This window comes from Adelges cooleyi, unplaced genomic scaffold, assembly GCF_023614345.1.
Source record: "Adelges cooleyi isolate 19-005CV unplaced genomic scaffold, UGA_ACOO_1.1 ACOO_flye_CR_arks_rails_tigmint_CR_PRNA_23, whole genome shotgun sequence".
NCBI lineage: Eukaryota > Metazoa > Arthropoda > Insecta > Hemiptera > Adelgidae > Adelges > Adelges cooleyi.
The window spans coordinates 113,330-185,418 of NW_026095893.1; the positions used below are offsets into that span (position 1 = coordinate 113,330).

A 72,089-nucleotide genomic window follows, 5' to 3' on the forward strand; every position below is an offset into this window, starting at 1 on the left:
GAATAATACTGCACTCCACCTTTCCTCAAGCCCTGAACTTAAGACTTCCGTAACTTTAAAAATAGTTATCCAAAACTGGTTATCAACCAGTCAACATTTTAAGTACATTATTATTAGTTAAAAAAGTTAATGAAATGTATTTGTTACCAGTTATGTTTCAAAAGTTGTTATACAAAAAACCAAGTTAAGAGAGGGTAAAAACAAAAAAAATTGTCAATTTTTAATCAAAAATGTTTTATAATTACAAGGAGTTTTTGTAAAATCATTTATCGTGTAAATTGAAATCTAATATTGTATTATTGTTTATTTTTTTCAAAACCAAGCGGTTTTTCACAGCGACTGTTGACAAATGGTAAGTTCCTATAGGTATCACAAACGTTGAATAGTATATGAATCTTCGTATATTACAATTACAGTTTGTATAGTTTTATTTCTTATTTTTTTTTTATCGAAAATGCCTTATTGTTATTATTATACGTATTACACTTAAAAGGCAGTTTCAGATTAAATGTTGTGTTTGCAAAAATAACGTACAAAACACTTTTAAAACCAACTTGTTTACGATAAAAAATTATAATTATTCTGTAATAGTAGTTTATGTATAATGTATAATGTATAAAGCGATAGTTATGCTACAACTACCGGGATCTGGCGGTCTGACTACGTGTTGAGGCGGTATCTATGCCGACAGCTGGGTTGCGCGAGCTGTGGCGCCTCGTAGTCATGCATCCGCCACAGTGCTTTTATGTGGTGGGCCCGCCACAACATTATATTTGTCGTTAACAGGTATTACAGCATTATGGTCTCTTATGTATAAATTTATCATTTTTTTCCTACTATCAATTATACTCTAATTTCAGTTACAACTAGTAACAACACAGTACAAATTTATTTGTAACTATAAAAATTATTATATACTTAATAAAGTAAAACGTAAATAACAATTCTAAAATGGTCGTTTACAATCGAATAAGTGCATATATTTGTGTAGGCAACCGTCGTGACGCGCCGCTATTATTTTTTTAGTCATATTCACTACATCAAAAAACGTAGATCTGTACTCAAATCATTTACACAATTATAGAATTTTTTATTTAATTTGTTTTTTTTTATATTAACAACTTAATTAATAAAATAACACAATAAAATGGACTGCTCAAACGATTGGGTTGTCGCCTAAAGACTTTAGATATTTGTAAACTGCATTATGAAGACTCTTCAAAAAAAAAAAAAAATCATCACAGTTAAGTTTGTTATTATGGATAACAGAAAGTTTAGTAATTATCAACTAAATTTAAGTCGGTAGTTCCGATAGGTGATTCGAAGAACTTACGTTGTTTTCTGTTTCTGTAACGGTAAATTGCTTAAGAACGTTGTCATTTTTTTTTTTTTTAATACATATATCTTATCATTGAGATTCAGTTAGAAAGATATTAATATTTTGAGAATTATTTTTTTCCCAAACATTTAGGTACATAATTTATTAAATTTTTCAATATTTAAAATATTTTGATCTTTAACTCTTATATGTAAAACAAAGATCTCATTTGTTTTTTTATATGTGAACGTATGTTTTTAATTTCATAGATCTGTAGACAAAATTAAAAAAAAAATGTAGCGTTTGAATTTCTAATTTTCATCACACGGTTCCCTACTTATTACGTCCTGTAACGTTTTGTTAATACATTGAAGTATTGTTAATTGTGTTTATAAATTCCCTAATTGTGACTAAATTTTATATTGCTGCACAATGTACGATGGAAACTAATAAACATTATGATTTCGTACACAAAAACTTTTTCCTATTAGTAATAGAGAAAATTTTGTAAACATGTTTTTGGCATTTGACATTTATGCCCCGGCTACTGAAGATTTGGGTATTTTGTATCCATATGCCATAAACATTAAAATATATTTCCCTGATATAGAAGTAATAAACAATCAATATAGATGGTGATGATAATGGCAATTAATATGCCATAGATATTGACAAACAATTTCTTCTTGAAATCTTTGAAGAAGGATATAATCAGTGTGGATTAAACTCAACATTTTGTGTCGAGTAATATTTTCTTATAAAACATTTTTTTTCAGAATTATTATTTGACCGATAGAAGTTATTATTATTATTTATAACCACATAAAAGCGCTTGTGGTTTATTTAACCCAACAATATTGATTTTAAATTCAAAACTTTATCATTTACAATATTAAAAAAAAAACAAATAAATGTCTACGTAATTAATATTAAAAATAGTTACATGTAGTAAAATAAAATAAAATAAACAAACATTGTCTTGGTAAAATTTAATTTTCCATTTGATTTAGGAGTAAAATAATGCAGCAAGTAGTTGATATTTTCAAAATGTAAAAAAAAACTTAGATACTAGTTGTACTTATCCCATTTTCGAACTATATTAAAAAGATAGTTTTTGCAGATTGCATATATTTTAACAAAAACGCCTAAAATCTTAAAAAAAAATTATCAAACCATAAAAACAATTTTATGTAGATGTATGATACAACAACAAAAAAAAAATGTATCGAAGGACCAGCCAAAGTCATTTGGCACGAGAAGAAAAAGGAAGCAGTACTGAGTTGTTACGCCTAATTAGTTTTCGGTAGCAACCTAACGCACACTATCATAAGTAGCTGTTCAGATGGCATAACGGTAAGAGAATTGGACGATAGTAACACGGGATCGACGCAGACTTTTACGGAATGAATTAGTTTATATTTACAATGGACAACAGAAAATAGAGTTTATATACAAGGGGGTTCTTATGGTGGGTTCCGTTTTGTCCAATGGCTAAGAGAAAAATCTTCAAACTAAACTAAAATTAACTTAAAAACTATTGACGGAGGCGAACTCGTTCTTGTAATTGAATGGTTATACAAACAGCAAACTCCGCATACAGCCAAGCGAAATGAATAGACACAATTCAGGTATGTGGCGTGGCAGCTGGGTAATTAAAATAATAATAGCAACAACAATACAGGTTAGATTAATTTTAATTTACAGAGGACGGACACAACAACGGAACAAGCAGGGAGAAAAATGCCAACCAACAACAACGATAACGCGTTAACAGTAGATCTATGCAGAATGATACTATTAAGTTTTGTGCTCAAGTACCACTTTTAATTCCCTCTTGCACTACAACTGTTGTTCCTCAAACTTCGACTATTATTTCGGTTACTGTTCCTACGTCCGTGCCATCGGCTACTATCTCTATCTCATATAACACATCGGACATGATCAGTACTTCTAAAATAATTCATCGTGTGCATAGAAATAGAAAACATGATATAAAATGTATTTCTTGTGATAAATATCCTGACACAGTAAAATTATATTCAGAAAAGTCACAACTTCCAAAAATAACTCAGGATCTTGGTGCTTTGCTTAGACAAGAAATAGTTGATAATCATTTAACGAAATCCTATCATACAATTAGTCTGAAAATGCTTCGCCTTTCTACATTATCATAACCCAATTCAAAGCAATATACTCTAATAAGTCGTGCAATTTTAAAGTACAATGAAAAACTTGGAAATATAATTGGTTCTTTAATGATACATGCATATGGAGATCCAAAAAAATTGACTTTAAGTGCATACCCATATCCTATAAGAGTAGTTACAAGTCAAATTGCTAATCAATTTAATTTTATTGAATACAATAAAAATAATACTTATGATTTTTAATATTTAACTCCTACATCACATAAAGAATTTCTTCAATGTATTATGAAAAGTTATAAAACAACTTTTTCAGAATACTTAATTTCGGATACATTATCTATGTCATTGCGGTGTGATGGGTCGGTGGATCGATCGCAGGTGGATAAAATGTATGTTATATTAAAAACCGTGTCATTAATAGGAGTAGCAGAGCAATACTTTTTGGGAGCTGGGCAAGTCAAACAAATAAGTGCAGAGGGAATTTTAGACGCTATTGAAACAGCTTGTAAAAATACCGTTGGTCAAGAGGTAACTGAAGTAATTTTAAAAACATATCATCGGTTGTTAGGGATGGTGCTGCTGTGAATATTGGTAACAAGAGATTATTGTGGACATTACTTGAAAGTAAATGGAGAGATAAGACAAATAAATTTAACGTGCCGTTAATTAAAATTTAGTGTGCAGTGCATAGATTAAATTTGGCATGGAAAGATATAAGTTCTACAGTGGTTTCCCATTTAGTGTTTAAGTTGTCGGGTATTTCCGAGTTTTCGTTCAATTAGTATAGTTGGAGGATGGATAGATGGACTTGAAGACAAACTTAACAGTACTGATGGTAAAACACTGAAGAGTATTAAATTAATAGATACACAAGAAAAAAGAAATAGTAGACATAAATTATATGTCACTGAAAACAGATCCGTACAAGCTATATGTTATGAAATAGCGATGAACATTTTGTGAATACAATTAAACTAGCGGCAAATTTAAATCCAAATGCTAACATAAAAAACGCATTCAACGTTTTGGGTCATGATTTAGATTTAGCCGGCCTAGGAATGGAAAATACAGACATTCTGGAACATGATAAAATAGAGGACCTACGCCAGATGTCTTTGTCTAAACTTGTTCAGCATTTATCTGGATCTGATGCGTACAAAAATCTAAATATTTTACTTTCTCGTATTATAGCTGACAAACCTCACAGTGCTGACGTTGAACGTTTAATCAGTAAAAGTAATATTCTTAAATCAATAAATCGTCAAAGTTTGCACGTAGAAACTGAAAATGAATATCTATTTATTCATTTTAACATGCCACCTCTACAAAATTGGGATCCAAGACAAGCAGTACAGATATGGTTAAAACAAAATGAACGTCGCGTTAAGGATACACCAAAAGCTAAGGAACAAGAATGGTGTCATGGTATATTTGAGGAAGGGTCAAAAAGAAATTCTGAACAAGAACATGGTGAAACTTCAAAAAAAAGAAGACAATTTTAAAATAAAAATACTATTATGTTTTTGTACCTGTGTGTTAAATACAAAAAAAAATATTATTTTAAACAAGAAAAAAGTAAAATTTTAATAAAAAAGGACATTTTTAATCCTATGTTTATATTATTTATTATTGTTATTTATATTAGTAGGCAGAATTAGATACAAGTGAAACATAAACTATACTATAATTAGAAGTTAAAATTTAAATTATTAAGTGCAAACGCTCTTATTAAGCCAAGTTAGGTTAGGGTGATGCAGGTTCGGTTCCATAATAACATGCGCAGTTGAAAAAAATCCTTAGAATAAGCCATGCCTGAGAGAATAGGTTATGTTAAACTATAAACGCCAGTCAATTCCCTCATTTAAATATGTACTTATGCGTTCCCCTTTGACGTTTCCGTTGTTTACAAAATGTATATGGCTCTCAAAGATTTTGAAAGACTGTTTGACTGTCAGTCCGTGACGTAAGACACAAACACCGTGTACAACATCAGCCTTTGTTATGTACTCTACTGGGAATTTTGTACTCGTGAACAAACCCAACATTTGACATACGTGTTGAAAATTCATATTGTGGTTCCTTGGTTCTAAAGAAAAAGTTTTCAAAAGTAAGCTAAATTTGGCTTGCTGCACGGACAAACAAATACATATTTGGACAAACTTAAATTAGGGCTAATCCTTATATCCTCACCCAAGAGAAAAAGTGTATTGAGTCACAAAATGGAAATTTAAAGGAGGGAGAAAAACAAATTTATATATATTATCCGAATATAAATTTTTTCCGTGTAACCACTAGTTTTTGTATTAGATTATTATTTACTTTCATCAATATCGGTCAATAACTTTGATAAAGTTTTTTTAAACAACATTCTTCGATCAACTCCACGCTCAAAAACAGTAACGTCATGATTACCTGAAAATTCAATAAATGTGTTAAACAAAGTATAAATAATTTTTTTAAGTGTTTTTAATTTGGTAACCTCAGTAAACACGGTGAAATTTAAAAATTACAAATTACATTATTCGAAAAACGAACATATTTTAACAAACACACAAATCGTTAAAAGATGTTTTTATTGGAATTATACGTGTACGTGTGTTGCAATTATAAATGTCAAAAACGTTTTGTGATAGGTACTTTATTATATTAAAAAGATGTGCAGTAACTACAATTACTGGTATAGTTTTTCGCTTACAATAAAAATGCCAATTGAAATAAATATCGGACACAAATTTCGACTAGTGAATACAAGCCATTCTACTAGCTTATATTAGTTTTTATTAAAATAACTAAAAAAAATAAAAAGACTAAATATTCTAATTGATTAATATTTGTGTGTGAGATATAAATGGGTCACTATACCCATTTCTATCTAAATTTAGAAGTTAAATTATGTAATGTTTTAAAATTAAAAGTTCAATGAAAGTACAAATTTTTCGCTTTCAGTTTGGGAAAAGTTTAGTGATTGGTAAAATATATAGCATTTAAATGAACGTACAGTTGTTGAACAAATATTTGTATTATGTTATGTTTAGCTAATTATAAACTTGTAAATCGACCGTTTTCATTTTAACAGTTTGCTCTCATTACGTTACGGAAACTTGGATTGACTTAAAATACATTTTGAATGACCGTCGAGATTTAAGCTCTATTTACGACTGTCGGATAAAGGGTAATTACCAAGATATGCAACCTCAATTTTAGTTTTGTCTGGAACAAAAACATAAAATTATGCAATAAATATTTATTCGATTGTTGAATATGAGTATTTTAGTAGATCTGAGTAGAGAAATAATTAAAAAAATAAGATAACTTAGGACAATTAATAACTTTATTTTTTTTTTTTTAATTACTTTAATTATTAAATTGATTGAGCCTTTAAAAAAAGGTCAACCATGCCCAAACAATCCTCGCTAGAATGGGATTTTATTAAGAAAAAGTACTAGAGTCTTATGCGTAAAACGTGTAGATATAATATTATCTAATAAGAAAGACACTAATGGTCGCGCGGCCGATAAGGTTTTACAAATTTTCCATTATTTTAATTATTTTTCATTTTCATTCATTTACTTTTGTACAATTGTTCATTCAGTATAAACTTTACGATTAATTAACGAAAGTACACCGAAAATATTAGTGTAAACAAAAAAATAGTAGTAAAGAATTTTGGTTTACATCACTCTATTGCACACAATCCCGTTTACGATTCAGTAATTTTATTCAACAACGGAGTTAAGTAACTCATTGTAGGTAAAAATGGTCAAATTCGTCCAATTAAAACTCATACTGTCGGTTAAACAATAAATTTGAAAAATTAGTACTTACAAACTGAAATAAGTATAGCGCATAAGAATAAAAAATATTTTTTTTAAGTAAAATTTTATGTGAAACACGGTTTTTTTTAATTACCCGATATTTTCACTATCAGTATTATAAAAGGTATTTGAAAATATGTTGAATTTTATAACTACCTGAGCCTTTGTGTACTATTTTTTGCAGTTGGTCCTCCAATCCCATCTCTAAAATTTAAAAAAAAAAACACATTTTTATATTTATCTAATGTCTGTTTGTCAATTTCAAAATTAATGTGCTTATGATTTTTCTCATAGTTTAAAAACTAATCTGAAAGCTTTGTGTAATATGAAATACTATAAATATGAAACATGAATTACGGTTTAATGTTAAGTCATCCATTGGTTTGTCTGAAATTAAAACGATAACATTTTATAATTGTGAACAACAAACAAATATAGGAAAATATTTTCAATTATTACCAGATACTGCACACATATGAGATAATGACTCTGAAATTATGATTACAAAAAAACTGATTTTTTAACGATATTGGACTTAATTTCATGTTCAATTATAAATTTAAAGGAGAAAGTCAAGGTATAAAATACACATTTAATAATAATAAGAATGTTAAATATACGAATTAAAATTGAGTGATTCAAATTTAATATTTCCATCACTTATAAATTTGCATTGATAAATTGTTTTTGCAATTATTGTTTCATTACTTAATCGGTTTGCTTATAGAATAATAATTACTCATGGGAAGATTAAGTGCAACAATTTCTTTTATTTTATTCCAAAGGGTCCCTGAAATAAATAAATAATTGATTGCGTTAAAAAAAATCACATGAAATTTTAATGAGACATAATATGTATAAAAGTGTTCTGAATAGAAGTACATTTTTAGTTAAAAGTGGCCCATTGAACTAGTGATAAACCGTGTTGGAATTTTATTACATAATTATTATATAAAATCTATTATAGATCATCACTAATATTGTACAAACTGAATTATAATATAATGATATTATTCGTGTGGAAGACTCTTTTGAGAAATATTCTCAATACAAGTTGCATTATTTGAGCTTAGTATCCTCAACAAACAGGGACGGCGCCAAGGGGGGGGCGAGGGTGGGCGGTCGCCCCCCCAGATATTTTGCTAAATAGTATAATTTTAAATATTTGATTATTATTCCTAAAACCCAGATTTTGATTAACTGTATTTTTATATATACAAATTTAGTTATTACGGAAATTGTGAAAACAATTGTTGTTTTGATTTAAACCTGTTTATCTATACAAATTTAGTTATTAGCTATGACATTGCCACCAAATGTGGCCTTTTTTTATCAATATATTTTGAGTGTTTTTGCAATCGGTTATCAATAATCCGTCGTCCATATAATTATGTGTTTTGGTGTGTATATATATATATATAAATATATATATATATATAATTATAATATTTACGTTTGTGTGTGTGTTTTCCAAAAATTCAGTGTTTATTGACGGATTGTTTTGGTTTAATAGAATGTAGGTATAACACGATAACTGTAATCTCCACTGTCTGGTTGTTGGGCGTTTTATAAGCCTTCATTTTTACTTCGACTTTCATAGAGTACAATAAGAGCTATATGATGGCCGACAGGTAAAAATAACGCTTATTTTAAAAAGTTGCCTTACTTAAATTGTACACTAGTATATATTGTCCCTTAATCTGTAATAAATTCATATTTTATACTATTTCACTGATAAATATTAAAGTCATTCACTGATAAATCATTATGATTGTTTTTTATTGACAGAAGTAGGTAAAACTATTGTGGTTGCCCCTCCAAAAAATTTACTTGACCTTTCCCGCCCCCCTAGGAAAAAATTCTGGCGCCGTGCCTGTCAACAAACCTTGACTTCACTAATATTGATAATTCCTGGAGTTTTTCGGTAAAAAGTATTTAAAAAAAAAAAAAAAAATTACACACAAAGGCCAATATTTGGTGGCATTTTTTCATAGAGATTATAATTCACAAATATAAATTACGTTATAGTCAGGTCAAATGCAAGTACAATAAAACCATTAAATTTATAGTATTAATAATTTTAAGTATTTCTTACCTTTTTCATCATGTATTTCAATGAGTTGGTCTGTAACAAATTATGTATAAAAACTGTAAGTCTTAAAACTTAAAAAGTATTTTGTTAACAATAAATGTACTGACTTGTAGCATGAAGCGTCCTTCTCCAGCCTGCAGTATCTGTAAAAAAGTTGAATATTGAATATTGAATTTGTTAAGCTTTTTTTAAACGTTATCTAAGTACCTTGGGTAAGTACTTGTAAAAGCGAATTACATACCATAAGAATGATTTGCCAAAACATTTGAAATAGCACAGAAGAGTAAGATATATATATATTTCATTTTTGTCTGCAAGTAATAATATAAATTAAAACATATTAAACGGAATTATTGGCCTAAGAACTCGAAGTAATGTAGAAAAAAAGACAAATGACTATTAAGCTAACAGTGTTATCATCAACATTTGTTTGAATTTCCACGTTAAAAAAACTAAAGTATTTTACAAATACAATTTTTTAAATTTTACTAATATGTTTTTTTTTTTATGGATAACAAATCGTTTTTGGATTGTATTACGTTTTATCATTTGTCGTTTTGAACGTTTACATTTGTTTGCATGATAGTACCTTATTGTTGCAAATATTATATCAAACACAAATTTTGTATGGAAACCAATAAAAATATTTAAACAAATGGTTTTTACCTTCGTATGTCATGTATTCTAGTTCACACATTTTTCATTACTGTGTTGATATTTTCAGATCTCTTAATAAATAAATTAAATTCCTCTACATTCATTAATGTGTCGCAGTTAAGAAAATAGTATCGTTATACATTTTCTATAAATGTTTACACTAGACCATTGTATAGACGATAGCATATAACCGCATAGGTCATCGATATTTCTACAGTGTGATTATTTTATCATAGGCCACTCAATATCTTAGTTCAATTAATAATTTGATTTTTTTTTTCAAAAAATGTGATCTCGATTTTCAAAAAATGTATACATTTTCAGCTCCTCAATCTTAGTTTTTTTGATAGCAACTTTTTAAACATAAATTTTGTAACTTTTTACAATATGCTTTTTTTTAACTCGCTTTTGACTAAAAAAAAAAAAGCAAGGGCCTTATTCAACAAAGTCCAAATTTATTGAGTAAAGTATTATTAAATGAATGTGTCAACACTAATATTCAACCAAATTTAAATTACAAAAAAACTTACAATATAAAACATTATCTGGAATGTTAACTAATAAATTTATTAGGAACTTAATTGATTAGGCCCACACTTTTATTTTTAATCGAAAATTAAAGACGTTTAACATTATTTAAAATTGTATTTAATTTTTGGTTATTTTCAAAGTAACTGACATTTTAAATAAAATGTGCTACAAATAATTGGTAAATTGTTCTTGTAGTTAAATATTTTTTTTACTTTTTAGTTAAATATTTTTTTTACTTTTTAGTTAATTTTTTTACTATTTTTTAGAAAGCATGTTTCTAAAAAAATTTTTAAATTGAGAATTATGTACCAAACATTTTAAATGATTGATAAAAAATTTTTGGATAACTCTTTTTGAAGTACTTAAATAGTTATAATAATAATAATAATATGAGTACTCAACAATTGCTGGTGATATTTTTCAGTTAGTTCAAAACACATATTTTGAAAATACATGGTTTTAATAAAACCATTAAATATAAGAACACAATTTCGTTTATTACTTACTTAAATATTTGCAATGATAGTTGTACTGACTGTTTCAATGGTTTTTTTACGACTGATCGAATGGCTTACATATTGCCGACCGAAACAATAAAATCTAGATTTATTTTGCAGAATTTGTTATGCGAATTTGTTAACAACAGCAACATTAGTCATTTTTCGTTATGAACAACATATTTACATAATTCTGAATCATAATAACAAGCAGAGTATAATATTTTGTTTGTATACTAAATACTAAACCTTACAAAACAGTTCGTGCAAACGATCACCGCAAATGGAAACGCGATATTAAATCTATCAGATTCAACTTTTTGTTAACCCAAGATAAAAATGTAGAATCAAGTTTATACGGGGATTATAGTTAGGAAAAACAATGTCATTAAACTACTCTTAGTATCTAATATTAACGTAATTGTTAATAAATCCCAACATAGAATCCAATTAGTATTACTATAACTCGAATGCTGTTATTAATGAATAATTCGAAGGGTCATTAAATATTCCAAAATATGTTTTCAAAGCCACATCTTTTGTCCACCAATATGTTTCGCCTATTATATTCAAAACGGCTGTCTGCTTATGCGAGTTGCACAAAATGAGAAGTCGTTTAGGTGATTTTTTAAAAAGGCATGCCGAAAATTGATTAAACCTTGACCCCTCATGTTTAAGGCTCTCTTGAATCACAGATTAGATAAAACGAGACGGTGAACTTTGTCATTTACTTAAAACTGAAACCCTCTTTAACTTAGCGGGACCAAATTCCAGAAATTAATGTATTGTGCAAAACACTTTACTATAATATTAAATCAGTCATAACGTCAATGAACATCAAGTGATACTCAGTTCTGAAACAATTACTTCTCAAAAATATTTTTTTTCCTACCATTGATTATACTCCGAGCTGAGTAGGGTTTTGATTTGCTTACATTTTCAAATCTCATTTAGTCGGTTCTTTGTGAGATGAGCGGTAAAAGTTAAACTTTTGGTTTGCCGTGTGCATTTGAGGAATTTCAAAAGAAAAATTAATAGTTTTTTGGTGACATAAAAAATGTGTACGTATACTTTGATGATTTGCTTATAGCAACAGAGGATGAAGTTCTGCATGATGAGGTAGTAATACAGGTATTAGAAAGGGCAAAACAATTAAGTATAAAGTTTAATAGTTTTAAGATTACATATAAAAGGCATGAGTTTAATTATATTGATATGGGGTTTGCCAGTGGGGGAACTAACCAGATGAGTACAGAATTAAAGCGTTAATGTCTTTAAAATCACCTAAATGCAAACTGGAATTACAGAGATTTTCAGGAGCTTTTAACTACTAGTGACAGTTTATAATAAATATGTCTACGTTAATTACACCTCTGAGAGACTTATTAAAAAACAATGTTAATTGGTTGTGGAGTGAAGCTCGTACTGAAGTATTAGACAAACTCAAGCAAATAGTTGCAAGTTCTCAAGTATTAGTGAATTTTGACCCAGGAAAAGGGATAACAATACAATGTGATAGTTCACAAACGGGATTAGGATGTTGCCTCCGACAAGGGAATATAACTTTTCATCAATAAATTTAAATTAGTTGAACAAAGGTATGCTCAGATTGAAAAGGAGATGCCTAGTACCTTAAATGCTTGAAAGGTATTTCACAATTATGTATTTGGGCATAAACAAAATATATTGACAGATCAGTCTCCTTTAGTTTTAATATTTAAAAAAAAAATTAATAAAGTGATTTCAGTGCGGTTACAGAAAATGAAAATTAAACTTATAATTTATGATCTATGTGTAGAATACTTGCCTAGCAAGTTAATGTTTCAAGTAGATTTACTGTCAAGAAATTATATGTGTGATAAGGATGACAGAGCGCAAGATTGGAGGAAATGATATATGCAATTGAATATAAGAATACTAACATTAGGGAAATAGCAAAAGAAACTAAAAATGATGTTATGTTGAGTGAAGTGATAAAATGTTATAGAAGTGGCTGGCCTACGAAAAAAAAAAAATTTCCAGAAAATAGAATAAAATATAGGAACTTAAAAAATAGTATTTGTGTTGAACAGGATGTAGTCTATTATGAGAATAGGATAAGGGATAAGATAAGGGGCACAATGGAGACATTTTCAAGAGCAAAACAGTTGATGTTTTGGTTCGCCATGGATAATAAAATAAGACTTTTTGTAGTAGAAAAAAAATTCATTATATTGTTTCACTTAAAGTTAGAACAGAAAGAAAAGTGCGGGTGAGAAGTTAATTCGGTTCTTACAAATGTTTCATATAACACTTATGGAGTCAGTAAAAATAATGTATTTATGAAATTAATATACATTTTTATTTAATATAACATCATTTTTCGTTGAGCCTCCGATTTGAAACCCAAATTTCAATAACAAATGTCTCATAGCCTATGAGTCATAGGTGCGATTGGAGGTTTCTTTTGCAATGTTAAAATATTTTCTCAGATATCAAATTGTTTTTCGAAATGATTTTTTTTTTTGTTATTTGTCTTTATATGTTTTAACAAACTAGCATGCAAAGTAGAACTCTACTTTAAATAAGTTATAGCGAATACATGTTCTATATTTTTCTGATTTCGACTTAATATTATAGTTGTAATTAATAATTACTATTAATTAAATATGTAATATTTATTAGAATAACTAAAAGAAATATACAACTAATATCAGCTGTAGTTATAACATTTTGGTAGTTGGAATAAAGATCAAAATTTGGACGCTACCAAATTGCTGCAATTATTATTCGGTTTTAGGCGCATAGATTATCTCTTAATAAATGTACCTCAATAGCGGCTTCATGTATATTAAACATGTTATAAGGTGATAAAGAACTACTAAAGCCACTACAATTGTAAAATCCCCGAACTTAGTTTCGGCGTGTAAATTTTTTTAAAAAATTACTATAAAAATGTTGACACATTTTGATCAAATTGTCATATTGGCACCGAAAAGGGTTTAAAATCACTTGTCTTTCAAAATAATTTTCCTGATTTTTCATTAATTTATAAAGAGGTGCATTATTTATAATAATAAAAACTTTAATATCTAATATACGTAGGGCCATAAGTTCAAATACAACCATACATATTATTAGTAAAAAAAGAAGGTACTGACGTCTAACTAATACTGCAAAAAAACTGTAAAAATGGAATTGTTACGTTAATCGTGAAAGCGCAATTTAAATATAAAACTGAATGAATTAGGTGAAATTAGAGGTAAAACATTTAGATAGCAAACGAATGTACACAATAAAATAAATAAAATATATGTCAATCGATATTCACATGCAATAATTTAATAAATAAAGATTTTAATTCCTTATGTCTTGAATTTTATGTTTACATGAGTATTATTTATAATTGAAGCAATTACAAAACAAGACGGATATTTCTTCAAAATAATAAATTAAATTACATCATATTGTTGTATACTTAACTGTAGAAGAATACAACTCAACTTTAGGATTAATAAAAGACGTTTATTATGAAACGCTATAACAGCAATGACAAGTAATTATTTTCAATATTAGCGTACGCCGTGAACAGTCCCCACTGCGTACACATTAATTAGTGTTATCTGAATAACCATATTATAAATATAACAATATAACAATATACAGTATAACAATATACAACACCTCTCCCCTTACATTTAATTACAAATTATTTACAATTATTTATAAGACATTTTAATCATGATTGAGAAGGTGTGCGAATAAAATGAACAAAGATACAACTAAAAACAATGCTATCTCTTTGTATAGTAATTTACACATAATATATACCTAAGAATAACAAGGCTCGTGCTTATAACTAATTTAAACAAAAAAATAACGATAATCGTCTTATTTTCTAAAATCTAACGACTTATAGCGATCAGGCGATCTCCTGACTCTAACCGGGCGAGAATGTCCAGTCGAGCTAGTCATAATTCCCCCGTCTACGTCATCCTCGACCACCTCCTGATCTTGTACCTCCCTTGGTTCGAACGAACTATCATGACCTTCGTCTTCGGGTACCCCCAGGTCCCTATTTGGTATTTTAATGGTTTGGTCTATGTGTCGCTTCCACGTGCCCGCCTCGGTATCTACCTCGAACGCGTGTTTACCCATGGTGTTTGATACTGTCCCCATTGACCACTTGTTATCCCCCCTTCGGTTATCACGCACGGCCACTGTGTCTCCCTGCCTAATTTCGAGCTGCCGTTTGCCGTGACGTTTCACTTGGGAATTCTGGTGATCACTAACCACGTCCTTTGTACTCGGGATTAAGGTATCGAATTGTGTTCGAATATTACGACCTAGTAATAATTTCGCCGGTGTCTGGCGTGTGGCCGAGTGCGGTGTATTGCGATAAAATAATAGACATTTTTGCAATAGTGTAGTACTGGTGGTTTTATTTTTCTTAAAAAAAAGTTTAACTAATTTGACCCCTGATTCGGCTGATCCGTTCGTTTGTGGATGGAACGGGGCCCCTACCAAATGCTTAATGCCGCCGTTGGCGCAAAACGTACTGAATTCCGTTCCTGTGAAACACTTAGCTCCATCGGAAGTAATAACCTTAGGGACTCCAAAACGTGCAAAAAGTTCTTGCATTTTTAAAATGACAATTGTCGCCGTACATGCGCTTACCTCGAACACTTCGAGCCATTTCGAAGTCGCGTCTACTATGACTAAAAAAAATTTATTTTTGTAGGGTCCTAAAAAGTCTACATGTAGGCGCGTCCACACGTGTTCCGGCCACTTCCATGGCGTTAGCACTGCCTTCGGCGGTGCGGGTCTAACCTGCATACAACTTTCGCAATTGCGTGCCATATTCTCGATGTCGCTGTCGATCTTAGGCCACCAAAAATAAGAACGCGCGATCGCCTTCATACAACTCATCCCCGCATGCGTAGAGTGCAATTCTGCTAATAAGGTCACCCGAAATTTGCTTGGTATAATTACCCTGTACCCCCACATCAAACAGTCCTGTTCGGTCGAGATTTCGTGACGACGCGTGTAATACGGTTTAAGCAGCTCGTTTTTATCCGCGTGTATGGGCCACTCACCAATGTTGATAGCCTTAATTACCAAAGATAAGGTTTTATCCACTCATGTTTGTGTTTTTATTTTGACCCAATTAACGTTAAACGGGCAATCGTCATAAATAAAATTAAGACACCGCGGCGTCGTTAATTCTTTATCTGCCGTGCCTATTCTAATGCGCGATAAGTAATCCGCCGCGTTTTTCTCAGATTTAACGTACGAAATGTCATAATCGAATGCTGTTAGTACATAAGTCCACCTTTGGAGTCTATTTGCCGCGTAAACCGGTATACCTTTCTTTTCCCCAAAAATGTGGTAGAGCGGTTTGTGATCGGTAACTAGGGTAAATCTGCGTGCGTACAAGTAGTCGTAAAACTTTTGAACGCCGTATATAATCGCTAATCCCTCTTTTTCGATTTGCGGGTATTTACGTTCCGCTTCTGACAACACACGCGAAGCATAAGCTACTGGTTTTTCAGCGTTGCCGTATACCTGTGAGATTACCGCGCCGACCGCAATCGAACTTGCGTCCACCATTAATTTAATTGGTACCGACGGATCGTAGTGGTCAAGTACGGGTTTAGACGACAATATTGATTTGATATTATCAAACGCGTCGCCCGCTTCTTTGGACCAAGACCATTTTGCCCCCGCTTTTAAAAGGTCGTACAATGGTTTTAGAATCCGTGCCGCGTTTTTAACAAATTTAGTATAATATGTTACCAACCCGAGGAAGCTTTTTAATTCGGACCGGTTCTGAGGCGCCGCTGCCTCCTTAATCGCGGTTGTGTGTTTATCTAAGGTATGCAAACCTTGTCTGTCTATTTTATGACCTAGATTTTCCACCGCTGTCTGCAAAAAACTACACTTACGCTCTCTTACTTTTAGCCCTGCTGAGCCGAGTGCTTTTAAAAGTTGGTCCAAACGTGCATTATGTTCAGGCACCGTTTTACCCGATACAATGATATCATCAATGAACACTTCCACTCCCTCTATTTTTTTTGTGATACTTTCAATTGCTTTCTGAAATTCACCCGCCGATGATTTTAAACCGAACTGAACGCGTGTGTACCTAAATAAACCTTTAATCGTATTTATGGTCGTTAACGCGCGTGAATTATCGTCGAGTACCAACTGCTGATAAGCGTCCTTCAAGTCTATTTTAGAAAAATATCTCGCGCCCGCTATTCTGGCGTAAAGGTGTTCTATCTTGGGCAGGGGATATTCCGTACTGACTAACACGGGATTTATGGTAATTTTAAAGTCTCCGCACAGCCTGACACTACCGTCCCCTTTCAATATTGGAACTACGGGAGTTGCCCATTCACTGTGGTCGACGGGTATCAGAGCGTTGATAGACAACAGTCGATCTATCTCGGTCTCAACTTTTCCCCTTAATGCTAAAGGAACTGGACGATGTTTAAAAAACTTTGGCGTGATCCCCGGTTTTACTTTTAGTGATATTTTGTATCCATTAAAAGTCCCCAGCTCCTCACTGAACACGTTTGGATACTTTTTTAAAACCGTTTCAACGCTATCCTCTGCGCCGGTAAAATTACACTTTAAGTTTAACACGTTATTAATACCGAGCGTTGATAAATCATTTCTACCGAGTAACGGTGGTCCCCCGTTTTGAACAATATACACCCATATGTCGGCTGTTTTATTGTTATACGTGACGGTGAGCGCGACTTTACCTATCGGTGTGATTCTATTGCCGACGTAATCTGACAACTCGACGTCGTTAGTGACAATAACCTTTGGATCTATTAATGATTTAAACATCGATTCGGAAATAATACTGTGCACAGAACCGGTATCAATTTCAAAGGTTATAGGTTTACCTTCGACAGCTAAATTAATTCGATACGGGGCTACTTTAAGCTTATCGTGGGAAATATCATTAAGTGCAAAAAAAGAATCGATTAAATCTACGCAAGAATCGTGATCGCCTGACCGCTCCTTTACCGTTAAAAACTTATTTTGCGCCTTATACTTAGTACCTTTATTTTGTGTACCCCTAGCTTTGCACATAGGGGCCAAATGACCTACTACCCCGCACCCATTACAAGAATAATTTTTAAACCTGCATGATCCGGTGTCGTGGTTGGAACGGCCGCATACTTGGCACTTCCCTTTCCCGTTGGCTTGGTTACTCGTGGCCGCATTCTGGTGAAGTCCACGTGACCGCTTAACTCCATTTCGCTTCGGTGTCGTGTATACTTGACTCCCTTTCTGTTTGGTGAAGTGGAGCGCACTGGTCGTTTCCCTTGACCACTCTTTACTCGCGTTGATGTTTGCATCCTTCGTGGTCGCCACCTCCATCAGCTTAACCAGCGTGGTTGATGCTACTGACGCATCCTCTTCCAGTAATCGATCCTGGATCTTGCCGGATCCCATTCCAACAACGAATACGTCCCGCACTACTACCTCCAGCTCTGACCCAAAACCGCATTTAGACGCAAGTTCGCGTACGCGAGCGCCCCACTGGACCACACTTTCATCGTGGTATTTACGAGCTAGGTAAAACTGGTGGCGGGCGGCAAAATACGATTTTTTTGCCTTATAGTGATTTTGCAGTATGACCGATAACGACTCAAAAGTCTTACCGTCGGGGTCCTCGGGCAAACACAGACTGAACAGAATTTTATGCACTTCCTCCGAAATCGAGGATAGCAAAATTGCCCTCTTCTTACTCTCCTCCGTGATGCCGTTGGCGGCGAAAAAGTTCTATAGCCGAGCGAAATATATCTTTACATTCGTCTCTTGATCGAAAATTCCCGGAGTGCCGATGACTTGCGAGTAGATGGTCCTTACTGACGCCGATGATGCTCCGTCGTTGCGTGATGATTGTGTCATGTTAAACGAGTTCGGTTTTTTTTTTTTTTTAAATATTTTTTACTAACAATATGTATATAAAATATGTTATATACTAGCAAAGAACAAAAAAAAAATTTTAAATCTTCGTCGCCAATTTGTTGTATACTTAACTGTAGAAGAATACAACTCAACTTTAGGATTAATAAAAGACGTTTATTATGAAACGCTATAACAGCAATGACAAGTAATTATTTTCAATATTAGCGTACGCCGTGAACAGTCCCCACTGCGTACACATTAATTAGTGTTATCTGAATAACCATATTATAAATATAACAATATAACAATATACAGTATAACAATATACAACAATATAATATTATTTCAACTTTCGGGAAAATACTATAATAGTATAGTTATAAAGTTATAATATAGAATAGTTAAAAAATACAATTATTAATGGTTTTTAATTGATAGTTAAATTGCGCATGGATGACACTACATCCATGGCTTGATATATAAAATACTCAAGCACACTATAATTTGTCACATTGTGTAATACCTATTTTAGAACCGTGTCAGGATGATTGATGCTTTTCTACAATACAACAGCTATATTATCATACACCATAACTGTGAAAGAAAAATCCATAATAACCGTACTCGTTAAATTAATTTAGGCTTTCGCATAAAATAATATTATACAAGTTAGAAAATATTTTAGAGTAACAAAGAAAATAAAAATTATGTTTTATACAAAGTTGTTCTACTAAAAGAAAAAAATAATTTTTAAAATAATTATTGATACTCGAACAGTTCCCATCACTTGTATAGTTGTATCCACTAATGGGCAAAATATAAATTAGAATTGAATTTAAATATTACAATTGGGAGTTGTGATATTTTGGATTATTTGTTTTGGTTTTTTATGGACAATATTACTATGATTAGTGGCTACAGCGCATAACACTTATAATAAACGGGTCCTACTAATATTAAATCACTGTTTGAGGAAATACATATTTGTAATTTTTTGTTTATTATTTCAAGATGCCTAAAAAAATGTGATAGCATTATGTTCGTTTTTTATAATAAGTAGTAAATGAAAATTTAAAACATCGGTGTTCTAAGATGCGAGACAATAAATGGTATCAACATTTAGTTACACAAATAATAAAACAAAATATTTTTAATATTTTGTATTTCAAATTTTAAATTTCAATTAATACGTATTTTAAATTAGCCGTACTAGCTCTAGAGTTAGACAAACCATAGCATTTTTTTACTTGCTTTGTATTATAATCTCTTATGTTTTACAATAGTAAGAATTATCAAATTTTCCAAAAAAATATGTATAGTTTATTTATTGTAGTTATTTTTCAAATTGAAGGTAAATTGTTATCTGCTTTGATTGAGGCAGTGTAAACAATTGAAAACATGAGTTATTTTTTTGTAACAAATTTTTTTTTGACGCTTGTGTTTGAATGAATTGTAGAAAGTTATTGTTATAATAACCGGGGCGAGTACCTTTTTTTTAAAATTAACACACAGTTAATGTATTGCGTTTTCCTAAATCAGAAATGTTTTATAATTATTAAACTTATTACAAGTAGATTTGTAAAATCATTTATCGTGTAAAATGTAGTCCGATATTTTGTTTCAAAACCGAGCTGTTTTTCACAGCAACTGTTGTAATGTAAACAAATGGTAAGGCCCTATAGGTATCACAAAGTTTGAATAATAAATAAATCTTCGTATTTTACAAAAACAATTTGTATAGATTTCTTTCTTATTTTTTTTATCGAAAACCAGTTGTTTTTCTTAACATATTGTGTTTACAGTTGTTTTGGCTTTAAATGTTTGACCTATTTTATTTCTCGCATGGTAGAATCTTGTTGTATCAATAATATTAGCAAATACCGTGATGTATCACACGCATTATAGGCATTTTTAGATATTATGTTTTTTTTTTGTGCAAAAACTCTAGCAATACTTTTTTAAAACCTTATACAATATTTTCCTACAATTTGTATGGTTTTGAATTTCAAGGTTATTTTTCAACATAAAAACATGTTGTTAGCAATGTTAACATGTTTTTACAACCACTGTTGCGATGTAAATAAATCACAAATCCTCTAAGAATCGTATAATTATAATTTTTAACGATTTAAGGACATAATTTACATAATTTTAACTCTAAAAGAGTCAAAAAAAGGAAAAAATCATAAAGAAACTCTACAATTGGCTACGATGTCTATCAAACGCTTTATAACACTTAAGGATAAACAACCTAAATCTTATGCAATGCCTTAGACTCAAATTAGGTTTAAGTATTTAAAATTAAATTATAGCTGTTATTAAATAGCTAATAGTAATGTTCTTCACTTCAAAAACTTCATTAATTGTCTACTTGATCGTCGAACACTTGATATAAACAGCCACAGCGAATATAATTGGAACTATGGTGTTTAGCTTTGTTATTTTGTACTTTTGACTACTATATAGATAGACTTGAAAGAAGATAAACTTAAAAATAAAGAGGATAAAACGTTTAAAATATCAGCCCATAAAAATGTGAGCCTAATGACAATAACCATATCCATAAAATAAATTCTTTATATTGTTTCACTTAAAGTTATAAGAGTATAAAAGTTAGAACTGGAATGGAAGTGCGGGTGGGAATTGCACGCAGATACGAATAATACTGCACTCCACCTTTCCTCCTGCCCTGAACTTAAGACTTCCGTAACTTTAAAAATAGTTATCCAAAACTGGTTATCAACCAGTCAACATTTTAAGTACATTATTCTTAGTTAAAAAAGTTAATGAAATGTATTTGTTACCAGTTATGTTTCAAAAGTTGTTATACAAAAAACCAAGTTAAGAGAGGGTAAAAACAAAAAAATTGTCAATTTTTAATCAAAAATGTTTTATAATTACAAGGAGTTTTTGTAAAATCATTTATCGTGTAAATTGAAATCTAATATTGTATTATTGTTTATTTTTTTCAAAACCAAGCGGTTTTTCACAGCGACTGTTGACAAATGGTAAGTTCCTATAGGTATCACAAACGTTGAATAGTATATGAATCTTCGTATATTACAATTACAGTTTGTATAGTTTTATTTCTTATTTTTTTTTTATCGAAAATGCCTTATTGTTATTATTTTACGTATTACACTTAAAAGGCAGTTTCAGATTAAATGTTGTGTTTGCAAAAATAATGTACAAAACACAAATTATAATTATTTTTATAATTTAATTTGGAGATGTGATAATTTATATTTTCATTTTTTTTTTTTTTGTATTCTGAGTCTTATACTGTGATACATGGTTCTACAGTGCAAGAAAATAAATAGTTCAAACATTTTAGTACACAAATAACGTAACAAAACACTTTTAAAACCAACTTGTTTACGATAAAAAATTATAATAATTCTGTAATAGTAGTTTATGTAATGTATAATGTTAAAACTTAATAATGTATGATACCTATAGTTGTTTGTCATTAATATATATTGCAGCAGTTTTTGTGAAAAGCAACTTGTTTTTGATAAGATAAATACTAAAATTATAGAAATAGTTGAAAAATATTGTATAATATAATGTAAGACAATAAATCATTAACGATTTGTGTAAACATAAGGTTGAAATAAAATGTATAACGCAAGTTGAATGCATATGATATTAATGACTAAACTTATAAGGATTCTGCATGTATTTAAATAACTATTTATAACGATTACTTTACAAGTTGTGTGCAAGATTTTCAGTAAAATAATTTACCTATGATGTAACACAGGGTGAATGTAGAATTAAAAAATAGGGGATAGAAATATTGTAAAAAGCAGTAACTATGTGCGCTTTGGTCGAATACGATCACATGCGATAGTTATTCTACAACTGCCGGGATCTGGCGGTCTGACCACGTGCTGAGGCGGTATCCATGCCGACAGCTGGGTTGCGCGAGCTGTGGCGCCTCGTAGTCATGCATCCGCCACAGTGCTTTTATGTGGTGGGCCCGCCACAATATTATATTTGTCATTACAGCATTATGGTCTCTATCACTTTTTCCTATTATCAATTATACTCTACGTTCAGTTACAATTAGTAACAACACAGTATAAATTTATTTGTAACTATAAAAATTATTATATACTTAATAAAGTAAAACGTAAATAACAATTCTAAAATGGTCGTTTACAATCGAATAAGTGCATATATTTGTGTAGGCAACTGTCGTGACGCGTCGCAATTATTTTTTTAGTCATATTCAATACATCAAAAAACGTAGATCTGTACTCAAATCATTTACACAATTATAGAATTTTTTATTTAATTTGTTTTTTTTTTATATTAACAACTTAATTAATAAAAAAACACAATAAAATGGACTGCTCAAACGATTGGGTTGTCGCCTAAAGACTTTAGATATTTGTAAACTGCATTATGAAGACTCTTCAAAAAAAAAAAAAAATCATCACAGTTAAGTTTGTTATTATGGATAACAGAAAGTTTAGTAATTATCAACTTAATTTAAGTCGGTAGTTCCGATAGGTGTTTCGAAGAACTTACGTTGTTTTCTGTTTCTGTAACGGTAAATTGCTTAAGAACGTTGTCATTTTTTTTTTTTTTAAATACATATATCTTATCATGGAGATTCAGTTAGGAAGATATTAATATTTTGAGAATTAATTTTTTTCCTTAACTTTTAGGTACATAAATTATTAAATTTTTCAATATTTAAAATATTTTTATCTTTAACTCTCATATGTAAAACAAGTATCTCATTTATTTTTTTAAATGTGAACGTATGTTTTTAATTTCATAGATCTGTAGACAAAATTAAAAAAAAAAATGTAGCGTTTGAATTTCTAATTTTCATCACACGGTTCCCTACTTATTACGTCCTGTGTCGTTTTGTTAATACATTGATGTATTGTTAATTGTGTTTATAAATTCCCTAATTGTGACTAAATTTTATATTGCTGCACAATGTACGATGGAAACTAATAAACGTTATGATTTCGTACACAAAAACTTTTTCCTATTAGTAATAGAGAAAATTTTGTAAACATGTTTTTGATATTTGACATTTATGCCCCGGCTACTGAAGATTTGGGTATTTTGTATCCATATGCCATAAACATTAAAATATATTTCCCTGATGTAGAAGTAATAAACAATCAATAAAGATGGTGATGATAATGGCAATTAATATGCCATAGATATTGACAAAAAATTTCTTCTTGAAATCTTTGAAGAAGGATATAATCAGTGTTAATTAAACTCAACATTTTGTGTCGAGTAATATTATCTTATAAAACATTTTTTTTCAGAATTATTATTTGACCGATAGAAGTTATTATTATTATTTATAACCACATAAAAGCGCTTATAGTTTATTTAACCCAACAATATTGATTTTAAATTCAAAACTTTATCATATACAATATTCAAAAAAACAAATAAATGTCTACGTAATTAATATTAAAAATGGTTACATGTAGTAAAATAAAATAAAATAAACAAACTTTGTCTTGGTAAAGTTTAATTTTCCATTTGAATTAGGAGTAAAATAATGCAGCAAGTAGTTGATATTTTAAAAATGTAAAAAAACATAGATACTAGTTGTACTTATCCCATTTTCGAACTATAATAAAAACATAATTTTCGCAGACTGCATATATTTTAACAAAAACACCTAAAATCTTATAAAAAATGTATCAAATCGTAAAAACAATTTTATGTAGATGTATGTTACAACAACAAAAAAAAATGTATCGAAGGACCAGCCAAAGTCTTTCGGCACGAGAAGAAAAAGGAAGCAGTACTGAGTTGTTACGCCTAATTAGTTTTCGGTAGCAACCTAACGCACACTATCATAAGTAGCTGTTCAGATGGCATAACGGTAAGAGAATTGGACGATAGTAACACGGGATCGACGCAGACTTTTACGGAATGAATCAGTTTATATTTACAATGGACAACAGAAAATAGAGTTTATATACAAGGGGGTTCTTATGGTGGGTTCCGTTTTGTGCAATGGCTAAAAGAAAAATCTTCAAACTAAACTAAAATTAACTTAAAAACTACTGACGGAGGCGAACTCGTTCTTGTAATTGAATGGTTATACAAACAGCAAACTTTGCATACAGCCAAGCGAAATGAATAGACACAATTCAGGTATGTGGCGTGGCAGCTGGGTAATTAAAATAATAAGAGCAACAACAATACAGGTTAGATTAATTTTAATTTACAGAGGACGGACACAACAACGGAACAAGCAGGGAGAAAAATGCCAACCAACAACAACGATAACGCGTTAACAGTAGATCTATGCAGAATGATACTATTAGGTTTTGTGCTCAAGTACCACTTTTGACTATTCAATTTTTTTTTGTTTCTGAGTAAATATGAAAATTGATATTAAATTCATAATCACCGACCCCAAAAACATATAATTTGACCACTTTTGAAGCCTTATTTATAAAATCCAGAAAAATGTTTTAGCTTCAAAGCATAGCGGCGAAGGTGTTGGTTTTACTCTGATGTGTTTTTTTTATATGTATACACTGTAGCTTTTTTAATACTGGATCAATTACTTCGAATAGCAACTCTATAAATCACAAATTTATTCTAGTTGGTACTTTGGGGTGGAGGGGGGGAGTAGTGTAAAATAATGATATTTTTTTTTTATTTGCATCATCGTGTGTACAAACTAGTCACTAAAGTAAGCAGATATTATTGAGTATTTTAACTTTTAAGGTTAACCGTTAACGACAATGCATGTGTTATCATAATATTGTGTACAGTGAATAAAATAGTAGAATGTTTAGTGTTTACTAATCAGTAATCATTGTAATATGTGAAATAAGAGAGGTACAGCTACATAACGTACCTTCACCTTATCTACTACTATTTTCGGACGTCAAGCTGTAGTTCGAATGCCGACTACCTGTACGAATTATACGGTAACTAAAAAAGTGACCCCCGTTGTCGTTGGTAACAAAATTGAGTGTACTGAAGTGGCTCTAATTTAAATTCTTTATATATTAATAACTTACCAATGCATTTTGCTAATTAAAAGGTATGAATTCTCATTATTAGATGAAGGCACCATGAATTATAACGACATTAATTTTGCCAGCTACTATGCAACTTTACTACTTTACTTGCCAGCTATTTTGAGCAAAGAATTTTTATCATGCAGTAGGTACATTAAATTATTTGACAATTTTTTATATTAGTGTGGCACGCAAAAAGTATTTAAATATAAAAACAGAAGTACTTTATTATTTATTGAAATAAACCTGAGAACCGTGAAAGTAAGTATAATACTATGCATAACATAATACAGCATAATACTAAAAAGTTAAAACTTAATAGAAATTTGTAGTATTACATAAATATCAAATCTTAAAACATGGTGTATTTTCTGTTAATGGATTAATTATTTTTAAAATCTATTTTTTTTCTTAGATAATGAAAAAAAAAATACGAATGACTCATTAACCAAATGGTTATTGTTTGCTAAAGTAGGGTTCACTGGTCAGTCTTCTGTAACCAATACCACAACAGTAATTCCCTCTTGCACTACAACTGCTGTTCCTCAAACTTCGACTATTATTTCGGTTACTGTTCCTACGTCCGTGCCATCGGCTACTATCTCTATCTCATATAACACATCGGACATGATCAGTACTTCTAAAATAATTCATCGTGTGCATAGAAATGGAAAACATGATATAAAATGTATTTCTTGTGATAAATATCCTGACACAGTAAAAATATATTCAGAAAAGTCACAACTTCCAAAAATAACTCAGGATCTTGGTGCTTTGCTTAGACAAGAAATAGTTGATAATCATTTAACGAAATCCTATCATACAGCTAGTCTGAAAATGCTTCGCCTTTCTACATTATCATAACCCAATTCAAAGCAATATACTCTAATAAGTCGTGCAATTTTAAAGTACAATGAAAAACTTGGAAATATGATTGGTTCCTTAATGATACATGCATATGGAGATCCAAAAAAATTTACCTTAAGTGCATACCCATATCCTATAAGAGTAGTTACAAGTCAAATTGCTAATCAATTTAATTTTATTGAATACAATAAAAATAATACTTATGATTTTTAATATTTAACTCCTACATCACATAAAGAATTTCTTCAATGTATTATGAAAAGTTATAAAACAACTTTTTCAGAATACTTAATTTCGGATACATTATCTATGTCATTGCGGTGTGATGGGTCGGTGGATCGATCGCAGGTGGATAAAATGTATGTTATATTAAAAACCGTGTCATTAATAGGAGTAGCAGAGCAATACTTTTTGGGAGCTGGGCAAGTCAAACAAATAAGTGCAGAGGGAATTTTAGACGCTATTGAAACAGCTTGTAAAAATACCGTTGGTCAAGAGGTAACTGAAGTAATTTTAAAAACATATCATCGGTTGTTAGGGATGGTGCTGCTGTGAATATTGGTAACAAGAGATTATTGTGGACATTACTTGAAAGTAAATGGAGAGATAAGACAAATAAATTTAACGTGCCGTTAATAAAAATTTAGTGTGCAGTGCATAGATCAAATTTGGCATGGAAAGATATAAGTTCTACAGTGGTTTCCCATTTAGTGTTTAAGTTGTCGGGTATTTCCGAGTTTTCGTTCAATTAGTATAGTTGGAGGATGGATAGATGGACTTGAAGACAAACTTAACAGTACTGATGGTAAAACACTGAAGAGTATTAAATTAATAGATACACAAGAAAAAAGAAATAGTAGACATAAATTATATGTCACTGAAAACAGATCCGTACAAGCTATATGTTATGAAATAACGATGAACATTTTGTGAATACAATTAAACTAGCGGCTAATTTAAATCCAAATGCTAACATAAAAAATGCATTCAACGTTTTGGGTCATGATTTAGATTTAGCCGGCCTAGGAATGGAAAATACAGACATTCTGGAACATGATAAAATAGAGGACCTACGCCAGATGTCTTTGTCTAAACTTGTTCAGCATTTATCTGGATCTGATGCGTACAAAAATCTAAATATTTTACTTTCTCGTATTATAGCTGACAAACCTCACAGTGCGTGCTGACGTTGAACGTTTAATCAGTAAAAGTAATATTCTTAAATCAATAAATCGTCAAAGTTTGCACGTAGAAACTGAAAATGAATATCTATTTATTCATTTTAACATGCCACCTCTACAAAATTGGGATCCAAGACAAGCAGTACAGATATGGTTAAAACAAAATGAACGTCGCGTTAAGGATACACCAAAAGCTAAGGAACAAGAATGGTGTCATGGTATATTTGAGGAAGGGTCAAAAAGAAATTCTGAACAAGAACATGGTGAAACTTCAAAAAAAAGAAGACAATTTTAAAATAAAAATACTATTATGTTTTTGTACCTGTGTGTTAAATACAAAAAAAAATATTATTTTAAACAAGAAAAAAGTAAAATTTTAATAAAAAAGGACATTTTTAATCCTATGTTTATATTATTTATTATTGTTATTTATATTAGTAGGCAGAATTAGATACAAGTGAAACATAAACTATACTATAATTAGAAGTTAAAATTTAAATTATTTAGTGCAAACGCTCTTATTAAGCCAAGTTAGGTTAGGGTGATGCAGGTTCGGTTCCATAATAACATGCGCAGTTGAAAAAAATCCTTAGAATAAGCCATGCCTGAGAGAATAGGTTATGTTAAACTATAAACGCCAGTCAATTCCCTCATTTAAATATGTACTTATGCGTTCCCCTTTGTCGTTTTCGTTGTTTACAAAATGTATATGGCTCTCAAAGATTTTGAAAGACTGTTTGACTGTCAGTCCGTGACGTAAGACACAAACACCGTGTACAACATCAGCCTGTGTTATGTACTCTACTGGGAATTTTGTACTCGTGAACAAACCCAACATTTGACATACGTGTTCAAAAATCATGTTGTGGTCCCTTGGTTCTAAAGAAAAAGTTTTCAAAAGTAAGCTAAATTTGGCTTGCTGCACGGACAAACAAATACATATTTGGACAAACTTAAATTAGGGCTAATCCTTATATCCTCACCCTAGAGAAAAAGTGTATTGAGTCACAAAATGGAAATTTAAAGAAGGGAGAAAAACAAATTTATATATATTATCCGAATATGAATTTTTTCCGTGTAACCACTAGTTTTTGTATTAGATTATTATTTACTTTCATCAATATCGGTCAATAACTTTGATAAAGTTTTTTTAAACAACATTCTTCGATCAACTCCACGATCAAAAACAGTCAAGTCATGATTACCTGAAAATTCAATAAATGTGTTAAACAAAGTATAAATAATTTTTTTAAGTGTTTTTATTATGACAATTTGGTAACCTCAGTAAACACGGTGAAATTAAAAAATTACAAATTACATTATTCGAAAAACGAACATATTTTAACAAACACACAAATCGTTAAAAGATGTTTTTATTGGAATTATACGTGTACGTGTGTTGCAATTATAAATGTCAAAAACGTTTTGTGATAGGTACTTTATTATAGTAAAAAGATGTGCAGCAACTACAATTACTGGTATAGTTTTTCGCTTACAATAAAAATGCCAATTGAAATAAATATCGGACAAAGTTTCGACTAGTGAATACAAGCCATTCTGCTAGCTTATATTGTTTTTTATTAAAATAACTAAAAAAAATAAAAAGACTAAATATTCTTATTGATTAATATTTGTGTGTCAGATATAAATGGGTAGCTATACCCATTTCTATCTAAATTTAGAAGTTAAATTATGTAATGTTTTAAAATTAAAAGTTCAATAAAAGTACAAATTTTTTGCTTTCAGTTTGGGGTAAAGTTTATTGAGTAGTAAAATATATAGCGTTTAAATGAACGTACAGTTGTTGAACAAATATTTGTGTTATGTTATGTTTAGTTAATTATAAACTTGTAAATTGACCGTTTTCATTTTAACAGTTTGCTCTCATTACGTTACGGAAACCTGGATTGACTTAAAATACATTTTGAATGACCGTCGAGATTTAAGCTCTATTTACGACTGTCGGATAAAGGGTAATTACCAAGAAATGCAACGTCAATATAAGTTTGGTCTGGAACAAAAACATAAAATTATGCAATAAATATTTATTCGATTGTTGAATATGAGTATTTTAGTAGATCTGAGTAGAATAATAATTTTAAAAAAAAGATAACTTAGGCCAGTTAATCAACATAATTTTTTTTTTAAAAATTACTTTAATTATTAAATTGATTGAGCCTTTATTAAAAAAGTCATCCATGCGCAAACAATCCACGCTAGAATGTGATTTTATTAATAAAAAGTACTAGAGTCCTATGCGTAAAACGTGTAGATAGAATATTATCTAATAAAAAAGACACTAATGGTCGAGCGGCCGATAAGGTTTTACAAATTTTCCATTATTTTATTTATTTTTCATTTTCATTCATTTAAAATTGTACACTTGTTCATTCAGTGTAAACTTTAAGATTAATTAACGAGGGTACACCGAAAATATTAGATTATACAAAAAAATATTAGTAAAGATTTTTGGTTTACATCACTCTATTGCACACAATCCCGTTTAAGATTCAGTAATTTTATTCAACAACGGAGTTAAGTAACTCATTGTTGGTGAAATTGGTCAAATTCGTTCAATTAAAACTCATACTGTCGGTTAAACAATAAATTTGAAAAATTAGTACTTACAAACTAAAATAAGTATAGCGCATAAGAATAAAAAATATTTTTTATAACTTTTTTAAGTAAAATTTTATGTGAAACACGGTTTTTTTTAATTACCCGATATTTTCACTATCAGTATTATAAAAGGTATGTGAAAATATGTTGAATTTTATAACTACCTGAGCCTTTGTGTACTATTTTTCGCAGTTGGTTCTCCAATATGATCTCTAAAATTAAAAAAAAAAAACACATTTTTATATTTATCTATTGTCTGTTTGTCAATTTCAAAATGAATGTGCTTATGATTTTTCTCATAGTTTAAAAACTAATCTGAAAGCTTTGTGTAATATGAAATACTATAAATATGAAACATGAATTACGGTTTAATGTTAAGTCATCCATTGGATTGTCTGAAATTAAAACGATAACATTTTATAATTGTGAACAACAAACAAATATAGGAAAATATTTTCAATTATTACCAGATACTGCACACATATGAGATAATGACTCTGAAATTATGATTACAAAAAACTGATTTTTTAACGATATTGGACTTAATTTCATGTTCAATTATAAATTTAAAGGAGAAAGTCAAGGTATAAAATACACATTTAATAATAATAAGAATGTTAAATATACGAATTAAAATTGAGTGATTCAAATTTAATATTTCCATCACTTATAAATTTGCATTGATAAATTGTTTTTGCAATTATTGTTTCATTACTTAATCGGTTTGCTTATAGAATAATAATTACTCATGGGAAGATTAAGTGCAACAATTTCTTTTATTTTATTCCAAAGGGTCCCTGAAATAAATAAATAATTGATTGCGTTAAAAAAATCACATGAAATTTTAATGAGACATAATATGTATAAAAGTGTTCTGAATAGAAGTACATTTTTAGTTAAAAGTGGCCCATTGAACTAGTGATAAACCGTGTTGGAATTTTATTACATAATTATTATATAAAATCTATTATAGATCATCACTAATATTGTACAAACTGAATTATAATATAATGATATTATTCGTGTGGAAGACTCTTTTGAGAAATATTCTCAATACAAGTTGCATTATTTGAGCTTAGTATCCTCAACAAACAGGGACGGCGCCAAGGGGGGGGCGAAGGTGGGCGGTCGCCCCCCCAGATATTTTGCTAAATAGTATAATTTTAAGTATGTCTTACCTTTTTCATCATGTATTTCAATGAGTAGGTCTGTAACAAATTATGTATAAAAACTGTAAGTCTTAAAACTTAAAAAGTATTTTGTTAACAATAAATGTACTGACTTGTAGCATGAAGCGTCCTTCTCCAGCCTGCAGTATCTGTAAAAAAGTTGAATATTGAATATTGAATTTGTTAAGCTTTTTTTAAACGTTATCTAAGTACCTTGGGTAAGTACTTGTAAAAGCGAATTACATACCATAAGAATGATTTGCCAAAACATTTGAAATAGCACAGAAGAGTAAGATATATATATATTTCATTTTTGTCTGCAAGTAATAATATAAATTAAAACATATTAAACGGAATTATTGGCCTAAGAACTCGAAGTAATGTAGAAAAAAAGACAAATGACTATTAAGCTATCAGTGTTATCATCAAAATTTGTTTGAATTTCCACGTTAAAAAAACTAAAGTATTTTACAATTACAATTTTTAAAATTTTACTTATATGTTTTTTTTTATGAAAAACAAATCGTTTTTGGATTGTATTATGTTTTATCATTTGTCGGTTTGAACGTTTACATTTGTTTGCATGATATTACCTTATTGTTACAAATATTATATCAAACACAAATTTTGTATGGAAACCAATAAAAATATTTAAACAAATGGTTTTTACCTACGTATGTCATGTATTCTAGTTCACACATTTTTCATTACTGTGTTGATATTTTCAGATCTCTTAATAAATAAATTAAATTCCTCTACATTAATTAATGTGTCGCAGTTAAGAAAATAGTATCGTTATACATTTTCTATAAATGTTTACACTAGACCATTGTATAGACGATAGCATATAACCGCATAGGTCATCGATATTTCTACAGTGTGATTATTTTATCATAGGCCACTCAATATCTTAGTTCAATTAATAATTTGATTTTTTTTTTCAAAAAATGTGATCTCGATTTTCAAAAAATGTATACATTTTCAGCTCCTCAATCTTAGTTTTTTTGATAGCAACTTTTTAAACATAAATTTTGTAACTTTTTACAATATGCTTTTTTTTAACTCGCTTTTGACTAAAAAAAAAAAGCAAGGGCCTTATTCAACAAAGTCCAAATTTATTGAGTAAAGTATTATTAAATGAATGTGTCAACACTAATATTCAACCAAATTTAAATTACAAAAAAACTTACAATATAAAACATTATCTGGAATGTTAACTAATAAATTTATTAGGAACTTAATTGATTAGGCCCACACTTTTATTTTTAATCGAAAATTAAAGACGTTTAACATTATTTAAAATTGTATTTAATTTTTGGTTATTTTCAAAGTAACTGACATTTTAAATAAAATGTGCTACAAATAATTGGTAAATTGTTCTTGTAGTTAAATATTTTTTTTACTTTTTAGTTAAATATTTTTTTTACTTTTTAGTAAATTTTTTTACTATTTTTTAGAAAGCATGTTTCTAAAAAATTTTTTAAATTGAGAATTATGTACCAAACATTTTGAATGATCGATAAAAAATTTTTGGATAACTCTTTTTGAAGTACTTAAATAGTTATAATAATAATAATAATATGAGTACTCAACAATTGCTGGTGATATTATTCAGTTAGTTCAAAACACATATTTTGAAAATACATGGTTTTAATAAAACCATTAAATATAAGAACACAATTTCGTTTATTACTTACTTAAATATTTGCAATGATAGTTGTACTGACTGTTTCAATGGTTTTTTTACGACTGATCGAATGGCTTACATATTGCCGACCGAAACAATAAAATCTAGATTTATTTTGCAGAATTTGTTATGCGAATTTGTTAACAACAGCAACATTAGTCATTTTTCGTTATGAACAACATATTTACATAATTCTGAATCATAATAACAAGCAGAGTATAATATTTTGTTTGTATACTAAATACTAAACCTTACAAAACAGTTCGTGCAAACGATCGCAGCAAATAGAATAGCTACATTAAATCTATCAAATTCTACTGTTTGTTAACCCAAGATAAAAATGTAGAATCAAGTTTATACGGGGATTATAGTTAGGAAAACCAATGTCATTAAACTACACTTAGTATCTAATATTAACGTAATTGTTAATAAATCCCAACATAGAATCCAATTAGTATTACTATAACTCGAATGCTGTTATTAATGAATAATTCGAAGGGTCATTAAATATTCCAAAATATGTTTTCAAAGCCACATCTTTTGTCCACCAATATGTTTCGCCTATTATATTCAAAACGGCTGTCTGCTTATGCGAGTTGCACAAAATGAGAAGTCGTTTATGTGATTTTTTAAAAATGCATGCCGAAAATTGATTAAACCTTGACCCCTCATGTTTAAGGCTCTCTTGAATCACAGATTAGATAAAACGAGAGGGTGAGTTTAATTATATTGATATGGGGTTTGCCAGTGGGGGAACTAACCAGATGAGTACAGAATTAAAGCGTTAATGTCTTTAAAATCACCTAAATGCAAACTGGAATTACAGAGATTTTCAGGAGCTTTTAACTACTAGTGACAGTTTATAATAAATATGTCTACGTTAATTACACCTCTGAGAGACTTATTAAAAAACAATGTTAATTGGTTGTGGAGTGAAGCTCGTACTGAAGTATTAGACAAACTCAAGCAAATAGTTGCAAGTTCTCAAGTATTAGTGAATTTTGACCCAGGAAAAGGGATAACAATACAATGTGATAGTTCACAATCGGGATTAGGATGTTGCCTCCGACAAGGGAATATAACTTTTCATCAAGAAATTTAAATTAGTTGAACAAAGGTATGCTCAGATTGAAAAGGAGATGCCTAGTACCTAAAATGCTTGAAAGGTATTTCACAATTATGTATTTGGGCATAAACAAAATATATTGACAGATCAGTCTCCTTTAGTTTTAATATTTAAAAAAAAATTAATAAAGTGATTTCAGTGCGGTTACAGAAAATGAAAATTAAACTTATAATTTATGATCTATGTGTAGAATACTTGCCTAGCAAGTTAATGTTTCAAGTAGATTTACTGTCAAGAAATTATATGTGTGATAAGGATGACAGAGCGCAAGATTGGAGGAAATGATATATGCAATTGAATATAAGAATACTAACATTAAGGAAATAGCAAAAGAAACTGAAAATTATGTTAAGTTGAGTGAGGTGATAACAGTATATACAAGTGGCTGGCCTACGAAAAAAAAAAATTGCCAGAAAATATAATACAATATAGGAACTTAAAAAATAGTATTTGTGTTGAACAGGATGTAGTCTATTATGAGAATAGGATAAGGGATAAGATAAGGGGCACAATGGAGACATTTTCAAGAGCAAAACAGTTGATGTTTTGGTTCGCCATGGATAATAAAATAAGACTTTTTGTAGTAGAAAAAAAATTCATTATATTGTTTCACTTAAAGTTAGAACAGAAAGAAAAGTGCGGGTGAGAAGTTAATTCGGTTCTTACAAATGTTTCATATAACACTTATGGAGTCAGTAAAAATAATGTATTTATGAAATTAATATACATTTTTATTTAATATAACATCATTTTTCGTTGAGCCTCCGATTTGAAACCCAAATTTCAATAACAAATGTCTCATAGCCTATGAGTCATAGGTGCGATTGGAGGTTTCTTTTGCAATGTTAAAATATTTTCTCAGATATCAAATTGTTTTTCGAAATGATTTTTTTTTTTGTTATTTGTCTTTATATGTTTTAACAAACTAGCATGCAAAGTAGAACTCTACTTTAAATAAGTTATAGCGAATACATGTTCTATATTTTTCTGATTTCGACTTAATATTATAGTTGTAATTAATAATTACTATTAATTAAATATGTAATATTTATTAGAATAACTAAAAGAAATATACAACTAATATCAGCTGTAGTTATAACATTTTGGTAGTTGGAATAAAGATCAAAATTTGGACGCTACCAAATTGCTGCAATTACTATTCGGTTTTAGGCGCATAGATTATCTCTTAATAAATGTACCTCAATAGCGGCTTCATGTATATTAAACATGTTATAAGGTGATAAAGAACTACTAAAGCCACTACAATTGTAAAATCCCCGAACTTAGTTTCGGCGTGTAAATTTTTTTTAAAAATTACTATAAAAATGTTGACACATTTTGATCAAATTGTCATATTGGCACCGAAAAGGGTTTAAAATCACTTGTCTTTCAAAATAATTTTCCTGATTTTTCATTAATTTATAAAGAGGTGCATTATAATAATAAAAACTTTAATATCTAATATACGTAGGGCCATAAGTTCAAATACAACCATACATATTATTAGTAAAAAAAGAAGGTACTGACGTCTAACTAATACTGCAAAAAAACTGTAAAAATGGAATTGTTACGTTAATCGTGAAAGCGCAATTTAAATATTAAAACTGAATGAATTAGGTGAAATTAGAGGTAAAACATTTAGATAGCAAACGAATGTACACAATAAAATAAATAAAATATATGTCAATCGATATTCACATGCAATAATTTAATAAATAAAGATTTTAATTCCTTATGTCTTGAATTTTATGTTTACATGAGTATTATTTATAATTGAAGCAATTACAAAACAAGACGGATATTTCTTCAAAATAATAAATTAAATTACATCATATTGTTGTATACTTAACTGTAGAAGAATACAACTCAACTTTAGGATTAATAAAAGACGTTTATTATGAAACGCTATAACAGCAATGACAAGTAATTATTTTCAATATTAGCGTACGCCGTGAACAGTCCCCACTGCGTACACATTAATTAGTGTTATCTGAATAACCATATTATAAATATAACAATATAACAATATACAGTATAACAATATACAACACCTCTCCCCTTACATTTAATTACAAATTATTTACAATTATTTATAAGACATTTTAATCATGATTGAGAAGGTGTGCGAATAAAATGAACAAAGATACAACTAAAAACAATGCTATCTCTTTGTATAGTAATTTACACATAATATATACCTAAGAATAACAAGGCTCGTGCTTATAACTAATTTAAACAAAAAAATAACGATAATCGTCTTATTTTCTAAAATCTAACGACTTATAGCGATCAGGCGATCTCCTGACTCTAACCGGGCGAGAATGTCCAGTCGAGCTAGTCATAATTCCCCCGTCTACGTCATCCTCGACCACCTCCTGATCTTGTACCTCCCTTGGTTCGAACGAACTATCATGACCTTCGTCTTCGGGTACCCCCAGGTCCCTATTTGGTATTTTAATGGTTTGGTCTATGTGTCGCTTCCACGTGCCCGCCTCGGTATCTACCTCGAACGCGTGTTTACCCATGGTGTTTGATACTGTCCCCATTGACCACTTGTTATCCCCCCTTCGGTAATCACGCACGGCCACTGTGTCTCCCTGCCTAATTTCGAGCTGCCGTTTGCCGTGACGTTTCACTTGGGAATTCTGGTGATCACTAACCACGTCCTTTGTACTCGGGATTAAGGTATCGAATTGTGTTCGAATATTACGACCTAGTAATAATTTCGCCGGTGTCTGGCGTGTGGCCGAGTGCGGTGTATTGCGATAAAATAATAGACATTTTTGCAATAGTGTAGTACTGGTGGTTTTATTTTTCTTAAAAAAAAGTTTAACTAATTTGACCCCTGATTCGGCTGATCCGTTCGTTTGTGGATGGAACGGGGCCCCTACCAAATGCTTAATGCCGCCGTTGGCGCAAAACGTACTGAATTCCGTTCCTGTGAAACACTTAGCTCCATCGGAAGTAATAACCTTAGGGACTCCAAAACGTGCAAAAAGTTCTTGCATTTTTAAAATGACAATTGTCGCCGTACATGCGCTTACCTCGAACACTTCGAGCCATTTCGAAGTCGCGTCTACTATGACTAAAAAAAATTTATTTTTGTAGGGTCCTAAAAAGTCTACATGTAGGCGCGTCCACACGTGTTCCGGCCACTTCCATGGCGTTAGCACTGCCTTCGGCGGTGCGGGTCTAACCTGCATACAACTTTCGCAATTGCGTGCCATATTCTCGATGTCGCTGTCGATCTTAGGCCACCAAAAATAAGAACGCGCGATCGCCTTCATACAACTCATCCCCGCATGCGTAGAGTGCAATTCTGCTAATAGGGTCACCCGAAATTTGCTTGGTATAATTACCCTGTACCCCCACATCAAACAGTCCTGTTCGGTCGAGATTTCGTGACGACGCGTGTAATACGGTTTAAGCAGCTCGTTTTTATCCGCGTGTATGGGCCACTCACCAATGTTGATAGCCTTAATTACCTGAGATAAGGTTTTATCCACTCGTGTTTGTGTTTTTATTTTGACCCAATTAACGTTAAACGGGCAATCGTCATAAATAAAATTAAGACACCGCGGCGTCGTTAATTCTTTATCTGCCGTGCCTATTCTAATGCGCGATAAGTAATCCGCCGCGTTTTTCTCAGATTTAACGTACGAAATGTCATAATCGAATGCTGTTAGTACATAAGCCCACCTTTGGAGTCTATTTGCCGCGTAAACCGGTATACCTTTCTTTTCCCCAAAAATGTGGTAGAGCGGTTTGTGATCGGTAACTAGGGTAAATCTGCGTGCGTACAAGTAGTCGTAAAACTTTTGAACGCCGTATATAATCGCTAATCCCTCTTTTTCGATTTGCGGGTATTTACGTTCCGCTTCTGACAACACACGCGAAGCATAAGCTACTGGTTTTTCAGCGTTGCCGTATACCTGTGAGATTACCGCGCCGACCGCAATCGAACTTGCGTCCACCATTAATTTAATTGGTACCGACGGATCGTAGTGGTCAAGTACGGGTTTAGACGACAATATTGATTTGATATTATCAAACGCGTCGCCCGCTTCTTTGGACCAAGACCATTTTGCCCCCGCTTTTAAAAGGTCGTACAATGGTTTTAGAATCCGTGCCGCGTTTTTAACAAATTTAGTATAATATGTTACCAACCCGAGAAAGCTTTTTAATTCGGACCGGTTCTGAGGCGCCGCTGCCTCCTTAATCGCGGTTGTGTGTTTATCTAAGGTATGCAAACCTTGTCTGTCTATTTTATGACCTAGATTTTCCACCGCTGTCTGCAAAAAACTACACTTACGCTTTCTTACTTTTAGCCCTGCTGAGCCGAGTGCTTTTAAAAGTTGGTCCAAACGTGCATTATGTTCAGGCACCGTTTTACCCGATACAATGATATCATCAATGAACACTTCCACTCCCTCTATTTTTTTTGTGATACTTTCAATTGCTTTCTGAAATTCACCCGCCGATGATTTTAAACCGAACTGAACGCGTGTGTACCTAAATAAACCTTTAATCGTATTTATGGTCGTTAACGCGCGTGAATTATCGTCGAGTACCAACTGCTGATAAGCGTCCTTCAAGTCTATTTTAGAAAAATATCTCGCGCCCGCTATTCTGGCGTAAAGGTGTTCTATCTTGGGCAGGGGATATTCCGTACTGACTAACACGGGATTTATAGTAATTTTAAAGTCTCCGCACAGCCTGACACTACCGTCCCCTTTCAATATTGGAACTACGGGAGTTGCCCATTCACTGTGGTCGACGGGTATCAGAGCGTTGATAGACAACAGTCGATCTATCTCGGTCTCAACTTTTCCCCTTAATGCTAAAGGAACTGGACGATGTTTAAAAAACTTTGGCGTGATCCCCGGTTTTACTTTTAGTGATATTTTGTATCCATTAAAAGTCCCCAGCTCCTCACTGAACACGTTTGGATACTTTTTTAAAACCGTTTCAACGCTATCCTCTGCGCCGGTAAAATTACACTTTAAGTTTAACACGTTATTAATACCGAGCGTTGATAAATCATTTCTACCGAGTAACGGTGGTCCCCCGTTTTGAACAATATACACCCATATGTCGGCTGTTTTATTGTTATACGTGACGGTGAGCGCGACTTTACCTATCGGTGTGATTCTATTGCCGACATAATCTGACAACTCGACGTCGTTAGTGACAATAACCTTTGGACCTATTAATGATTTAAACATCGATTCGGAAATAATACTGTGCACAGAACCGGTATCAATTTCAAAGGTTATAGGTTTACCTTCGACAGCTAAATTAATTCGATACGGGGCTACTTTAAGCTTATCGTGGGAAATATCATTAAGTGCAAAAAAAGAATCGATTAAATCTACGCAAGAATCGTGATCGCCTGACCGCTCCTTTACCGTTAAAAACTTATTTTGCGGCTTATACTTAGTACCTTTATTTTGTGTACCCCTAGCTTTGCACATAGGGGCCAAATGACCTACTACCCCGCACCCATTACAAGAATAATTTTTAAACCTGCATGATCCGGTGTCGTGGTTGGAACGGCCGCATGCTTGGCACTTCCCTTTCCCGTTGGCTTGGTTACTCGTGGCCGCATTCTGGTGAAGTCCACGTGACCGCTTAACTCCATTTCGCTTCGGTGTCGTGTATACTTGACTCCCTTTCTGTTTGGTGAAGTGGAGCGCACTGGTCGTTTCCCTTGACCACTCTTTACTCGCGTTGATGTTTGCATCCTTCGTGGTCGCCACCTCCATCAGCTTAACCAGCGTGGTTGATGCTACTGACGCATCCTCTTCCAGTAATCGATCCTGGATCTTGCCGGATCCCATTCCAACAACGAATACGTCCCGCACTACTACCTCCAGCTCTGACCCAAAACCGCATTTAGACGCAAGTTCGCGTACGCGAGCGCCCCACTGGACCACACTTTCATCGTGGTTTTTACGAGCTAGGTAAAACTGGTGGCGGGCGGCAAAATACGATTTTTTTGCCTCATAGTGATTTTGCAGTATGACCGATAACGACTCAAAAGTCTTACCGTCGGGGTCCTCGGGCAAACACAGACTGAACAGAATTTTATGCACTTCCTCCGAAATCGAGGATAGCAAAATTGCCCTCTTCTTACTCTCCTCCGTGATGCCGTTGGCGGCGAAAAAGTTCTATAGCCGAGCGAAATATATCTTTACATTCGTCTCTTGATCGAAAATTCCCGGAGTGCCGATGACTTGCGAGTAGATGGTCCTTACTGACGCCGATGATGCTCCGTCGTTGCGTGATGTTTGTGTCATGTTAAACGAGTTCGGTTTTTTTTTTTTTTAAATATTTTTTACTAACAATATGTATATAAAATATGTTATATACTAGCAAAGAACAAAAAAAAAATTTTAAATCTTCGTCGCCAATTTGTTGTATACTTAACTGTAGAAGAATACAACTCAACTTTAGGATTAATAAAAGACGTTTATTATGAAACGCTATAACAGCAATGACAAGTAATTATTTTCAATATTAGCGTACGCCGTGAACAGTCCCCACTGCGTACACATTAATTAGTGTTATCTGAATAACCATATTATAAATATAACAATATAACAATATACAGTATAACAATATACAACAATATAATATTATTTCAACTTTCGGGAAAATACTATAATAGTATAGTTATAAAGTTATATTATAGAATAGTTAAAAAATACAATTATTAATGGTTTTTAATTGATAGTTAAATTGCGCATAGATGACACTACATCCATGGCTTGATATATAAAATACTCAAGCACACTATAATTTGTCACATTGTGTAATACCTATTTTAGAACCGTGTCAGGATGATTGATGCTTTTCTACAATACAACAGCTATATTATCATACACCATAACTGTGAAAGAAAAATCCATAATAACCGTACTCGTTAAATTAATTTAGGCTTTCGCATAAAATAATATTGTACAAGTTAGAAAATATTTTAGAGTAACAAAGAAAATAAAAATTATGTTTTATACAAAGTTGTTCTACTATAAGAAAAAAATAATTTTTAAAATAATTATTGATACTCGAACAGTTCCCATCACTTGTATAGTTGTATCCACTAATGGGCAAAATATAAATTAGAATTGAATTTAAATATTACAATTGGGAGTTGTGATATTTTGGATTATTTGTTTTGGTTTTTATGGACAATATTACTATGATTAGTGGCTACAGCGCATAACACTTATAATAAACGGGTCCTACTAATATTAAATCACTGTTTGAGGAAATACATATTTGTAATTTTTTGTTTATTATTTCAAGATGCCTAAAAAAATGTGATAGCATTATGTTCGTTTTTTATAATAAGTAGTAAATGAAAATTTAAAACATCGGTGTTCTAAGATGCGAGACAATAAATGGTATCAACATTTAGTTACACAAATAATAAAACAAAATATTTTTAATATTTTGTATTTCAAATTTTAAATTTCAATTAATACGTATTTTAAATTAGCCGTACTAGCTCTAGAGTTAGACAAACCATAGCATTTTTTTACTTGCTTTGTATTATAATCTCTTATGTTTTACAATAGTAAGAATTATCAAATTTTCCAAAAAAATATGTATAGTTTATTTATTGTAGTTATTTTTCAAATTGAAGGTAAATTGTTATCTGCTTTGATTGAGGCAGTGTAAACAATTGAAAACATGAGTTATTATTTTGTAACAAATTTTGTTTTGACGCTTGTGTTTGAATGAATTGTAGAAAGTTATTGTTATAATAACCGGGGCGAGTACCTTTTTTTTAAAATTAACACACAGTTAATGTATTGCGTTTTCCTAAATCAGAAATGTTTTATAATTATTAAACTTATTACAAGTAGTTTTGTAAAATCATTTATCGTGTAAAATGTAGTCCGATATTTTGTTTCAAAACCGAGCTGTTTTTCACAGCAACTGTTGTAATGTAAACAAATGGTAAGGCCCTATAGGTATCACAAAGTTTGAATAATAAATAAATCTTCGTATTTTACAAAAACAATTTGTATAGATTTCTTTCTTATTTTTTTTATCGAAAACCAGTTGTTTTTCTTAACATATTATGTTTACAGTTGTTTTGGCTTTAAATGTTTGACCTATTTTATTTCTCGCATGGTAGAATCTTGTTGTATCAATAATATTAGCAAATACCGTGATGTATCACACGCATTATAGGCATTTTTAGATATTATGTTTTTTTTTTGTGCAAAAACTCTAACTATACTTTTTTAAAATCTTATACAATATTTTCCTACAATTTGTATGGTTTTGAATTTCAAGGTTATTTTTCAACATAAAAACATGTTGTTAGCAATGTTAACATAATTTTACAACCACTGTTGCGATGTAAATAAATCACAAATCCTCTAAGAATCGTATAATTATAATTTTTAACGATTTAAGGACATAATTTACATAATTTTAACTCTAAAAGAGTCAAAAAAAGGAAAAAATCATAACGAAACTCTACAATTGGCTACGATTCCTATCAAACACTTTATAACACTTAAGGATAAACAACCTAAATCTTATGCAATGCCTTAGACTCAAATTAGGTTTAAGTATTTAAAATTAAATTATAGCTGTTATTAAATAGCTAATAGTAATGTTCTTCACTTCAAAAACTTCATTAATTGTCTACTTGATCGTCGAACACTTGATATAAACAGCCACAGCGAATATAATTGGAACTATGGTGTTTAGCTTTGTTATTTTGTACTTTTGACTACTATATAGATAGACTTGAAAGAAGATAAACTTAAAAATAAAGAGGATAAAACGTTTAAAATATCAGCCCTTAAAAATGTGAGCCTAATGACAATAACCATATCCATAAAATAAATTCTTTATATTGTTTCACTTAAAGTTATAAGAGTATAAAAGTTAGAACTGGAATGGAAGTGCGGGTGGGAATTGCACGCAGATACGAATAATACTGCACTCCACCTTTCCTCCTGCCCTGAACTTAAGACTTCCGTAACTTTAAAAATAGTTATCCAAAACTGGTTATCAACCAGTCAACATTTTAAGTACATTATTATTAGTTAAAAAAGTTAATGAAATGTATTTGTTACCAGTTATGTTTCAAAAGTTGTTATACAAAAAACCAAGTTAAGAGAGGGTAAAAACAAAAAAATTGTCAATTTTTAATCAAAAATGTTTTATAATTACAAGGAGTTTTTGTAAAATCATTTATCGTGTAAATTGAAATCTAATATTGTATTATTGTTTATTTTTTTCAAAACCAAGCGGTTTTTCACAGCGACTGTTGACAAATGGTAAGTTCCTATAGGTATCACAAACGTTGAATAGTATATGGATCTTCGTATATTACAATTACAGTTTGTATAGTTTTATTTCTTATTTTTTTTTTATCGAAAATGCCTTATTGTTATTATTATACGTGTTACACTTAAAAGGCAGTTTCAGATTAAATGTTGTGTTTGCAAAAATAATGTACAAAACACTTTTAAAACCAACTTGTTTACGATAAAAAATTATAATTATTCTGTAATAGTAGTTTATGTATAATGTATAATGTATAAAGCGATAGTTATGCTACAACTACCGGGATCTGGCGGTCTGACTACGTGTTGAGGCGGTATCCATGCCGACAGCTGGGTTGCGCGAGCTGTGGCGCCTCGTAGTCATGCATCCGCCACAGTGCTTTTATGTGGTGGGCCCGCCACAACGTTATATTTGTCGTTAACAGGTATTACAGCATTATGGTCTCTTATGTATAAATTTATCATTTTTTCCTACTATCAATTATACTCTACGTTCAGTTACAATTAGTAACAACACAGTATAAATTTATTTGTAACTATAAAAATTATTATATACTTAATAAAGTAAAACGTAAATAACAATTCTAAAATGGTCGTTTACAATCGAATAAGTGCATATATTTGTGTAGGCAACCGTCGTGACGCGCCGCAATTATTTTTTTAGTCATATTCACTACATCAAAAAACGTAGATCTGTACTCAAATCATTTACACAATTATAGAATTTTTTATTTAATTTGTTTTTTTTTATATTAACAACTTAATTAATAAAATAACACAATAAAATGGACTGCTCAAACGATTGGGTTGTCGCCTAAAGACTTTAGATATTTGTAAACTGCATTATGAAGACTCTTCAAAAAAAAAAAAAAATCATCACAGTTAAGTTTGTTATTATGGATAACAGAAAGTTTAGTAATTATCAACTAAATTTAAGTCGGTAGTTCCGATAGGTGATTCGAAGAACTTACGTTGTTTTCTGTTTCTGTAACGGTAAATTGCTTAAGAACGTTGTCATTTTTTTTTTTTTTTTTAAATACATATATCTTATCATGGAGATTCAGTTAGAAAGATATTAATATTTTGAGAATTATTTTTTTCCTAAACATTTAGGTACATAATTTATTAAATTTTTCAATATTTAAAATATTTTGATCTTTAACTCTTATATGTAAAACAAAGATCTCATTTGTTTTTTTATATGTGAACGTATGTTTTTAATTTCATAGATCTGTAGACAAAATTAAAAAAAAAATGTAGCGTTTGAATTTCTAATTTTCATCACACGGTTCCCTACTTATTACGTCCTGTAACGTTTTGTTAATACATTGAAGTATTGTTAATTGTGTTTATAAATTCCCTAATTGTGACTAAATTTTATATTGCTGCACAATGTACGATGGAAACTAATAAACGTTATGATTTCGTACACAAAAACTTTTTCCTATTAGTAATAGAGAAAATTTTGTAAACATGTTTTTGATATTTGACATTTATGCCCCGGCTACTGAAGATTTGGGTATTTTGTATCCATATGCCATAAACATTAAAATATATTTCCCTGATGTAGAAGTAATAAACAATCAATAAAGATGGTGATGATAATGGCAATTAATATGCCATAGATATTGACAAAAAATTTCTTCTTGAAATCTTTGAAGAAGGATATAATCAGTGTTAATTAAACTCAACATTTTGTGTCGAGTAATATTATCTGATAAAACAATTTTTTCAGAATTATTATTTGACCGATAGAAGTTATTATTATTATTTATAACCACATAAAAGCACTTGTGGTTTATTTAACCCAACAATATTGATTTTAAATTCAAAACTTTATCATTTACAATATTAAAAAAAAAACAAATAAATGTCTACGTAATTAATATTAAAAATAGTTACATGTAGTAAAATAAAATAAAATAAACAAACATTGTCTTGGTAAAATTTAATTTTCCATTTGATTTAGGAGTAAAACAATGCAGCAAGTAGTTGATATTTTAAAAATGTAAAAAAAACCTAGATACTAGTTGTACTTATCCCATTTTCGAACTATAATAAAAAGATAGTTTTTGCAGATTGCATATATTTTAACAAAAACGCCTAAAATCTTAAAAAAAATTTATCAAACCATAAAAACAATTTTATGTAGATGTATGATACAACAACAAAAAAAAAATGTATCGAAGGACCAGCCAAAGTCATTTCGGCACGAGAAGAAAAAGGAAGCAGTACTGAGTTGTTACGCCTAATTAGTTTTCGGTAGCAACCTAACGCACACTATCATAAGTAGCTGTTCAGATGGCATAACGGTAAGAGAATTGGACGATAGTAACACGGGATCGACGCAGACTTTTACGGAATGAATCAGTTTATATTTACAATGGACAACAGAAAATAGAGTTTATATACAAGGGGGTTCTTATGGTGGGTTCCGTTCTGTGCAATGGCTAAAAGAAAAATCTTCAAACTAAACTAAAATTAACTTAAAAACTACTGACGGAGGCGAACTCGTTATTGTAATTGAATGGTTATACAAACAGCAAACTCCGCATACAGCCAAGCGAAATGAATAGACACAATTCAGGTATGTGGCGTGGCAGCTGGGTAATTAAAATAATAATAGCAACAACAATACAGGTTAGATTAATTTTAATTTACAGAGGACGGACACAACAACGGAACAAGCAGGGAGAAAAATGCCAACCAACAACAACGATAACGCGTTAACAGTAGATCTATGCAGAATGATACTATTAAGTTTTGTGCTCAAGTACCACTTTTGACTATTCAATTTTTTTTTTTTTGGTTGCTGAGTAAATATGAAAACTGATATTAAATTCATAATCACCGGCCCTAAATCATATAATTTGACCACTTTTGAAGCCTTTTTTTATAAAATCCAAAAAAATGTTTTAGCTCCGATGCATAGCGGCGAAGGTGTTGGTTTTACTCTGATGTGTTTTTTTTTATCTGTATACACTGTATCTTTTTTTATACCGGACCAATTACTTCGAATAGCAACTCTATAAATCACAAATTTATGCTAGTTGGTACTTTGGGGTGGAAGGGGGGAGTAGTGTAAAATAGTGTTCTTTTTTTTCTATTGGCATCATCGTGTGTACAAACTAGTATAAACTAGTCACTAAAGTAAGCAGATATTATTGAGTATTTTAACTTTTAAGGTTAACCGTTAACGACAATGCATGTGTTATCATAATATTGTGTACAGTGAATAAAATAGTAGAATGTTTAGTGTTTACTAATCAGTAATCATTGTAATATGTGAAATAAGAGAGGTACAGCTACATAACGTACCTTCACCTTATCTACTACTATTTTCGGACGTCTAGCTGTAGTTCGAATGCCGACTACCTGTACGAATTATACGGTAACTAAAAAAGTGACCCCCGTTGTCGTTGGTAACAAAATTGAGTGTACTGAAGTGGCTCTAATTTAAATTCTTTATATATTAATAACTTACCAATGCATTTTGCTAATTAAAAGGTATGAATTCTCATTATTAGATGAAGGCACCATGAATTATAACGACATTAATTTTGCCAGCTACTATGCAACTTTACTACTTTACTTGCCAGCTATTTTGAGCAAAGAATTTTTATCATGCAGTAGGTACATTAAATTATTTGACAATTTTTTATATTAGTGTGGCACGCAAAAAGTATTTAAATATAAAAACAGAAGTACTTTATTATTTATTGAAATAAACCTGAGAACCGTGAAAGTAAGTATAATACTATGCATAACATAATACAGCATAATACTAAAAAGTTAAAAGTTAATAGAAATTTGTAGTATTACATAAATATCAAATCTTAAAACATGGTGTATTTTCTGTTAATGGATTAATTATTTTTAAAATCTATTTTTTTTCTTAGATAATGAAAAAAAAAATACGAATGACTCATTAACCAAATGGTTATTGTTTGCTAAAGTAGGGATCACTGGTCAGTCTTCTGTAACCAATACCACAACAGTAATTCCATCTTGCACTACAACTGCTGTTCCTCAAACTTCGACTATTATTTCGGTTACTGTTCCTACGTCCACGCCATCAGCTACTGTCTCTATCTCATATAACACATCGGACATGATCAGTACTTCTAAAATATTTCATCGTGTGCATAGAAATGGAAAACATTATAAAAAATGTATTTCTTGTGATAAATATCCTGACACAGTAAAAATATATTCAGAGAAGTCACAACTTCCAAAAATAACTCAGGATCTTGGTGCTTTGCTTGGACAAGAAGTAGTTGATAATCATTTAACGAAATCCTATCATACATTCAGTCTGAAAATGCTTCGCCTTTCTACATTATCATAACCCAATTCTAAGCAATATACTCTAATAGGTCGTGCAATTTTAAAATACAATGAAAAACTTGGAAATAGAATTGGTTCCTTAATGGTACATGCATATGGAGATCCAAAAAAATTGACTTTAAGTGCATACCCATATCCTATAAGAGTAGTTACAAGTCAAATTGCTAATCAATTTAATTTTAATGAATACAATAAAAATAATACTTATGATTTTCAATATTTAACTCCTACAACACATAAAGAATTTCTTCAATGTATTATGAAAAGTTATAAAACAACTTTTTCAGAATAATTAATTTCGGATACATTATCTATGTCATTGCGGTGTGATGTGTCGGTGGATCGATCGCAGGTGGATAAAATGTAAGTCATATTAAAAACCGTGTCATTAAAAGGAATAGCAGAGCAATACTTTTTGGGAGCTGTGCAAGTCGAACAAGCAAGTGCAGAGGGAATTTTAGACGCTATTGAAACAGCTTGTAAAAATACCGTTGGTCAAGAGGTAACTGAATGTATTTTTAAAAACATATCATCGGTTGTTACGGATGGTGCTGCTGTGAATATTGGTAACAAGGGAGGATTGTGGACATTACTTGAAAATAAATGGAGAGATAAGACAAATAAATTTAACGTGCCGTTAATTAAAATTTGGTGTGCAGTGCATAGATCAAATTTGGCATGGAAAGATATAAGTTCTACAGTGGTGGAAATTTCCCATTTAGTGTTTAAGTTGTCGGGTATTTAAGAGTTTTCGTTCAATAATTTAGTTGGAGGATGGATTGATGGACTTGAAGACAAACTTAACAGTACTGATGGTAAAACACTGAAAAGTATTAAATTAATAGATACACAAGAAAAAAGAAGTAGTAGACATAATTTATACGTCACTGAAAACAGATCTGTACAAGCTATATGTTATAAAATAGCGATGAGTATATTGTGAATACAATTAAACCAGCGGCTAATTTAAATCCAAATGATACATAAAAAACGCATTCAACGTTTTGGGTCCTGATTTAGATTTAGCCGGCCTAGATATGGAATATACAGACATACTGGAACATGATAAAATAGAGGACCTACGCTAGATGTCTTTGTCTAAACTTGTTCAGCATTTATCTGGATCTCATGCGTACAAAAATCTAAATGTTTTACTTTCTTGTATTATAGCTGACAAACCTCACAGTGCTGACGTTGAACGTTTAATCAGTAAAAGTAATATTCTTAAATCAATAAACCGTCAAAGTTTGCACGTAGAAACTGAAAATGAATATCTATTTATTCACTTTAACATGCCACACCTACAAAATTGGGATCCAAGACAAGCGTACAGATATAGTTAAAACAAAATTAACGTCGCGTTTATGATACTCGTACACCAAAAGCTAAGGAACAAGAATGGTATCATGGTATATTTGAGGAAGGGTCAAAAAGAAATTCTGAACAAGAACATGGTGATACTTCAAATAAAAGAAGACAATTTTAAAATAAAAATACTATTATGTTTTTTATACCTGTGTGTTAATTACAAAAAAAAATTTTATTTTAAACAAGAAAAAAGTAAAATTATAATAAAAAAGGACATTTTAATCCTATGTTTATATTATTTATTATTGTTATTTATATTAGTAGGCACAATTAGATACAAGTGAAACATAAACTATACTATAATTAGAAGTTAAAATTTAAATTATTTAGTGCAAACGCTCTTATTAAGCCAAGTTAGGTTAGGGTGATGCAGGTTCGGTTCCATAATAACATGCGCAGTTGAAAAAAATCCTTAGAATAAGCCATGCCTGAGAGAATAGGTTATGTTAAACTATAAACGCCAGTCAATTCCCTCATTTAAATATGTACTTATGCGTTCCCCTTTGACGTTTCCGTTGTTTACAAAATGTATATGGCTCTCAAAGATTTTGAAAGACTGTTTGACTGTCAGTCCGTGACGTAAGACACAAACACCGTGTACAACATCAGCCTTTGTTATGTACTCTACTGGGAATTTTGTACTCGTGAACAAACCCAACATTTGACATACGTGTTGAAAATTCATATTGTGGTTCCTTGGTTCTAAAGAAAAAGTTTTCAAAAGTAAGCTAAATTTGGCTTGCTGCACGGACAAACAAATACATATTTGGACAAACTTAAATTAAGGATAAGCCTTATATCCTCACCCAAGAGAAAAAGTGTATTGAGTCACAAAATGGAAATTTTACAGAAGAGAAAAAAATAAATTTATATATATTATCCGAATATGAATTTTTTCCGTGTAACCGCTAGTTTTTGTATTAGATTATTATTTACTTTCATCAATATCGGTCAATAACTTTGATAAAGTTTTTTTAAACAACATTCTTCGATCAACTCCACGCTCAAAAACAGTAACGTCATGATTACCTGAAAATTCAATAAATGTGTTAAACAAAGTATAAATAATTTTTTTAAGTGTTGTTAATTTGGTAACCTCAGTAAACACGGTGAAATTAAAAATTACAAATTACATTATTCGAAAAACGAACATATTTTAACAAACACACAAATCGTTAAAAGATGTTTTTATTGGAATTATACGTGTACGTGTGTTGCAATTATAAATGTCAAAAACGTTTTGTGATAGGTACTTTATTATATTAAAAAGATGTGCAGTAACTACAATTACTGGTATAGTTTTTCGCTTACAATAAAAATGCCAATTGAAATAAATATCGGACACAAATTTCGACTAGTGAATACAAGCCATTCTACTAGCTTTTATTAGTTTTTATTAAAATAACTAAAAAAAATAAAAAGACTAAATATTCTAATTGATTAATATTTGTGTGTGAGATATAAATGGGTCACTATACCCATTTCTATCTAAATTTAGAAGTTAAATTATGTAATGTTTTAAAATTAAAAGTTCAATGAAAGTACAAATTTTTCGCTTTCAGTTTGGGGTAAAGTTTAGTGAATGGTAAAATATATATCATTTAAATGAACGTACAGTTGTTGAACAAATATTTGTATTATGTTATGTTTAGCTAATTATAAACTTGTAAATTGACCGTTTTCATTTTAACAGTTTGCTCTCATTACGTTACGGAAACCTGGATTGACTTAAAATACATTTTGAATGACCGTCGAGATTTAAGCGCTATTTACGACTGTCGGATAAAGGGTAATTACCAAGATATGAAACCTCAATTTTAGTTTTGTCTGGAACAAAAACATAAAATTATGCAATAAATATTTATTCGATTGTTGAATATGAGTATTTTAGTAGATCTGAGTAGAGAAATAATTAAAAAAATAAGATAACTTAGGACAATTATAAACTTTATTTTTTTTTTTTAATTACTTTAGTTATAAAATTTATTGAGCTTTTATTAAAAAAGTCAACCATGCCCAAACATTCCACGCTAGAATGTGATTCTATTAAGAAAGAGTATTAGAGATCTATGCGTAAAACGTGTAGATATAATATTATCTAATAAGAAAGACACTAATGGTCGCGCGGCCGATAAGGTTTTACAAATTTTCCATTATTTTAATTATTTTTCATTTTCATTCATTTACTTTTGTACACTTGTTCATTCAGTATAAACTTTACGATTAATTAACGAGGGTACACCGAAAATATTAGTGTAAACAAAAAAATAGTAGTAAAGAGTTTTGGTTTACATCACTCTATTGCACACAATCCCGTTTACGATTCAGTAATTTTATTCAACAACGGAGTTAAGTAACTCATTGTAGGTAAAAATGGTCAAATTCGTCCAATTAAAACTCATACTGTCGGTTAAACAATAAATTTGAAAAATTAGTACTTACAAACTAAATAAGTATAGCGCATAAGAATAAAAAATATTTTTTATAACTTTTTTAAGTAAAATTTTATGTGAAACACGGTTATTTTTAATTACCCGATATTTTCACTATCAGTATTATAAAAGGTATGTGAAAATATGTTGAATTTTATAACTACCTGAGCCTTTGTGTACTATTTTTTGCAGTTGGTTCTCCAATCTCATCTCTAAAATTAAAAAAAAAAAACACATTTTTATATTTATCTAATGTCTGTTTGTCAATTTCAAAATTAATGTGCTTATGATTTTTCTCATAGTTTAAAAACTAATCTGAAAGCTTTGTGTAATATGAAATACTATAAATATGAAACATGAATTACGGTTTAATGTTAAGTCATCCATTGGTTTGTCTGAAATTAAAACGATAACATTTTATAATTGTGAACAACAAACAAATATAGGAAAATATTTTCAAATATTACCAGATACTGCACACATATGAGATAATGACTCTGAAATTATGATTACAAAAAACTGATTTTTTAACGATATTGGACTTAATTTCATGTTCAATTATAAATTTAAAGGAGAAAGTCAAGGTATAAAATACACATTTAATAATAATAAGAATGTTAAATATACGAATTAAAATTGAGTGATTCAAATTTAATATTTCCATCACTTATAAATTTGCATTGATAAATTGTTTTTGCAATTATTGTTTCATTACTTAATGGGTTTGCTTATAGAATAATAATTACTCATGGGAAGATTAAGTGCAACAATTTCTTTTATTTTATTCCAAAGGGTCCCTGAAATAAATAAATAATTGATTGCGTTAAAAAAAATCACATGAAATTTTAATGAGACATAATATGTATAAAAGTGTTCTGAATAGAAGTACATTTTTAGTTAAAAGTGGCCCATTGAACTAGTGATAAACCGTGTTGGAATTTTATTACATAATTATTATATAAAATCTATTATAGATCATCACTAATATTGTACAAACTGAATTATAATATAATGATATTATTCGTGTGGAAGACTCTTTTGAGAAATATTCTCAATACAAGTTGCATTATTTGAGCTTAGTATCCTCAACAAACAGGGACGGCGCCAAGGGGGGGCGAGGTTGGGCAGTCGCCCCCCCCAGATATTTTGCTAATTAGTATAATTTTAAATATTTGATTATTATTCCTAAAACCCAGATTTTGATTAACTGTATTTTTATATATACAAATTTAGTTATTACGGAAATTGTGAAAACAATTGTTGTTTTGATTTAAACCTGTTTATCTATACAAATTTAGTTATTAGCTATGACATTGCCACCAAATGTGGCCTTTTTTTATCAATATATTTTGAGTGTTTTTGCAATCGGTTATCAATAATCCGTCGTCCATATAATTATGTGTTTTGGTGTGTATATATATATATAAAATATATATATATATATATATAATTATAATATTTACGTTTGTGTGTGTGTTTTCCAAAAATTCAGTGTTTATTGACGGATTGTTTTGGTTTAATAGAATGTAGGTATAACACGATAACTGTAATCTCCACTGTCTGGTTGTTGGGCGTTTTATAAGCCTTCATTTTTACTTCGACTTTCATAGAGTACAATAAGAGCTATATGATGGCCGACAGGTAAAAATAACGCTTATTTTAAAAAGTTGCCTTACTTAAATTGTACACTAGTATATATTGTCCCTTAATCTGTAATAAATTCATATTTTATACTATTTCACTGATAAATATTAAAGTCATTCACTGATAAATCATTATGATTGTTTTTTATTGACAGAAGTAGGTAAAACTATTGTGGTTGCCCCTCCAAAAAATTCACTTGACCTTTCCCGCCCCCCTAGGAAAAAAATTCTGGCGCCGTGCCTGTCAACAAACCTTGACTTCACTAATATTGATAATTCCTGGAGTTTTTCGGTAAAAAGTATTTAAAAAAAAAAAAAAAAATACACACAAAGGCCAATATTTGGTGGCATTTTTTCATAGAGATTATAATTCACAAATATAAATTACGTTATAGTCAGGTCAAATGCAAGTACAATAAAACCATTAAATTTATAGTATTAATAATTTTAAGTATTTCTTACCTTTTTCATCATGTATTTCAATGAGTTGGTCTGTAACAAATTATGTATAAAAACTGTAAGTCTTAAAACTTAAAAAGTATTTTGTTAACAATAAATGTACTGACTTGTAGCATGAAGCGTCCTTCTCCAGCCTGCAGTATCTGTAAAAAAGTTGAATATTGAATATTGAATTTGTTAAGCTTTTTTTAAACGTTATCTAAGTACCTTGGGTAAGTACTTGTAAAAGCGAATTACATACCATAAGAATGATTTGCCAAAACATTTGAAATAGCACAGAAGAGTAAGATATATATATATTTCATTTTTGTCTGCAAGTAATAATATAAATTAAAACATATTAAACGGAATTATTGGCCTAAGAACTCAAAGTAATGTAGAAAAAAAGACAAATGACTATCAAGCTATCAGTGTTATCATCAAAATTTGTTTGAATTTCCACGTTAAAAAAACTAAAGTATTTTACAATTACAATTTTTAAAATTTTACTTATATGTTTTTTTTTTATGAAAAACAAATCGTTTTTGGATTGTATTATGTTTTATCATTTGTCGGTTTGAACGTTTACATTTGTTTGCATGATATTACCTTATTGTTACAAATATTATATCAAACACAAATTTTGTATGGAAACCAATAAAAATATTTAAACAAATGGTTTTTACCTACGTATGTCATGTATTCTAGTTCACACATTTTTCATTACTGTGTTGATATTTTCAGATCTCTTAATAAATAAATTAAATTCCTCTACATTCATTAATGTGTCGCAGTTAAGAAAATAGTATCGTTATACATTTTCTATAAATGTTTACACTAGACCATTGTATAGACGATAGCATATAACCGCATAGGTCATCGATATTTCTACAGTGTGATTATTTTATCATAGGCCACTCAATATCTTAGTTCAATTAATAATTTGATTTTTTTTTTCAAAAAATGTGATCTCGATTTTCAAAAAATGTATACATTTTCAGCTCCTCAATCTTAGTTTTTTTGATAGCAACTTTTTAAACATAAATTTTGTAACTTTTTACAATATGCTTTTTTTTAACTCGCTTTTGACTAAAAAAAAAAAGCAAGGGCCTTATTCAACAAAGTCCAAATTTATTGAGTAAAGTATTATTAAATGAATGTGTCAACACTAATATTCAACCAATTTAAATTACAAAAAAACTTACAATATAAAACATTATCTGGAATGTTAACTAATAAATTTATTAGGAACTTAATTGATTAGGCCCACGCTTTTATTTTTAATCGAAAATTAAAGACGTTTAACATTATTTAAAATTGTATTTAATTTTTGGTTATTTTCAAAGTAACTGACATTTTAAATAAAATGTGCTACAAATAATTGGTAAATTGTTCTTGTAGTTAAATATTTTTTTTACTTTTTAGTTAAATATTTTTTTTACTTTTTAGTTAATTTTTTTACTATTTTTTAGAAAGCATGTTTCTAAAAAATTTTTTAAATTGAGAATTATGTACCAAACATTTTGAATGATCGATAAAAAATTTTTGGATAACTCTTTTTGAAGTACTTAAATAGTTATAATAATAATAATAATATGAGTACTCAACAATTGCTGGTGATATTATTCAGTTAGTTCAAAACACATATTTTGAAAATACATGGTTTTAATAAAACCATTAAATATAAGAACACAATTTCGTTTATTACTTACTTAAATATTTGCAATGATAGTTGTACTGACTGTTTCAATGGTTTTTTTACGACTGATCGAATGGCTTACATATTGCCGACCGAAACAATAAAATCTAGATTTATTTTGCAGAATTTGTTATGCGAATTTGTTAACAACAGCAACATTAGTCATTTTTCGTTATGAACAACATATTTACATAATTCTGAATCATAATAACAAGCAGAGTATAATATTTTGTTTGTATACTAAATACTAAACCTTACAAAACAGTTCGTGCAAACGATCACCGCAAATGGAAACGCGATATTAAATCTATCAGATTCAACTTTTTGTTAACCCAAGATAAAAATGTAGAATCAAGTTTATACGGGGATTATAGTTAGGAAAACCAATGTCATTAAACTACTCTTAGTATCTAATATTAACGTAATTGTTAATAAATCCCAACATAGAATCCAATTAGTATTACTATAACTCGAATGCTGTTATTAATGAATAATTCGAAGGGTCATTAAATATTCCAAAATATGTTTTCAAAGCCACATCTTTTGTCCACCAATATGTTTCGCCTATTATATTCAAAACGGCTGTCTGCTTATGCGAGTTGCACAAAATGAGAAGTCGTTTATGTGATTTTTTAAAAAGGCATGCCGAAAATTGATTAAACCTTGACCCCTCATGTTTAAGGCTCTCTTGAATCACAGATTAGATAAAACGAGATGGTGAACTTTGTCATTTACTTATAACTGAAACCCTCTTTAATTTAGCGTGACCAAATTCTAGAAATTAATGTATTGTGCAAAACACTTTACTATAATATTAAATCAGTCATAACATCAATGAACATCAAGTGATACTCAGTTCTGAAACAATAACTTCTCGTAACGATTTTTTTTTCTACCAGTGATTACTCCGAGCTGAGTAGGGTTTTGATTTGCTTACATTTTCAAATATCATTTAGTTGGTTCTTTGTGAGATGAGCGGTAAAAGTTAAACTTTTGGTTTGCCGTGTGCATTTGAGGAATTTCAAAAGAAAAATTAATAGTTTTTTGGTGACATAAAAAATGTGTACGTATACTTTGACGATTTGCTTATAGCAACAGAGGATGAAGTTCTGCATGATGAGGTAGTAATACAGGTATTAGAAAGGGCAAAACAATTAAGTATAAAGTTTAATAGTTTTAAGATTACATATAAAAGGCATGAGTTTAATTATATTGATATGGGGTTTGCCAGTGGGGGAACTAACCAGATGAGTACAGAATTAAAGCGTTAATGTCTTTAAAATCACCTAAATGCAAACTGGAATTACAGAGATTTTCAGGAGCTTTTAACTACTAGTGACAGTTTATAATAAATATGTCTACGTTAATTACACCTCTGAGAGACTTATTAAAAAACAATGTTAATTGGTTGTGGAGTGAAGCTCGTACTGAAGTATTAGACAAACTCAAGCAAATAGTTGCAAGTTCTCAAGTATTAGTGAATTTTGACCCAGAAATTGAGATAACAATACAATGTGATAAATCACAAACGGGATTAGGATGTTGCCTGCGACAAGGGAATATAACTTTTCATCAATAAATTTAAATTAGTTGAACAAAGGTATGCTCAGATTGAAAAGGAGATGCCTAGTACCTTAAATGCTTGAAAGGTATTTCACAATTATGTATTTGGGCATAAACAAAATATATTGACAGATCAGTCTCCTTTAGTTTTAATATTTAAAAAAAAAATTAATAAAGTGATTTCAGTGCGGTTACAGAAAATGAAAATTAAACTTATAATTTATGATCTATGTGTAGAATACTTGCCTAGCAAGTTAATGTTTCAAGTAGATTTACTGTCAAGAAATTATATGTGTGATAAGGATGACGGAGCGCAAGATTGGAGGAAATGATATATGCAATTGAATATAAGAATACTAACATTAGGGAAATAGCAAAAGAAACTGAAAATGATGTTAAGTTGAGTGAAGTGATAAAATGTTATACAAGTGGCTGGCCTACGAAAAAAAAAAAATTTCCAGAAAATATAATACAATATAGGAACTTTAAAAATAGTATTTGTGTTGAACAGGGTGTAGTCTATTAGGAGGATAGGATAAGGGATAAGATAAGGGGCATAATGGAGACATTTTCAAGAGCAAAACAGTTGATGTTTTGGTTCGCCATGGATAATAAAATAAGACTATTTGTAGTAGAAAAAAAATTCATTATATTGTTTCACTTAAAGTTAGAACAGGAAGAAAAGTGCGGGTGAGAAGTTAATTCGGTTCTTACAAATGTTTCATATAACACTTATGGAGTCAGTAAAAATAATGTATTTATGAAATTAATATACATTTTTATTTAATATAACATCATTTTTCGTTGAGCCTCCGATTTGAAACCCAAATTTCAATAACAAATGTCTCATAGCCTATGAGTCATAGGTGCGATTGGAGGTTTTTTTACACTGTTAAAATATTTTCTCAGATATGAAATTGTTTTTTGAAACGATTTTTTTTTTTTGATGATATTTGTCTTTATATGTTTTAACAAACAAGCATGCAAAGTAGAACTCTACTTTAAATAAGTTATAGCGAATACATGTTCTATATTTTTCTGATTTCGACTTAATATTATAGTTGTAATTAATAATTACTATTAATTACATATGTAATATTTATTAGAATAACTAAAAGAAATGTACAACTAATATCAGCTGTAGTTATAACATTTTGGTAGTTGGAATAAAAATCAATTATTTACAATAATAAAAACTTAAATATCTAATATACGTAGGACCATAAGTTCAAATACAACCTTACATATTATTAGTAAAAAAAGGAGATACTGACGTCTGCCCAATACTGCAAAAAAATTGTAAAAATGGAATTGTTACGTTAATCGTAAAAGCGCAATTTAAATCTTAAAACTGAATGAATTAGGTGAAACTAGAGGTAAAACATTATGTCTATAGATATTCAAAGACATGCGATAATTTAAAAAATAAGGATTTTAATTCCTTATGTCTTGAATTTTATGTTTACATCAGTATTATTTATAATTGAAGCAATTACAAAACAAGTTAATACAATTTTTATTCTAAAACGTAGTACGATTTTTCTTGTTTAAACAATAGAAGAATATCACAACATTTTTCATATAATTTAGTACCGACGGATATTTCTTCAAAATAATAAATTAAATTACATCATATAATACTATTTCAACTTTCGGGAAAATACTATAATAGTATAGTTATAAAGTTATAGTATAGAATAGTTAAAAAATACAATTATTAATGGTTTTTAATTGATAGTTAAATTGCACATGAATGACACTACATCCATGGCTTGGTATATAAACTACTCAAGCACACTATAATTTGTCACATTGTGTAATACCTATTTTAGAACCGTGTCAGGATGATTGATGCTTTTCTACAATACAACAGCTAGCTGATGATAATATATATCATACACCATAACTGTGAAAGAAAAATCCATAATAACCGTACTCGTTAAATTAATTTAGGCTTTCGCATAAAATAATATTATACAAGTTAGAAAATATTTTAGAGTAACAAAGAAAATAAAAATTATGTTTTATACAAAGTTGTTCTACTAAAAGAAAAAAATAATTTTTAAAATAATTATTGATACTCGAACAGTTCCCATCACTTGTATAGTTGTATCCACTAATGGGCAAAATATAAATTAGAATTGAATTTAAATATTACAATTGGGAGTTGTGATATTTTGGATTCTTTGTTTTGGTTTTTATGGACAATATTACTGTGATTAGTGGCTACAGCGCATAATACATAAAATAACCGGGTCCTACTAATTTTAAATCACTGTTTGAGGAAATACATATTTGTAATTTTTTGTTTATTATTTCATTATGCCTAAAATAAAGTGGTAGCATTATGTTCGCTATTTATAATAATTAGTAAATGAAAATTTGTAACATCAGTGTTCTAAGATGCGAGACAATAAATGGTATAAACATTTAGTTACACAAATAATAAAACAAAATATTTTTAATATTGTGTATTTCAAGTTTTAAATTTCAATTAATACGTATTTTAACATTAACCGTACTAGGTCTAGAGTTAGACAAATCAGAGCATTTTTTTACTTGCTTTCTATTACAATCTCTTATGTTTTACAATAGTAAGAATTATCAAATTTTCCAAAAAAATATGTATAGTTTATTTATTGTAGTTATTTTTCAAATTGAAGGTAAATTGTTATCTGCTTTGATTGAGGCAGTGTAAACAATTGAAAACATGAGTTATTTTTTTGTAACAAATTTTGTTTTGACGCTTGTGTTTGAATGCATTGTAGAATGTTATTGTTATAATAACCGGGGCGAGTACCTATTTTCTTAAAATTAACACACAGTTAATGTATTGCGTTTTCCTAAATCAGAAATGTTTTATAATTATTAAACTTATTACAAGTAGTTTTGTAAAATCATTTATCGTGTTAAATGTAGTCCGATATTTTGTTTCAAAACCGAGCTGTTTTTCACAGCAACTGTTGTAATGTAAACAAATGGTAAGGCTCTATGGGTATCACAAACTTTGAATAATAAATAAATCTTCGTATTTTACAAAAACAATTTGTATAGATTTATTTCTTATTTTTTTTATCGAAAACCAGTTGTTTTTCTTAACATATTATGTTTACAGTTGTTTTGGGTTTAAATGTTTGACCTATTTTATTTCTCGCATGGTAGAATCTCGTTGTATCAATAATATTAGCAAATACCGTGATATGTCACACGTATTACAGGCATTTTTAGATAATATGTTTTTTTTTTGCAAAAACTCTAGCAATACTTTTTTAAGACCATATACAATATTATCCTACAATTTGAATGGTTTTATATTTCAAGGTTTTTTTTTGCTGTCATATTTAAGCTGTGTATTAATTTCAAATCACTGTTTGAGCAAAAATATATTTACCAAAATAATGAATTTTGACTGTAAAAATATAACAAAAACAAACATTTATAACGATACAAGTTGTGTGCAAGAATTTTAGTAAAATAATTATCCTATGATGTAACACATCATAGGGTCATCCCAAGGAGGACATCTTAGTCCTCTTCTGTTCATCATTTTCATCAACTCAATTAAAAGTTACCTTTCATTCTCCAAAGTCCTTCTATTTGCTGATGACATTAAAATTTATTCTAAAGTTACTTCCATCTCCGACTGCCGTCAACTTCAGTCAGATCTCGACTCTTTTTGTCTCTGGACTCAGCGTATTGGCCTTACACTCAATCTGAACAAGTGCCATAGTATGACATTCCATAGAAAGCGAACTGCTATCAACTTCTTTTATACCCTCAATGGCTCTCCTCTTGATCGTGTTTCTTGTGTCAAAGACCTTGGAATCCATCTAGTTCCTTCTCTCTCTTTCGAACAGCATATTAATATTGCAGTTGGTAGAGCCCTAAAAGTTCTGGTTTTCATAAAGCGCAACACTACCCTTTTCACATCCCTCACTTGTCTACGTTCCCTCTATTTCTCTCTTGTCCGCTCTATCCTGGAATATGGAACAGTTATATGGCACCCAAGATTGATCACCCGCCCCATGACTATTCGTCCATTAGATCTTCCTTAAATATCCCTAGTCTTACTTCTCGCCGTGTAGATGTTGACCTTTCATTTATCACCTCTCTTCTTAATAACTCAGTGGATGCCCCTGACCTTCTCTCTTCTATCTCTTTCCGCGTTCCCGTGCATTATACTAGAAATCACTCTCTTTACCTAGTCCCCTCTCACAGTACCAACTACTCTCATAACCATCCTTTGCATAGAATGCTCCGTCTACTCAATAACTCCTAGATCCGTACATGTTATTCTGAATTATTATATATTAACATAAGCTATTTAGTTTTTAGTCGTATTGTGCAATAGCATTTAATGTTTATAATTTTTCTGTAAGATCACCTTAGTCACTATTATTATTGTATTTTTTTTTTTTTTTGTGCTTAACTTGTTATTGTATCTCTTTGAATTGCCGATTGGCGTTAAATAAATAAATAACACAGGGTGAATGTAGCATTAAAAAATAGGGGCTAGAAAAAAAATTCTCTTTAAATATTATAAAATATGGCTAAAGCGTTTATATAGTAAAAATAATACATATTCTAAAATATACATAATTAAAATTAATTATAGCCATTAAAATACACTTTTAATGCAAACAATTCAAGTACGTATGGGAAGAGCTTTAATATCATAGCCCTCTCCTCAAGTATCCGCCCTTGTTTCTAATCTTTTATATAATAGTTTAACTTGAAGGAAGTAAGGGGCTTTTGGTATAATATCCCTCCTTGTATCTGCTCTGAACGCAAGGCCTTTGTCGCTTATTGTTCATATTACAATTTAGTTTGCATATTGAATTTTAGTTAAAATGTCTGTTTTGTACAAAAACCAACCATATGTTTTCATAAAATACAGTATTTTTCTCAATTATTGTTGCAATGTTAACAAAGTACACACATCTGTTGGCATTATACAGCTTAAGTTGTAGCATAATATGAGCAGCCATACTTACATCAACAACTTTTATAGATATATTATTGTTTTTTTAGAACAAAATTGTTCTTTTAAAATTACATTATGTGATTTAATTTATTAAATGAATCTGAATAGATAAACACAATAATGATAAAATGTATTAACTAGAGTATAAGATATCCAATAATGTAGAATACATAAATAATATTGTCCAGTCAATATTTTCAAAGAATACAACGTACTGGACTTTACTTTGCGCAGCCCCAGTTAATATTAAATTGTATTTAAATTATTATACTTATAATTGTGTTTAAATTTGTTATTTTCTTCGGTCGGGACAATTAAGTTCATTAAATCTGTTCGTTAAATATACAGGGTATAATGTAAAGTTTTACTGAGCTTCAAATGGGACATTCAGGATGCTTTATGGATACAATAAATGGTATTCATTTTTTTAAAATTTAAAATTTATTTAAAATAGGACTCGTATCTCATTAAAAAATTGTCTTACGAAAAAAATAATTTTAGCTTTGAAATCGGGAGAACAAATCTTGTTGAATTGATATGTAACACGATTTTAGCTTCGATGCAAAGCGAGAAGGTATTGGTCTTACTCTGATGTGGGCTTTTTTTTTAGCTGTACATACTGTAACTTTTTAATACTAGACCAATTCCTTCGAATAGCAACTATTCAATTTTATCACTTTTATTTATAATAATTCTTGTAGACCTGTGACCTCTCCGTTTCCTCATTGCTTTGATTACATAATGCCAATACTCTACTGTACTAGTCCTCTCGGATAAAATCGCTTTCAAATAAACGCTTTGATGCTCATTTGTAAATACAGAACCTTCATTAAAAACTTTCTAACTTTGCTGGTTTATACTGTGCTTGGTTTGGACTGTACTGGCTTGAAAATACTAACTACCGATTTGCATCGAAGCGTTTTTTCGAAAGTGATTTTATCACTTTCAGATTTAAAAATTCCTGTAAACCTGTGACCTCCCTGTCACCACTATGCCCCGACCCAACTATGCTCCGTCCCCACTATTCCCCGACCCCACTGTACTGGTTTTTTTTGGTATCTAGCCACACTTGCGTCCACCGAGTGGTTACTGAGTGTCCGGCATGTGACCAAAATTAATATATGGGGTGTGACACATAATTTTGGGTTAGAATTTTATTCTCAATTCAGTGGCGTCCTTAGAATAATTTTATATTTAATTATGTCTCGTATGCCATATGTTGGTTTTAGTCACATGCTGTCGGTGGCCAGCTTGTGGACGTATGAGTAGCCAGATACCAAAAAATCATGTTACATATCAATTCAACAACATTTTTTCTCCCAATTTCAAATATGAAATTATTTTTTTCGTAAGACAATTTTTTAATGAGGTACGAGTTCTGTTTTAAATAATTTTTAAATTACAAAAAATGAATACCATTTAGTGTACCCATAGATCATCCTGAATGTTTCATTTGGAGCTCGGTAGAACTTTACATTACACCCTGTATATATTAAAGTTTGAAATATATATTTGACCAGACTGTATTTTTTAATCACACATAACGAACTATTATTCAATTTTTTATTGATTGGGTAACCCGGTAAAAATGTCTATGTAATTTTTGTTATTTCATTCTTTATACTATCGAGTTTATTGGAAATGTGTTGATAATACACCTTATTTGAACAATTTATTAAAATGAAATTTTAAAAATGCTATTGGGCACCATTTATTTGAAGAGGTTAGACTAAAACCTCGGATATTTAATTAAAACCCTATTTCTTTAGTAAGGCAATCAGCTTAAATCAGATTGTTATGGCAAATTCTCCATTTGTTAATTTTGCTTTCTAATCAAATGCGATACCAAAAATGATATGACGATTAGGTTATTCTAATTACAGCATATTTCTTGTTTAAATAACTATAACTTTGTTTAGCTAACATATAATACATATTTTGGGAGGGAGGGCGAAATTTACTTATTTAACTTTCTGATACTTTTCATATGTAATTCCTGATCTAATTTGTTTCACTCCAGTAAATCTATTCAGATGCTCTCCAAAGTTACAGTGGGTTACATCTTGGTAAAATCGTACCGAGTATAGGTACCTAATATGATGACATAACGGAGTAAGAACAAGTATATGTACAGTACCCACAAGGACGTAAATACCTACTATATAAAACATACACGTGTGATTAGATATTTGAATCAAACGGATGTATTTATTGGATTTAAAACATTTTATTAATTAATACAAATCAAATTGTGCGTATACTGGATTATTCCAAAACTCGTGCAATAATAATTAATAAACAAAAAAACTAAAAATAATTAAATTTTTAATTATGGGGTCCATCAATGAACCCCCAATCCTTAGGTATGGAATAGAAAGGTTTATCGTTTTTGAAATTTTCGGGCCTGGGATCTCCGGACTTCCACTCTTCGCACTTGAGATCTTGGCATCCGTGAGTCTTAAGATACTTTTCAAGCTTTTTAATTACTTTGGGTAGTGAACAAAATTCACACTGGGTACCGTCATCCAATTCGATGGTTTTTAGATTTTCGCTGAAAAAAAAGGCAACCAATTTTTCACTGCCGGCCTTTTCGAGTACGACGGCCAAGAAGTTTGCCATGTAGGGCATGATATGCGAAGTTGTGAATAGTTTCTCTTCTTTTGGGTGTAAGCCTAAGGCCTGATGAATCATTGCGATATTTGACCGATTCAAGAAGTACATTGGATTAATTGGTATCTCACTGGAAAACAGAATGAAAATATTACAATTGACCCGCTTCCGCTTATAGCCGTAAAACGGTACATAAAACGTCATTTTACCTCTTCAAAAACAATAAGAGATGCTCGGCCACACCGCAAGCCATTTTACCGTTGAAATCGCTTTCACTGACTGAAGTAAACCACCACCAAAACATTTCATCGAGTATTAACATTACCTGCAAAAATTTCGTCAGTATCAATTGCAGTTCTCGCTTGTTTACAATAAGGTACAAGAATGATTACTTCAGCATCCTTTTCTTCAAACAAGTGGCAAGGGGTTGCGTCATTATCTTGTGTAATTATTCTAGCCTCGCGGCAACATTCCCACGTGCCTTTTAGACAACCTAACAACAAATATATACTATTTAAAGAGACTATTTGCTAAAAGCCCCGACATCTGAGGTTATTGGGTGTAAATTATATAGTCTTAACAACTTACTGTAATCAACATCTTTCGTATCAAGCCATAATTTATCTGAAAATCTTGTGCTCATACTTTTGATATCATCACCATTCTTATATTCTTCTTGTTTCTTTTCAAACTTAGCTTTATGTTCTTCGAGTTTTGGATCTTTTGTTTTAGCGTATTCCATCTAGAGCATACAATTATAATTGCTGCTTTCATACAACGCAATGTTATACAACGTACCATTAAAAGAAGGTCATCGTCTGCGCATGTTGGAATTTCATCAGGAACTCCTCCTTTAAATAATGCATTCAAAAATACTCGGGCACTTTGCACATTACGGTCGTCATCTTCCGTTGCTGGCATTGATAATATCTATAATGTATAAATTAAATACATAGAAACCTATTTTATAGTATGTTTTGCAGACAATTTTACCGGGAATTTTTTAGCATCATAATCTTGGTCGCCAAATATTCCTGAAAGCTTGGTTGATAACCTAGATGCGAGATCTTTCAATTCCTGTTTGCCAACAGGAAGCAAACCTGTTTCTAAACCTGGAAGTGAATTCGGATTCCATTCCAAAAATCTTCGAATGTGATCTGGGACCTCTAACTGGGGATTATTAATCTGCCTTTTTTTGATATTTTCTCTAATTTTGTCTTGTTTTCTTGTCATCAATTCTCTATTTTTTTTTTTATCGCTTAATGAGGATGACGCATGCCGAACATACAACAAAACCCTAGTTACTTCATAACCTATTCAATTAGACAGTAAAAATGTTTTTATTCATGCTTAAATATTTTCCAGAGCTCTATTGACCTTTGAAACTTTAAAGATAACGTTTATGTGTATTAAGTTAATATATTGAATTTAAAGTTATGTGTACTAAGAATAACTTGATGAGAATTTCGACTGGTCGACCACCAGGTTTCAATAATTACTTTTAAGTTAAACATGTAGAACGGGAAGTGTTACGTGGTTGAATAATTAATACTACACTCCACCTTTCTTCCCGTTATGAATTTAAAACTTTAATACCATTTCAAACCTTTTTTCAAAACTGATTATCGACCAGTAAAAAATGTTAAGAGAGTTTAAACAGTTAGTTAAAAAAGGCAAACATTTCAATACTGTTTTATTTTGTAAAATATCACCATAAAGTCACTAAAATGTCACCCAAAAGAAAAAAAATATTACTATTAGATAAATTAAGTGCGTTACGGTTACGTTAAATCATAAAGCTGTATTTGAATACATTTTTCTCTAAACCCATTTATACATGATAATCATTTTATAGTGAACAACTCAATATCTCACTGGTTTTAATTAATACTTGAATTTGTTTTTTCGTCATTGTTTTTTACACAACGTAATCTTAATTTTCCTCAAATTTGTGTATGTTGCTCCGCCCTCTCAAACTAATTATTTTTATTTCAATTTTTTAAAACGTAAATGGTAATGCATCCATTTCATTAACTTTTCAAATTGATAATAATGTACAAAAAGTGTTGACTGGTCGATAAAAGTTATTCAAAACTGGTTAATAAACAGTCAAAATGTTTGGTAAATTATTCCTAATTTAAATAGTTAATAAAACATATGCGTAATTATTTAAGTTTCAAAAGTTTATATAAAAATAATTAGTTTCGAAGGGGCGAAAAAAAAGTTGTAAAAAATTGAGATCACTTTGTATTAAAACACTATGAGAAAAAAAATTCTTATTTAACTTTATTAGATAATGAGTGGTTCACGATAAAATGATCACTCTTTATTTTTTTGTTTGTTTAGTTATTTTTTATATCGTTTATAAAGTTGAAAAAAAAATCAAATCAGAATTATTGTTTGTATGATGTAATAAAAAACTACATTGTATATTAATTCTAACTTGAAATATATTTTAATAAATTATTCAAATGCACAGAACATGCTAGTATTTACAAAACAGTATTTAAAAAAAAATTCTGAGATGATTAAATAAAAATGGAAAAATACAAGCTAACGGCTACTATGGATTTTTTTTTTAATGAAATACTTTTTAAATACCTACGACGAAAGCCATTATGAATTTTTAAAAGAAATAACCAACTTTGGTGTATGTTTCATGAGCTTTAGATAATTTTCAAATGTTACAGTACTTTACTTTTGAAAACTACAAGTGGTTACGAGTAAATGTCATTATTTGTAAATTTTAATGTTTATAAATTTATTTTTTATATTTATTATTTGATAATAAGTCTGCTTGACAACATTAAACCTAAGTTTAGTGGTACTAACCATCTTTTAATCTAATTTCTCCCCCTACATCGCAGTATCGGGTTTTCGAGCTAAGGAACGGATTATCTAACGAATTGACTATGGCCACTGCCAACAACAAAGATGCCAAACACAAGTACTTCGACATTGTATCAGGTCCTGTGAAAATAAAGAAATATTCGAATTAATACCACATGACAACGATTAGCAGTTTTATAATAATATTGAAATAATTTTTTAAGTTACCTCTAAAGTCGACCAAATGTACAAAAAAAGTATAAAGTTTATAAACAAGTACAATATAATAGTTACAACGAAAATTATCACTATTGTATTATGTGATTTCTATCGTGTGCTCCAACTTAGCTTTATATAAGCAAAAGTCAGTTAAAAAAATATAATAAATAACTTTTAAGGCGAAAACATGTATTCTCAAAAATGCCTTTAAGCAAATAACTTTATGGCTTTTAAGCAAATAATAATAGGTGCTCACATTTGGAAAACAAGTCGCACGAGCCGTGCGATTTCCGGAAAATATTTGCTTTACAAGTGTGTTTTTGTTTGCTATTCGCCTAAAAATCACAGCGATGGCGTTATCGTACATTCTTTGTATATTTTCCACAACATGTTTGTGTCTTATACAAACATCTGGACAGTCAAAATCAACAACGATTCGCACAAACGGCACAGCGATGACCTAAATTTTGTATTTTTTATTTGGCTATCAAAAAGAACTTGTGGCAACATGTTTTGTGTCGTGTTCAAATAATGAACTAAAAACACATCCGCAAACCAAAATATGTTTTCGACTAGCGTTTTTTTTCTTGAAAAACAAGTTTTTTGTAAAGTAGATTCGGCGTTAATCTAACAAAATTTAGAAGACAATATTTTATTATTGACATTTTCATATCTTAGCTCTGGCACATAACCGAAAAAAGTGTTACCAAAAAAGCGTTTCCACACGGAGATGGGGATGTGTTGGGGGTGGTAATAAGGTTGAGAGCGGGGGTAGATGTAAGAGATATGATACAGGGGGTAGGAGATAGGGGTAGGTGATAAGGGTAAGGGGTAGGGGATAGAGTTAAGATATAGGAGATAAGAGATATGTTGTGCGTTCAACGTTCAAATTAGAACTAAATGATAAATTTAAAATAGTTTAAGGGCCCAAATTCTCTATGAACTGTTTTAAGCCAGATAGTAAACACTACAATATTAGCCAGAAACTTGATGTGTTAATATACCTACTAGCTTGTTACTGCTTCTTAATATACTATATTATTAGTAGCTATAATTCCACAACTACTCTAAATTTATCCGGTACTTCAACGAGACAGGAAAATGCTCTTTCATGGTTGCAGACTCGGCTGAAAAACTTTTTTCCGGGTTCTATATTACCCTGTCTGTAATTATTTGCCAACAGTCAAGTCGAAAGTTAAGAGGATGCCCCGCATACACTAAATTTTAAGGATTTCGTTGTAGGCAATATTCTTTGAATAAACTTTATGTGTAGTTCTAAAATTATTATTTTTACATTAATTATTGTGATTGTATGGAGGATATACTTGATTAGTAGTTCAATTTTTTATCTAGTCTATCATAACCTTTATTAATACAGAATTATTAAAAAAAAAAAAAACTCTCGCACTAAAATATATCTTTGGCAAACATTTTGTTGATAATAATTTTTATATTCGTATAATATTATTTGAATATAAAGATGAGTGGTTTTTTTTTACTGAGTTACTATAATACACAGGTTTTTCTATTCGCATAAAGACCACAGCGATGACGTGTCCTACATTTTTGTTTATCATAGTATATTTTCCACAACATGTTTCTGGCTTGGCAATGCCTTTAACACATGTGGACATTCAATATCGATTTTGGTAAAACAACAATAATCCGTACAAACAGCACCGCCGTGACATAAATTGTTTTTTTTTTTGGGTATTAAAATGAACTTGCCACCGCATATTTTTGTGTCTAAATACACAAGTATAAGCACAGTTCGGTTCGCTTTGTTCAAATAGTCTTTAAATGCAAGTTTTATACACAGGTTTCGAAATCAGGTAACGAGTCGTGCGATTTACAAAACATATTTATTTTACATGTGTTTTTTTTATTTACTCTAACCCACAGGTTTTTCTAAATCACCGCGGCGTTGTTATCCTAAATTTTTATATATCATAGTATATTTTCCACAGCATGTTTGGGCCATAAACACATCTGGACACTTGATAATACTACTAAATCGTTTTTTTTTTCAAACAACAGCAATTGGTATAAACAGCACCGCTTTGACCTGAATTCATCTACGGTCAAAGTGTAATTTTTTTCTATTTTTTTTTTGTTTTTCCTTAATAATACAAATGTTTGACTACAGATCTGTGTGGAAATTGTATAATATGTTGTATCCTTATTCTAGATCTACCTTTGGTCTAATTTTTATACATAAACCCCTAAAACTTTGCATGAAGCAGCGAAGGAAAGAAAAAAAATCCACCCCTTCTGGGAGAAAGGGTGTACGATAATTGTTTAGATTGTCAACGTATATCACTATATCCCTGTGGTATAAAAAACCATAAAGATGTATTGATAACTATCGATACTATTGAAAATCATAATTAATCATTTTGATTAATTTAAAATTAAAAACATGTTCTATCGGATCATATTGTGAATCTAAACCTTACTCGAATCATCTTAATCGCGCACACAAAATTGCATAAATATCTGTCCAGCTGTTCAGGAGGAGTTTGCATACTTACACACGGACAGAAGAAATGTATATATAAAGATTGTGTTTATTTTTGTTATTTTCTTATCAGGAATCTTGAAAAATGTTTATATGATATATAGCCACACCTAGTTTACATTGTGAATCACTTTTAAAATTTTAATTATACGAATAGGTACACTTAAAAAAACAAAACAAAGAAAATGCCATCCTTTTTTTGGTTTTTTTCGGGGGAGCTTCTTATTTGGTCTAAGTAGTTTATAATATTGAAACCTCCTTTTTACATGTAGTTATAGATTGAAAAAAGGCAAAAGATATTCTTTTTTAAGTCTTACTTGTTGATTTACTCATGCTACAGTCAAGGTGTAGTTGGCCCTTTATATTTATTTTTTTCTGTTTTTCTTTAATAAAAAAAAAAAATGTTTGACAACAGATCTACCTTAGTTCTAATTTTCAGACCTAACGCCTTAAAACTTCACCCAAAAATGCGTAATAAGGAAAAAGTGTTAAAATTTTTTCAATATTTTTAACTGTGAAGAAGTAAATTTTTTCAACTATTACCCCCCCCCCCCCCATTATAATATTAATTTTATATTTTAGAAAAATTAGGATGTGCTTTCAAGTGATTACTGTTTATCATAAATCATGTCGTATAATGTTTTTGACAATAGTGACATACATATGTATAAACGTTATCCCACAACATAATACATATAATATTTGTATACGTTTTTTTTAAACGTAGTACCTTAAAATGTATAAACAATGTTTGTAGTACACTGTAAATTATAAATACTTGTATGCTATATACGTATACAGGGTGATCCACTTATCGTGAACCACTCAATATCTCATAGGGTTTATTAAGATATTACATTTTTTCTTTTCATATTGTAAAATCATAGAAATTGATTTTGTTCTATACGAAGATTCTTATAATATTCAAAGTTTGTGATACCTATAGGAACTTACCATTTGTTTACATTACAACAGACGCTGTGAAAAAAAGCTTGGTTTTGATAAAAAAAAAAAAACAATAACACAATATTGGATTACAATTTACCAGTGTTGGGAAAATATAACTATAAAGTTATCTAGATAAGATAGCAGATAATTGAGTAATATATCATCTAGATAAGATATTAGATAATTCATTCAAAATTTAACTAGATAAAAGATAAAGATAAATAGAATTTTAACCTTCATAAAATATATACTTTTGCGATGTATACTTAGCAGAAAATGTAATTTTAAAATTTGATAACTGCTATAAATTAATTACTTATAAAAACCTAAACAAATATTGCACTTAACATTTTTTTTCCTAAGTGTACCGGTCAAACCATAACAGAACATTTAAAAATATTTATATTTCTAAACTATAGGTTAAAAAAGTATTATCACAGATTACAGAATTATTCAATAATATTTTTAGGCTTGGATTACATTATGCTCTTCGTCGGATCCCAAGACCTGTTTTTGTAAAACCCATAAATTA

General features: G+C 30.2%; 2 protein-coding genes and 1 long non-coding RNA gene across 16 annotated transcripts; all 3 read right to left on the reverse strand.

Moving 5' to 3' along the window:
- Positions 1–5,124: 5,124 nt before the first annotated feature.
- LOC126835234 (uncharacterized) lies at positions 5,125–56,015 on the reverse strand. Of its 14 annotated transcripts, none has more exons than XM_050567677.1 (13): positions 33,530–33,575; positions 32,507–32,564; positions 32,080–32,149; positions 31,946–31,981; positions 9,376–9,405; positions 8,020–8,070; positions 7,740–7,769; positions 7,638–7,667; positions 7,437–7,484; positions 6,646–6,675; positions 5,785–5,877; positions 5,339–5,551; positions 5,125–5,277 (listed from the first exon to the last, which is right to left on the reverse strand). In XM_050567677.1, the coding sequence occupies exons 2-13, from the start codon at positions 32,531–32,533 to the stop codon at positions 5,204–5,206; spliced, it is 732 nt and encodes a 243-aa protein (XP_050423634.1). In that variant the 5' UTR covers positions 32,534–32,564; positions 33,530–33,575; the 3' UTR covers positions 5,125–5,203. The 14 variants fall into 14 exon arrangements, with proteins under 14 accessions (XP_050423634.1, XP_050423633.1, XP_050423631.1 ...); XM_050567676.1 differs by lacking the exon at positions 31,946–31,981 and adding an exon at positions 9,480–9,515 and having other exon boundaries at positions 5,126–5,277; XM_050567674.1 differs by lacking the exons at positions 31,946–31,981; positions 32,080–32,149 and adding exons at positions 9,480–9,515; positions 9,614–9,683 and having other exon boundaries at positions 5,127–5,277.
- LOC126835238 (uncharacterized) lies at positions 49,934–51,504 on the reverse strand. The gene is made up of 3 exons (XR_007685179.1): positions 51,472–51,504; positions 50,611–50,703; positions 49,934–50,376 (listed from the first exon to the last, which is right to left on the reverse strand). It is a non-coding gene; the product is annotated as an uncharacterized LOC126835238 (long non-coding RNA).
- An 8,623-nt stretch (positions 56,016–64,638) lies between the features above and the next one.
- LOC126835741 (uncharacterized) lies at positions 64,639–68,185 on the reverse strand. Its single transcript, XM_050568524.1, has 8 exons — positions 68,101–68,185; positions 67,876–68,013; positions 66,037–66,356; positions 65,842–65,973; positions 65,632–65,785; positions 65,436–65,536; positions 65,253–65,368; positions 64,639–65,173 (listed from the first exon to the last, which is right to left on the reverse strand). The coding sequence occupies exons 2-8, from the start codon at positions 68,000–68,002 to the stop codon at positions 64,759–64,761; spliced, it is 1,365 nt and encodes a 454-aa protein (XP_050424481.1). The 5' UTR covers positions 68,003–68,013; positions 68,101–68,185; the 3' UTR covers positions 64,639–64,758.
- Positions 68,186–72,089: the final 3,904 nt, after the last annotated feature.

Coding starts and splice junctions, on each gene's coding strand:
- LOC126835234 (XM_050567677.1), bottom strand. CDS start 32,533: ATGTGTGAACTAGAATACATGACATAC. Junction 9,406..31,945: donor AAGGACGCTTCATGCTACAA/GTCAGTACATTT, acceptor AATTTGTTACAG/ACCAACTCATTGAAATACAT. Junction 8,071..9,375: donor TGAAATACATGATGAAAAAG/GTAAGAAATACT, acceptor TATTTATTTCAG/GGACCCTTTGGAATAAAATA.
- LOC126835741 (XM_050568524.1), bottom strand. CDS start 68,002: ATGTCGAAGTACTTGTGTTTGGCATCTTTGTTGTTGGCAGTGGCCATA. Junction 65,537..65,631: donor TACGAAAGATGTTGATTACA/GTAAGTTGTTAA, acceptor ATTTGTTGTTAG/GTTGTCTAAAAGGCACGTGG. Junction 65,174..65,252: donor CTCTTATTGTTTTTGAAGAG/GTAAAATGACGT, acceptor TCTGTTTTCCAG/TGAGATACCAATTAATCCAA.